The sequence below is a fragment of the Bidens hawaiensis genome, unplaced genomic scaffold (genome assembly GCF_021521415.1).
Source record: "Bidens hawaiensis isolate Kalapana, Puna unplaced genomic scaffold, B.hawaiensis_p1.1 tig00046361_1, whole genome shotgun sequence".
In the NCBI taxonomy this organism is placed as follows: domain Eukaryota; kingdom Viridiplantae; phylum Streptophyta; class Magnoliopsida; order Asterales; family Asteraceae; genus Bidens; species Bidens hawaiensis.
In genome coordinates this window covers 1-57,536 of record NW_027498283.1, presented here as the reverse complement: position 1 = coordinate 57,536, position 57,536 = coordinate 1, and the positions used below count along the sequence as shown (strand labels likewise).

General features: G+C 36.3%; 2 pseudogenes across 1 annotated transcript; both read right to left on the bottom strand.

The window, feature by feature from the left end:
* Nucleotides 1-30,937: 30,937 nt before the first annotated feature.
* LOC143596419 (phosphoribulokinase, chloroplastic-like) lies at nt 30,938-32,226 on the bottom strand (annotated as a pseudogene).
* Nucleotides 32,227-34,822: 2,596 nt separating this feature from the next.
* Nucleotides 34,823-36,609, bottom strand: LOC143596418 (secretory carrier-associated membrane protein 4-like; annotated as a pseudogene). Its single transcript, XR_013146708.1, has 10 exons — nt 36,422-36,609; nt 36,320-36,350; nt 36,109-36,231; nt 35,909-35,971; nt 35,736-35,826; nt 35,576-35,621; nt 35,429-35,496; nt 35,272-35,320; nt 35,137-35,202; nt 34,823-35,047 (listed from the first exon to the last, which is right to left on the bottom strand). The product of XR_013146708.1 is annotated as a secretory carrier-associated membrane protein 4-like (transcript).
* Between the last annotated feature and the right edge of the window lie 20,927 nt (nt 36,610-57,536).

Here is a 57,536-nt window from a genome sequence, read left to right as displayed (position 1 = left end):
AAAAAAGCATATATGACATCCAATTGGAATACTTTTTCTTGTAATCTTGCAACTGGAGCAAAGACTTCCTCAAAGTCAATTCCTTCTTCTTGTAAGCATCCCAATGCAATAAGCCTTGCTTTGTTCTTAATCACAGTTCCACTTTCATGCCTCGTGTTCCTGAAAACCCACTTGGTTCCAATGGCATATCTGTTTCTTAGCTTAGCTACAAGTTCCCACACTTGTAGATCTTTGAATTGATTCAACTCTTCTCGCATTGCTTCTTCACAACAAGTGTCTTTCAAAGCTTGAACAATGTTCTTGGGTTCAACTTGGGATAGAAAGTAAGAGCACAAACAGATGTTTTTTCAGATTCAGAAGCACTTCCTGTTACTCTCTCATAGATGTTTCCAATGATGTTCTCGGGTGGATGATTTCTTTCAACATAAGAGGATTGTACAATCACATCAGTAGACATATTTGATTCAATATTTTTGTCATTGAGATCAGGTTCATCACTGACCAATCAGTTGTTGCATCATGAAATTCAGGTGCTTCTTCAATATTCTTTTGTGAAGTAGAATTTCCAATATTCAAGCTTTGAAACAAATGTTAAAATCTTGCTTCTCTTTCAGCTTGTATTTGATTGTCTTGTTGGTTGCCATAACTTCCTCATTCAACATATGATCATCTTGAACTTCTTGATTGTCTTGTTCTTGATCTTGTCCTGGATTATGAACTTGGTTTGATCTTGTACTTGATCTTGAACATGTTGATTTTCAGCAGTTGGGGGATCCTTAATGAATCTATATTCAGTTCCTTTTCCAGCAACCTTCGACCACAACTTGTCCAAATCAATCTTCTTTTGATTATTTTCTTCATGCACACTTGTTTTGTAGAAACTTTCATCAAAGTCCTCAGGATAAATCTTGAAGGACTTGATCAACTTCTCAAGATCAAAGAGCCATGCTGCTCCATCAACTGTATTGAACTGATTTTCATTGAAAGCAATATCAGATGATTCAATCACACTCAAATGGTCCTTCACATAGACTCTATAAGATTTTGAGTGTGTTTAATATCCAAAAAAGAAGCAATCCAAGGATTTTGATTGAAACTTGTTAAGATAATCCTTGGTGTTCAACAGTGAACATTTGCAGCCAAAAGGCTTGAGAAATTTGATGTAGGGCTTCCTTTTAAAGAAAATCTCATAAGGAGTCTTGTCTTGACTTTTGTTAATAAGTACATTGTTCTGAACACAGCAGGCAGTATTGATTGCTTCTGCCCAAAAGGTAACATGCAAGAAAGCATCTGCTATCATGGTTCTTGCAGCTTCAATGAGTGTTTTATTTCTTCTTTCTGCAACCCCAATCTGTTCAGGAGTTCTAGGAGTAGAGAATTGTTGAATAATTCCTTTTGCATTGCAAAACTCATCCATTACCCCATTCTCGAACTTAGTCCCATTATCACTTTTAATAACCTTCACCCTTGCATACAATTGATTCTCAACCCTTGTAACACAACTTTTAATAAGTTCAGCAGCCTCATCTTTGTTACTTAGGAAATAAACCCAAGTAAATCTTTAAAAATCATCAATGATCACTAAACAATATCTCTTTTTGCCAATACTTGGTACACTCACAAGATCAAAAGGATCCATATGAAGCATTTACGCACTTGATCAATTGTGTTTATTAGCTTTGTTTTGTGAGATGACATGTGTTTCTTACCCTTTTGACAAGAAATGCATTTGTCATCAAGTTTGAACTCTCTTATGGTAAACCAGTTACATGCTCGCCCTCCACAAGTCTATTCATGTTCTTTAGATTGACATGACAAAGCTTTCTATGCCACAATTTGGTTTCATTTTCAGTGGCCTTTGATACAAAACAAGTACCACCCCTTAAAATGGCATCTTTCATATTAAATCATACAAATTTCCATTTCTTGGAGCCATCAACATAATCATATTAGGAGGAATCACAAAGTCAGGTTTGAGAATAAAGCAATAAGTGTCATCAAACCCAACCTTATAACCTTTATCACACATTTGTGAGATGCTCAAAAGGTTATATTGCAATCCTTCCACATAAAACACATTATCAAAAGTGACTTCTCCATTAGTCAGTATTCTTTTCCAAAAATCTTTCCACCATTCTCATCACTTCCAAAAGCAACTGGTCCTTCAAATTTTTCTTCATAGCTCACAAGGGACCTCTTGTCACATGTCATGTGTCTGGAACATCCAGTGTCCATATACCATACTCCATTGACTGGTGTGGACTGTTCCTGCACATTTTAAAGAAAATGATCAGTTAGATAATGAAGTGCAATCTGAATTATCTTGCAAATCATCAGTGACATCAACAATTGTTGCATTTGAATTGGGAATTGGTTTAGGATCTTCATAAACAACTTCAGATGTATTAGACTCATTTGATTCATAAGCAAAAGTACTTGTACTTCATGTTGGAATCGGATCTACCCAAGACACATATTAGAGTTGATGTGGCTAGTACGTTATGATCCAAAAGCTAGACAAACACCACGATATTTATTAACTGATATTTATTATTAGATATGATCTAGTTAATAAATATCAACACTTATAATATTTGGAAAATGGTTTTCTAAATATTTGCACTTGTGTATTAAATAAATTATATGGATAATTTATATTTTGAGATATGTTATTTAAATTGGTTAAATAACATATTGCATGTTACTTATGTTATGTTTTATAACATAAACATTATAACTAAATAAATGGTAAGTAATAAAAGGTGATTTGAAATTTTGGTGGAAAAACCTTCCCTCCTTTCTCTCCTCCTTTTGTTTCTTCCAATAAATGCAAGGTGTGTAATTGGTAGATGACAATTTCTTGGTTGATAAACATTTTACACCTTCTCTCACTCACACATATCTCTTCTCTCTTTCTCTCCATTAGGAGCCGAGAACAAGAAGAAGAAAAAGAACAAAAGGGTTTGTTCTTGCATCAAGTGTTAAGGACCCTAGCAACCAAGGTGTTTGTTGATTAGCTCGTTGGGTATACAAGATTGAGGTTTCCTCCATTGGAAGCTCATCATTCAACCTCATTCATCCCCTTCGGTTTTCTAGACTTGAAGGTATATTTATGTTAACACCCTATGGTTGTGTTTTGATAGCATGCATATTCGTATATGGATCCTGGTTTGGGTTTAACATAAACGGGTTTATGTGTATTGGATAAACAAGATTTAAAACTTTATTTCCGCTGCGTTTTCCTTAATAAATGGTTATTTTGGACTTTGATAATCTTGCTAAAACCCAACACCTCCCACATAAATGATACTTTTGCACTCCTTAATCACATAGTCTTTCTTTACATTTGTTGTAACAGTTTCACTTCTTGGTTTCCAAATGAAACCATGTGGTTCAAAACCATGTTTCAGCAAAAACTTTTCATCTCCATTTAATTCTCTAGATATCTTTCTTGAGAACACAGCCTTCTTACTTTTCTTTCCTTCTCTTGGTGACTTCTCAGAATCCTCAGACTTAACTAACTTGGAATCATTTCTTGTAACAATCCTGATTGGTTGTGTATTCCTTTTCATCACAATTTCTGGTTTGTGAGTATTGTTCCTTTTTCATTTGGTACACCAAATTCTACTTCACCTTTTCATCAGCAGCCATAATCTTTTTCTTACTCTTCACAGTCTCTAAAATTCTCTCTTCAACTTTTGGCTTATCACCATTTTCTACCACTTCTTCACACTTCTTCCCTTTTCCCAAATACTCATCATATTTTGCTTTGTAGAAACTAAAGTCTTGACCAAACTTTGTTTCATTTGGGACACTGATTGGTTTGAATGTAAACCTTTCATGGCAGGAATCAGTGTGGTGACCATGCTCATCACACTTCTCACACCAGACTTTACCTTTTAAGCTTTCATGAGAATTTCCTTTCTTGAATCTCTCACTTGGTCTAGGTTGTTCAATTCCAATTGTTTTCTGAGTTTTGAGTCCATCAAAGTCAATGGAGAATGGCACAAACTCTTCAATCTTAATGTCATGTCTTTCAACTTTTCCTTTCACAAAGATTATTTTCTCCATCTTGATTGGTTCTTCAACCAAATTTCCTTTGTGCCTTGAGTGCCTCCTCTCATATTCTTCAACTGTCTCAACTTCTCCTATATCAAATTGTTCTTTATTGGAGAATACATGATACACAGGGATGAACTGATCACTATCAACAGTTTTTGTGGTCTTTTTCTTGTTGTTGTTCTTTATCCTCTTCAAAACTTCTTTGCTTGGTGGCCTTACAACATTATATTTTACCTTTGACATCTTTAACCTTTGACATCTTTGACCTTTCACATATGTCAAATGACACATGTTCTCTTCTCATTTGCTCATAATGTCTTCTCATCTTGGGTGTAATTTTTGGTAACAATGTGATTTTGTTTGGTGGACTTGAATTACCAATTTCAATAGAAATTGTATCACTTGAATCACTCAAGTCATCTCTATCCAAACAATCCTCATCAAAGTCATCTTCTGAGACTTGAATTCAAACAGATTTTTCTTCTTCCACATCTTCCTTCATAACAAACTCACCTTCTTCACTCACTTCTACCAACTTGTAGTTTTCAATAAATTCCTTTTTATCTTGAAAAACAACTCTAAATTGGTTGACATATGCATTTTTTTTCTTTCTCAACCTTTAGTGAATAATTGTTGTAAAAAGGTGGAGGAACTTCCTTATACTTGTCTTCCTCTTTGATCTTGTTTGGAATACCACATATGTTTCCTGTTGATATAATATTTTTCAAGAACTCATTCTCAACTTGAAGTGTGGTATTCCTGACCTTTTCCTCAACAACTATCTTTTTCAAACCTTCAACCTCAGTCACATATCTTGACTGTATTCTTTAACTATCCATACAATCTTGCTCAAGGCCTTTAATTCTGTCTTCATTTGCTAAATCACTTGCTTGATACACATTAAGCATGCTTTGCTTTTTGAAACAGTCACTTTCAAGTTTTCGTATCTTCAATTTTAATGATTCAATTATTCCAAGTAATTCAGATGTTGAAATTAAATGTACATATGTTGAAGAAGATCCAGCTTCATTCTCAGCTTGAGCCTCCCGTGCAACATTGGCTTTGCTTATATCATCAGCATGATTGCTCCAATCAAAATCACCATCTTGTTGATTAGCAAGCAGTGCAACATTGGCTTGATTTGTGGGTTGGTTATAATTTATGTTGGAGTTAACAGGAGCATGTGAGGGGTTCTGGTTTTGGTTTCTTTGTAATTCTGTGTTTGAGAGACAACTTGCTAATTGTTCTATTATGGCTGTTGGTAATTGTTATTGAAGTTGGGGTTATTGTTGAAATTGTTGTTGTATTTTCTTTGCTGGCCTTGCTGGTGTTGATTCTGAAATTGGTTCTGATTTCTAGGATGGTACTGCTAACCTTGACTGTTGTTGAACTGTCTAGGCAGGTTGCACTCTCTTGTAAAATGTCCTGGTTGTTGACAGTTATAGCATATAGCTTATTACTTGTTAAACTCAATTCTTTCATTAGGACCTGGTACAAGAGACCTACCAGTCATGTTGAACAACCTTTTGCTTCTTAATTCCAATATGGCAGCTTGCCATTTGAGATCCATGTCCTCAAGATCATCTGCATCAATTTGCTCAAGATCATCTTGAACAACACTTGTATGGATCTTATTCTTTGCAACAAAAGCATTATATGAGTCTGTGAACATGGAAAACAAAGCTTGGTATTCATTACCATGACTGGGATTACCACCACCATAAGGTGTACGCCCGCTGGTCATTATCAATTAGTTGAACATTGAACCTTGATTGACTGCCCTGGTTACTTAAACTTCCAGCAACAAATCCTCTTGGTGTTTCACCACCATGCTCACTTAGTTCTTCAATAACTGGGATTTGTTGTTGGTTCTTGGTAGACAAGTTACCCATTCGTGAAATGAGTGCTTTGGACACTTGGAAACAAGGTTTGTCCTCCCTTATCATCTCATTCTCAATCATCTCTATCTCAGCTGCTTGCAAAAAAACAGATCACATCATCAAGCTAGAGTGCATCATAATTTGGTTTCTTCCTATTAAACTTGCTGGCGGTGTACTATTCTTTGGATAAAGATGATAGTAACTTGGTGTTCAAATCAGCATCAGTTACCACATAATCAGTTGTCCTGATTTCATTCACAACTGTCAGGAACCTTTCAAGAGCAGACTTCAGTCTGTCACCCTCCTTATACTTGAACCTGTCAAGTTGCTGCTTCAACCTCTCCTTCTTAATATTCTTCGATTCAGTGTTGCCTTCAAACATTTCTAACAAGGCATTATACATGGATTTTACAGTTTGATGATAGCAACCTTTGTCAATATCTCCCAAGATAGACCCAATTTTAACATAGCCAGTGCTCTATCATCAACTTTCTTCATCCTAGCTTCAACAGTAGGGTTATTGTTTGTTCCATCAGGCGTATAAGCTCCAATTTTTATTGAGGTCCACATCTCTACATCATTGTAGCATAATGCAGCTTGAAAGAGTACTTTCCATTTTATGAAGTTTTCTTGTCAATACAATCTTGGAGTTTTTTTAGTTGATACCTCTTGCTCCTCCGTATCCAGACATATTTGTGTGATTTTGAAATATATTTGAAAAACAGAGAAAACAGTTGACAATCTCAAACAAATTTTAAAACTCTTTTGAAAAATAATCATATCTACGGATGAAATCCTCTGATCTGATATATCTGGTCAGATAAGAGCAAGATCTACAATAAAAATTAAAACTTTAAAGTAAACAAGAGAAATAAGAGACCAAATATTGCAGATCTGATAAGAAATGAAGAAAACAGAACGGCTTACATCACAAATCAATGAAACAGTGCTCAGCTGAAGTCATTCTTCATCTTCAAATCAGCAATGATAAGCAACAATTTTTCACCCAAACAACAGGAACAAGCTCTGATACCACTTGTCGGTCGCGTTGTATATCTATATATATTGATCACAATACCACTGTCGTATCCCACATAATTAACTATTGACAAGAAGGTTAACGACTTGCTATTTAGGGTAAGAACAATATTCTATGAATGGCAGAAACACTAACACAATAAATGTTTCTTGATAAATACTAAGGTAACAAACACAAACTGTAACTCAAAAGATTTCCATTTATAGAAAGATCAATACAAACGAATATCAATCAGGGTTTCAGAAAGGAATGTTTTGTCCGTACGTATTAAAGAACAGTCATCACACTCAATATCAGGAATAATGTCAGGTCTGTCCTATCACTCTCTCTCTGGTCTCTGTTAGGCATGCCCTAAATTATTCTATTTATAGGCGTTCCCTGACAACTGTCATTCCTTTTAGAAACCCTAATCAATGATACATAATCAGAAAATCATATTACAAAATATTCTAAGTGTAAAACAGGTCTTTGGGAAATAATAAACCTTGCTAGATCTTTAAGCTTGCTGGGACCACCGTTTATTAATAATAAACCTTGCTAGATCATCCAAAGTACTTGGTTTCTTTAGCTTGGTTTAGCCAAGAGCTTGCTGGGAAACAAACCTTGCTTGGCTTGAAGAACAACCTTGCTAGACAAAGTGAACCCTTCTCGGATTGACACTTAAGAAGACTTTAAGAAGATAACCTTGCCCGAAAGGCAAAATACCTTGTTAGGCTAAGTAAAACCTTGCTGGGAGGTCTGAGCTTGCTCGGATTCCATACTTAGCAGTTTCTTAAGAGGTTGAGATGTTTCCAATCTTTATTTAGCATTTTTCTCATCCCAACAGTTTTCTTTGGAAACCAAGGAGTGAGATTCAATGTCAATGAAGACACATGTGACTTTTGAAACAACTGAAAGAGACTATGTGGTTGAAGAACGCAAGAGTATTGTCCCATATGTGAAAAGATCAAATAAACTGGATATGAATCAGATGATTCTGACTCTTGTGAAGTTGTCTCTGAGGACCCTAAGCCTATTCCCAATTCCAATGCAACAACTGTCATTGTTACTGATGATTTTTAAGCTAATGATGCTTGTATTTCATCATCTAACTAATCAATTATGTTTGATTTGTGCAGGAACATTCCACGCCAATCAATGATGTATGGTATATGGACAGTGGATGTTCCAGGCATATGACATATGACAAAAGTTCTCTAGTTAACTATGAAGAAAAACTTGAAGGCCCTGGTGCATTTGGTAGTGATGAAAATGGTGGGAAGATAGTGGGAAAACGTATTGTGACTAATGGCAAAGTGTCATTTGATAAAGTCTTTTATGTGGAAGGATTGAAATATAACCTTTTGAGAATCTCCCAGATGTTTGATAAGGGTTATAAGGTTGGATTTGATGATTCTCATTGTTTCATCCTCAAACCTGAATTTGTGATTCCTCCATATATGATTATGATGATGGCTCCTAGAAATGGTAACCTGTATGAATTGAAAATGAAGGATGCAATTTCTAGGGGTGGAACTTGTTTTTTTTCCAAAGCCACTGAAAATGAGACCAAATCGTGGTATTGAAAGCTTTGTCATGTAAATCTAAAGAACATGAACAAACTTGTTAACGGTGAGCATGTAATTGGTTTAACTACAAGGGAGTTCAAGCTAGATGACAAATGCATTTCATGTCAAAATGGTAAGCAACATAAGTCCTCCCACAAAGCAAAACTTGTGAATTCAATTGAAAATATACTGGAAATGCTTCATATGGATCTTTTCGGTCTTGTGATTGTTCCTAGTATCGGAAAGAAAAGGTATTGCTTGGTGATAATTGATGAATTTTCAAGATACAAATGGGTTTATTTTCTAAATACCAAAGATGAGGTTGTTGAACTTATCAAATGGTGTTACCTTTTGGGCACAAGAAATTAACACAGCCTACTATATTCATAACAGGGTACTTCTCAACAAGAGCCAAGACAACACTCCTTATGAAACCTTGTTCAAAAGAAAGCCCTACATCAAGTTTCTCAAACCTTTTGGTTGCAAGTGCTCACTTTTGAACACTAAGGACTATCTCAACAAATTTCAATCAAAATCCTTGGATTGTTTCTTTGTTGTATATTCAACACACTCAAAATCATATAGAGTCTATGTTAAAGATCATTTGAGTGTGATTGAGTCCTCTGATGTGATTTTCAATGAAAATCAATTCAATACCGTGGATGGAGCATCTTGGCTATTTTACCTCGAGAAATTAATCAAGTCTTTCAAGATTTATCCTGGATACTTTGATGAAACTTATCACAAGACAAGTGTCCATGTGGAAAATTCTAAAAATAAAATTGATATGGACAAACTGTTGTCCAAGGTTGCTGGTAAAAGAACTGAATATAGATTTATTAAGTATGCCTCAAATGCTGAAATTGAACAAGTTCAGGATCAAGATCAAAAACATGTTATTCAAGACAATCAAAAATTTCTAGGCGATCATGCATTGAATGAGGAATATCCTAGCAACCAACAAGAACATAATCAAGAACAAGCAAACAGAGAAGCAAGGTTTGAAACTTTGTTTCAAAACTTGAATATTGGAAACAATACTGCATCTTCTTTACAACAGTTCACTGAAGAACCTCATGAATTCCATGATGCAACTACAGAATTGATCACTTATGAACCTGATCTCAATGATACAAATCTTGACTCAAATGTGTCTACTGATGTGACTTCCTAGGTTGAGAGAAATCATCCACCTGAAAACATCATTGGGTACATCAATGAAAGAGTAACCAGAAGTGCATCTGAATCCGCAAACATATGTTTGTACTCCTGTTTTCTATCCCAAGTTAAACCCAAGAACACTTTTCAAGCTTTAAAAGACAATAGTTTGGTAGAAGCAATGCAAGAGGAGTTGGCTCAATTCAGGGATCTGCAAGTGTGGGAACTTGTAGATAAGCCAAGAGGTAAGTATGCTATTGGTACCAACTAGTTTTTTAGGAACAAGAGAGATGAGAGAGGGATTGTTATAAAGAACAAGGCCAGACTAGTTGCACTAGGCTGCCTACAAGAGGAAGGAATTGACTTTGAAGAAGTCTTTGCACCAGTAGCAATGCTAGAAGCTATAAGAATCTTTATAGCCTATGTTGTTTCTAAGAATATTAAAGAGTTTCAATTGGATGTTAAATTTGCCTTTCTTAAAGGAAATATTGAAAAGGAGGTGTATGTGGCTCAACCTCCAGGCTTTGAGGACCCTGATTTTCCAGATAGAGTCTATAAACTGAACAAAGCTCTATATGGTTTACATCAAGCTCCAAGGGCTTGGTTTGATGAGTTATCAAATCACTTGCTCGTTAATGGCTTTCAAAGGGGAGCTATTGATAAGACCCTTTTCTACAAAAGGAGAGGAAAAGATTTACACCTTCTATAAGTTTATATAGATGACATCATCTTTGGATCTACAAATGAACAAATGTGCCTTGAATTTGAAGAAGTCATGAAAACAAAATACTGCATGAGCTCCATGAGTGAAATGAATTTCTTTATGGGTCTGCAGTTTCTACAAAATAAGGATGGCATATTCGTTGCCAGTCAAAGTATGTGCAGGACATTCTAAATAAGTTCAAGTGCCAAGATCTCAAGACTGCTTCAACTCCAATGGACACGCATGAAAATATGATTGCAGATGAAAAAGGGGAGCCTGTTGATGAGAATGAGTATAGAGCAAAGATTGGTTCACTGATGTATCATACTGTTTCTAGACCATATATTATGTTTGTTGTGTGTATGTGCAAGATTCCAGTCAAGTCCTAAGATGTCTCATATGACTGTTGTCAAGAGAATCTTTAGATACTTGAAAGGAAAACCTGATTTGGGGATATGGTATCCAAAGAACCATTCCTTTGATCTAACTACTTATACTGATAGTGATTATGATGGCTGCAACATGAGTAGAAAGTCAACATCTGGTGGATGTCAATTTCTAGGTGACAGGCTAGTGTCTTGGCAATGCAAGAAACAAACTACAATGTCTATCTCAACTAATGAAGCTGAGTACATTGCTGCATCTGCCTGTTGTACACAAGTTCTTTGGATTCAAAATTAATTGCTGGATTATGGTTTGAACTTTCTGAACACCCTTATTTACATTGATAATACTGTTGCACTGTTTATTGTTAGAAATCCAGTTCAACACGCTAAGACCAAGCACATTGAAATCAGACATCATTTCATTAGATATTGTAATGAGAAAGGTTTGATTGAAATTAAAAGAGTTGACACTAGTGATAACTTGGCTGACCTATTCATAAAGCCACTAGATAAGACCAAATTCCACTTTCTCTTGAAAGCAATGGGTATAATCAACTCTGATGAGGTCTAATTAATTATGTGTGCTCTTTGAACTAACTGATTATCTTTAATGGTCTTGAGAGTGAAAGTTGTGATTATATTCATGTTTAGCTGATATGAGCTTTAAATGAATATTTGTGTGACTTATGTGTTTCTAATGCTTAAGTTTGCTTAAAATCAGTGAATGTGTGTGACATCAGGAGAAGCCTGTTTAAATGTGCTTTGAAACGATGAATTTGTGTTCTTATCTGATATTTTGAATTTCTTGGATGATTTGAACCGATGATGTGTTTAGGATAGGATAGTCTTTGCATAATCTGTCTTGGATCAGAATTATGTGGAGTCTGCTTTTTTTAATATGTCATTAATGTTCTGATTACTCCTGAATATGATACTATTGCTTGTGTCAAAACAGAGTTTTTGTGTCACACTTATATGCTAAAATAAATATTCTGAAAAAGACATTTTTCCAAGTAAATGTTTTTGACAAAGTGAACAAGTTATATGGTGATGAGACATGATAAGATTATTAAGTTCAAGCTTCGTAGAAGCTTAAAAGGTTGTAAATGAAAATTGATCCAACCTTTTGGAATTGATAGTACATTGGTTATTTATGCTAATTATATGGATTTAATAGGCTAAAAAGACAATTAGTACAGTCATTAATATGTATGGTTGCTTTCCATGATGTGTAAAATCTGAGGTGATATAAACATATTGAAAAATGTTAATCTTAATGTGGATCTACATTGTTGAATATGCATGTTTCAAGATAAATCTCTCCGCATGATGGGCAGAAAAGTGACCACCCAGTCATACACGAGCCCATTGGTATTTGGTCACCAAAATGATTCATTTTATACATATGACAAAGAATAAATGTGGACAATGTTTATTTTTATCAACCAAATGTTGATATGTTCACAAATTTTATGAAAATTTAAACATGAGGGTTAATACTAGAACTATATGGGTGGAGGAAATAATATAAGTCCTTTAAACATTCCGAATGAAAGGCTTGTAAGTCCGACTTGCGTTGCATGTAAGTCCAACGTTCAACCTCAATATGTTTGAAGTTTTGAAAAGAAAAATTAAATCAATTTAACAGTTCTGTCATAAAAATATTTTGACCAAATATCAGGGGGGTGAAGTCAAATTGGGGTGATCTGGGAAAGCCAAATAAGCTTTGAGAAGAGATATGAGGCATCATAGCACAATCAGTGTTGTCCATTATTGAATTATGCTAAATAATTGAACCTTAAATCATATCACCAAAAAAGAATGAAAATCATGCTAAGTCTAGACGTGCTATTAACCTGGCTGATATGTCATAATAATACTGAGAATGAAGTATTGAGAGGCAACTTAACCAATATGATCCGATGTTGAGATCTTTTCAGAAAAGAAAATGGAAAGGTATAACTGAAATTTGATCTCATATTGCACCATTTGCTCTTAAACATTGAACTTCAATGATAAAACTGTGATAAAATTGGTTTAAGACAAAAAAAAAGTTGCATTTTAACCTTGAAAAAGTCTGAATATGTCAATACTAGCAAGCTTTAATGAATTATAGGATGTGTAGGTCATTCTAGAGAGCTTTACATGTGAATATGTGAATTCTAGAAAGCATTGATGATTTCTGAACTATTCTAGCAAACTTAGTTGTTTTATAAGATATTTGACTCATTCAAGCAAGCTTTATACTTGAATATGATTGATTTTGGTATTTCTAGCAAGCTTTTATGTGTTGGACTATTTCGAGCAAACTTAGCTGTTTTGTTTGATTGTTTAAGATATTCGGGCAAGCTTGATGATTATTTGTATTTGAATGAATATTTTTTAATTATATAAGTTTATCGGGTAAGGTTTGTGATATTCAGATATTCGAACAACATTAACAATTAGAAATATCCCTAAGTTACTATTTGAGGACTCTTTATTGATTTCTAGCAAGGTTGCCTATTTGATGTTTTATACTTGATTATTAGTCTTGTGATTTATTTCTCAAGAAAACTTATATTTCAAGTAAGCTTCCTTTATCTTATCCACTTAGTGTTATTTTTAATTACTTTTAATATTTGAAAAATCCTGGAATGAGCAAGATTTGCAAATGGACTTTACCTAGCAAGCTTTGAAAATTAAACCTTTCCTAGCAAGTTGTGTGAAAATACACTTTATCGAGCAAGCTTTATGCTAAGATATTTAAAATTGAATTTTTGGCACAATTCATGAGAAAACGACAAAATTCATTAAAACCCACTTTCGAAGTGTATAGTAGAGGGACTTAGTGAAATGTTCACACTTCATTTCTCTCTCTTCCCACTATTGCATTATTGCCGCTACTTTCGTTCCAGAATCCCAAACGTTTAACTAAATCCCTACCCTAAATTGGCCGGCCATCTAATTCCGACTCGGTAAGCATCAATTGATTGTTTTCCGACACTGATTATATCAAATTGGGCATCAATTTATGTGTAGGTTAACAATTTGTCGAAGAACGGGTTCATAAAGAAAATCTTTCTTTTTTTCTTGAAATTGTTACTTATTACATGTCAACGTTATGAACTTTATGACAAATTATTACTTTGAATGTGTTTTTGATGTTTGACAGTTATGGGTGAACCGACTTATCCATTTGAGAAGAAGCAAAATATGTGCGCTCTTCTGCAAATCACTTCTGATAATCATCCGGTAGCTTTGATGATACAGTGGCTACAACAATCAAACCTAAGATTCCCCTTGACAGAGTGCCCTGTAATTTATAGAAATCACCAATAGGATATCTGACACTCTGCCAAACACATTGATGATGCCGGAGGAAGGAGGATAGAGGCTATAGTTTCCTGGTAGGAAATCGTACTTACTGAGGAACTTATACGGGAAAGCATACAGTTGAATGATGCATTTGAAGCCCCAATTCACTTTTCCACGAATCGTTTATTAACAATCTTTCAGGAACGTATATGCTATCAAGGTGATGTTCATGAGGGACAATTTAAAAAAGGGATGTTCCCTAACCTTTACAGGTTTCTTATACATCACATCGTACAAGGTTATGCATCAAGGAAGGGCTCCTGGACCTTGATGAGCCTTGATTTGGCAAATGCCACCGTGGCAGTTGTGTTCAGACAACCGTTCAACTTTTCCAAGATGATATTTGATGGTTTAGCTGCATATTTGAGGAAGCCTAACAAGGAAAAATTCTTGGTTTACCCAAGATTTCTACAGATTATTTTCAACCATGTACTGCCTGATTTACCAACCATTGGCACAACACATTTATTGCAGGACCCCAATGTATATAAAAGTATTGAAAAGTTGGCTTCCACAAGCCACTTCAATCCTGATGCTGAGTTTGATGTGTTACCATGGTTGTATAACCATGATTTGGAGATTATGCTAGTTCCAGAGTCACCACATATGACGTTTGAGAGGAAGATAGTGATGATGAATCTAATGATCATGATGCAGGAAATGATGGTGATGATGCAGGTGATGAAGGAGCTGCTGGAGGAGGTGTCAATGATATTCTTGAAAATGTTAATGATGCGGAGGCACATGGGGAGATCTTGAACCAACCAATACCTACACCACCAACCTCACCCCAAAACCAGCCAACACCACCTCAATACATATCACCACCAATATCTACACCCCAAACCCAAAACAATGAACCTTACAACCCATCCCCACCAATATCACCACTTACCCAAACTCACAGCCCGTCCCAAATCCTAGACTAACCCTTAACCCAAACCCAAACCCCAACCCTAATCCAAGCCCAAGACCAAGACATCCATGTACCATATATACCACAACAAATCCCCGCCCACCTAATAAACTTTCCACACACTCCATATCAATCCCCTACCTAAAACCAAACCACTCACCAGCCAACATTTGAAATTACCCATACCTTTACACCCATAATCCAAACAGTCAACCCATTACCCTCAGTCAGCACAAATGTCATTGAAATCCCACCACATGAACCTATCCAACCCCAAACAACGATCCCTGACCCATTTTCAGATACTCCTTCCCGATCCCCTTCCCGTGGTGCTCACTTGTTTAGTAGATATTTGGATGAGGCGATCAAAAATATTGTGTAACATCCCGAAATTTCCAAAACAATATTAATTGTATTACTTAATAATAGAGGGAAAGTTTACTCGGGTTATCGGGAAATAAATAAATAGAGTAGGAGTTGGTATGGGTCGGGCTAGTGTTGGGTAATGGATATGTTATGGACTTGGGTTATGAAAGAAGGAAGGAGAGTCCATGGGCTTAAGCCCATGATCCCTAAATATAAATACCATTAATCACTCCTCATTCTCACATATTCCATACACACACGACCCGAACCAAGATCCGAAGGCGAAAACCCGAGCTTGTTGGTGCTGGAACGTTGTGACGGACCAAAACAACATAAAGGCTTAACCGTGTTCTTAGTTTGACTCGTTCAAGGTACGTTAATAATTAGAAATCGTTCATGTAGGTTCGGGTTGATTTGAGAAATGATAGATCTGAGTTTGTATGGTAAAAACGAATCCAACAAAGCTAATCTTACTGAAAATGGTTATGACTTGATGGGTTAATCGATTGATAAAAAGAACCCGTAAATCGCACCCTTTAAACATCGATGTTAGGTCGATTTGATGGTTGGGGTTTGTAGGCGCTGGTCAGACGATCCCGTGGGTACCTAAATCGAGTTATTTGGTTAAGAAACGAAGGTGATTAAGGGATTTAAGAACAAACAGTAGCTGCAGACGACAACTTCGCCTGCAAGCTAAGTTCGCCTGATGAACTTCGCCTGCAAGCTATGTTCGCCTGATGACAACTTCGCCTAAAAGCTAAGTTCGTCTGATGACAACTTCGCCTAAAAGCTAAGTTCGCCTGATGACAACTTCGCCTAAAAGCTAAGTTCCCTGATGACAACTTCGCCTAAAAGCTAAGTTCGCCTGATGACAACTTCGCCTAAAGCCAAGTTCGCCTGATGACAACTTCGCCTAAAGCTAAGTTCGCCTATGGTTTAACTTCGCCTAAAGTCAAGTTCGATTAGAGAATAGATTAAAACGATAAGTAAAAGTAAGCTAATACTAGGCCACCAGATTAGATCAGGCAAGTATTGATACGTGTAACTTATACAGTCAGCCGAGCTCAGTTAAAGAAGGGATTTACAACTATCAGAGGAAGAAGCAGAGTTCAGGTGAGTTTCTAGCCCCATTTCCTTGCTATGTTTTCGGGGCTGTGTGCATACTCGATGTGAAGTGTGAATACACTTACCTTAAGTGGTAAGTGTATGCTATAGATGTTATATGAGGTATATATTTTATAATGCTTGTCGGTACGTGAACGATCTTCGGATATTGCACGTATCGCCAAGGATAGTAAATTCCAAGTGGTTGATAGTGTGTATGAATGTTATGATGTGACTTGTTTATTACGTAAATACTGAACTGATATGAAGTGTGATACAGGCAGGTAGAGGTAGAGTGTGTTAGAAGTGGCAAGAGTCTAGTAAGGGTGTTAGTGGCATAACGTGAGCGCGTGATAGGGAAAGCCTGTATGGTGCCATCGTTATTATGTGTGTATGATTGTTGATGTTACTTGCTTAGTATGTAAATAATGTGCTGATAGGAAGTGGGTTATAGACAAGTAGAAGTATAGTGTGATAGAAGTGGATAGGGGTCTAGTAATAGAGTTAGGGCATAACGTGAGCACGTGGTAGAGAGAGTCTATGCGTGTCTTCGTTATTAAAGTGGCACAAGTGGCATAAGTGGCATAAAGTGGCACAAGTGGCATAAGTGGCATAAAGTGGCATGAGTGGCATAAAGTGGCACAAGTGGCATAAGTGGCATAAAGTGGCATAAGTGGCATAAAGTGGCATAAGTGGCATAAAGTGGCACAAGTGGCATAAGTGGCATAAAGTGGCACAAGTGGCATAAAGTAGCATAAAGTGGCACAAGTGGCATAAAGTGGCACAAGTGGCATAAAGTGGCACAAGTGGCATAAAGTGGCATAAGTGGCATCAATGGTTAAGCTGTAGGGGTAATTAATTGGCTAAGCTGTAGGGATAATTAAGTGGTTGAGAAGTAGCGGGTTAGACAGTGGGTTAAGTGTCTTCGGACACGTATATGATGCATGTAGTGGTTGTATGATAAGTTGCTTGATTAACTAGAACTCACTCAGCGTAGCTGACTTTTAGTATGCACGCAGGTGAGTAGAATGAGTTAGCTAGCTTGAGCGGGCACATGGTGGGCGAATAAGAGACTGGCATCTGAAGACTCAAGATGTTTTAATGTAATTTTCATTTATTTTGGAAGACAAGAATGTTTAATTAAGGCAAGTTTTGGATTGCTGTAACGTTTCATGAAAGTTTTTATTTTCCGCGAAAGTTTTAATGAACTCTGATTTGTAAGAACTGTGTTTATGAGTAAATCCAACGCGAAAGTAGGGCTACCGGGTTCGGGGCCTTACAAGTTGGTATCAGAGCATAAGTTCGAGAGATTTAAGCATCCTACATGCTTAGACTCGAACATAAAATGGGATTTAAAATGAGAAAGAAAGAAGATGCCAGTTCAAGATAGCCATGTGTCACTCAAGCAAGCTCAGTAAAGGTAAGGTGTATGGTAAATGGTGTATGTTAATGTTGGCTTATTGCTAAATGAAGAATGAGTGCAGGTTAGGGATAGGATTAATTGATCTTAACTGATTAACTGTTTAAGAGTATAAACAAGCACAAGTGAAATCATGAAGGGAAGTATGTAGAACCTGAGGAGTAACGCAAATAGTTAATTACACTTGATCAACGTCATTAACTACTTACTTTACAAATCATGTACTAATTAATTCCTGGAGTGATAACATTTGTGTTTCCTTAGAGATAAGATAGATGACTGTTACAAAAGAGGCGGACATGAGAAGAATCTGAGGCAGAGCGATATACGAAAACAACATGACTCCAACTGCAAAAAAAAAGTAATGAAGAAGTCACGCTTGGAGCTTGTAGTCAGATATGCTAAGAGAGTTGCCAAATTGTCACAAAAGCATCAAAGGAAGCCCTTGGAAAGACGAGACGAGACTTGAGACATCGAGAGCCTCATGGACAAGCTACCTTAATTGCTAGAACACATGATCACCACCCGATGACTGCAAGTCAGGAGTAAGGAGAATGACCCAGGAAGCAAAGACGATTCAATAAAGTGCGTGAATATAAGAAGTGTTCCTTTTACAAGGAATAAGTTAGGTTTCGGGGACGAAACCTTTGAAGGGAAGACTTGTAACATCCCGAAATTTCCAAAATAATATTAATTGTATTACTTAATAATAGAGGGAAAGTTTACTCGGGTTATCGGGAAATAAATAAATAGAGTAGGAGTTGGTATGGGTCGGGCTAGTGTTGGGTAATGGATATGGGTTATGGACTTGGGTTATGAAAGAAGGAAGGAGAGTCCATGGGCTTAAGCCCATGATCCCTAAATATAAATACCATTAACCACTCCTCATTATCACATATTCCATACACACACGACCCGAACCAAGATCCGAAGGCGAAAACCCGAGCTTGTTGGTGCTGGAACGTTGTGACGGACCAAAACAACATCAAGGCTTAACCGTGTTCGTAGTTCGACTCGTTCAAGGTACGTTTATAGTTAGAAATCGTTCGTCTAGGTTCGGGTTGATTTGAGAAATGATAGATCTGAGTTTGTATGGTAAAAACGAATCCAACAAAGCTAATCTTACTGAAAATGGTTACCATTTGATGGGTTAATCGATTGATAAAATGAACCCGTAACCTATATGCCTAAATCGCACCCTTTAAACATCAATGTTAGGTCGATTTGATGGTTGGGGTTTGTAGGCGCTGGTCAGACGATCCCGTGGGTACCTAAATCGAGTTATTTGGTTAAGAAACGAAGGTGATTAAGGGATTTAAGAACGAACAGTAGCTGCAGACGACAACTTCGCCTGCAAGCTAAGTTCACTTGATGAACTTCGCCTGCAAGCTAAGTTCGTCTGATGACAACTCCGCCTAAAAGCTAAGTTCGCCTGATGACAACTTCGCCTAAAAGCTAAGTTCGCCTGATGACAACTTCGCCTAAAAGCTAAGTTCGCCTGATGACAACTTCTCCTAAAGCCAAGTTCGCCTGATGACAACTTCGCCTAAAGCTAAGTTCGCCTAAGGTTTAACTTCGCCTAAAGCTAAGTTCACCTAAGGTTTAACTTCGCCTAAAGTCAAGTTCGATTAGAGAATAGATTAAAATGATAAGTAAAAGTAAGCTAATACTAGGCCACCAGATTAGATCAGGCGAGTATTGATACGTGTAACTTATACAGTCAGCCGAGCTCAGTTAAAGAAGGGATTTACAACTATCAGAGGAAGAAGCAGAGTTCAGGTGAGTTTCTAGCCCCATTTCCTTGCTATGTTTTCGGGGCTGTGTGCATACTCGAAGTGAAGTGTGAATACACTTACCTTAAGTGGTAAGTGTATGCTATAGATGTTATATGAGGTATATATTTTATAATGCTTGTCGGTACGTGAACGATCTTCGGATATTGCACGTATCGCCAAGGATAGTAAATTCCAAGTGGTTGATAGTGTGTATGAATGTTATGATGTGACTTGTTTATTACGTAAATACTGAACTGATATGAAGTGTGATACAGGCAGGTAGAGGTAGAGTGTGTTAGAAGTGGCAAGAGTCTAGTAAGGGTGTTAGTGGCATAACGTGAGCGCGTGATAGGGAAAGCCTGTACGGTGCCATCGTTATTATGTGTGTATGATTGTTGATGTTACTTGCTTAGTATGTAAATAATGTGCTGATAGGAAGTGGGTTATAGACAAGTAGAAGTATAGTGTGATAGAAGTGGATAGGGGTCTAGTAATAGAGTTAGGGCATAACGTGAGCACGTGGTAGAGTGAGTCTATGCGTGTCTTCGTTATTAAAGTGGCACAAGTGGCATAAGTGGCATAAAGTGGCACAAGTGGCATAAGTGGCATAAAGTGGCATGAGTGGCATAAAGTGGCATAAGTGGCATAAAGTGGCATAAGTGGCATAAGTGGCATAAAGTGGCATAAAGTGGCACAAGTGGCATAAGTGGCATAAAGTGGCACAAGTGGCATAAAGTGGCATAAGTGGCATAAAGTGGCACAAGTGGCATAAAGTGGCACAAGTGGCATAAAGTGGCACAAGTGGCATAAAGTGGCATAAGTGGCATCAATGGTTAAGCTGTAGGGGTAATTAATTGGCTAAGCTGTAGGGATAATTAAGTGGTTGAGAAGTAGCGGGTTAGACAGTGGGTTAAGTGTCTTCGGACACGTATATGATGCATGTAGTGGTTGTATGATAAGTTGCTTGATTAACTAGAACTCACTCAGCGTAGCTGACTTTTAGTATGCACGCAGGTGAGTAGAATGAGTCAGCTAGCTTGAGCGGGCACATGGTGGGCGAATAAGAGACTGGCATCTGAAGACTCAAGATGTTTTAATGTAATTGACGTTTATTTTGGAAGACAAGAATGTTTAATTAAGGCAAGTTTTGGATTGCTGTAACGTTTCATGAAAGTTTTTATTTTCCGCGAAAGTTTTAATGAACTCTGATTTGTAAGAACTGTGTTTATGAGTAAATCCAACGCGAAAGTAGGGCTACCGGGTTCGGGGCCTTACATATTGACTTAAGAAGCCAAAATGAGAATTTGAAAAAGGAGAATGATGATTTAAAGACACAGTTTTTCCAGAAACAACACATAATTCAAACCCTAGAGGCTGAGGTTGAGAAGACCTCAGCTTTACCAAAATAGAGGGAGAATCATCCGTCTGTTGTAAATGTTGTGAGAGAGGATGTGGTGGAGGATACACTGAAAAATCTTTGTAAATTATATTGAGATAATGAATATAAGAGCAGTGAAGAGAGGAGGATAGATGAATGTGGTTATGAAGGTGATGAGTCTGATGAGGGAGAGCAGGAATATGATGTAAATGATACAAATATTGAGCAGGTGGTTGTAAAGAAGGTTGTGGAGAAAGCGATTGGGATTGATGAGAATGTGGATGGTACTAAAAATGAAAACATTGAAATGACTAAGGCCATAGCAACTGATGTTATTGGTAATGAGCCACAAACAGATGTATTTGTTGATGATTGAATGGATACTGAAGAAGTTGTGTGGACTAATTAAAATATTGAGAAAGTTATGGATGAGGAGATTGATTATTTAATGGACAAAATTGAAAATTTTCCCAGTGAACCAGAAATGGTGAGGGAAACTGAAAAGGAAAGGAGGAAGGATAAGGGGAAGGCCATTGCTGAAAGTGAGGAGAAGTTACATCCCTTGAACACACAAAAGAAGAAATTCATTGATGATTTATTGGATGTGGACAAAACTGCTGAACAAGCTGCCAAAAGGCATGTTGATACTTTAAATGAAATATTGGAGAGAGAAAGAATTGCAAAATCTTTGACAGATAAGGAATTTGAGGAGTAGGAGATATTGTTGGAAGAGGCTGAAATTGCCAAAAATCTAAATGAATAGGGGGAGCTCAAACAAGAAGTGATTGAAAGCTTGATCAAGTTAAAACAAATTGAAGAGGTAGATAACACCCTTGCTCTTGTCATTTTTAATCTAAAAAAGGCTGATCAAGAGGCACCAACTCCAACCACTACTAAAAACATTGATGATGATTCAAGTAGGAAGTTGGTGACTGATGATGTTGGTGAACCTATAATTGGAACATTATTTAAGAAATGGGTATAGCATGCTGAAAAAGTGAGAGAAAAGAAGGATTTTTGGGAAAAAGATGTTCATGATGAAAAATATGGTAAGAAATAATCAAGGAAAAGACGGTATGATGGCAGAGATGATTATGATGAAGAAGATGAACCACAAAAGAAGAGGGCTGATATGTCTAAAAAGACTGAACACTTTGTGGAGAGTCCAAAGGAAGTGGAAAGTCCTGTTAAGGTTGTTCCTTTTCAAACAGTTATGCCTGATGATTTTATAAATGAGCCAAGGATAAAAGCTCTTGATGAGTTCTCTGATGATGTAGATGACACTGTTGACTCCCTTAATGTGGAAATGACTGATGAACACAGGGAGAATTTACAGTCCATGTTGGATGATGCAAGTAGGAATGACCCAAAAATTATGGGGTTAATTAAATATTGTTATAAGTATAAAGTTATGGCTCCTATGTCTGATGAGGAGTTGCCGAAGGTGATTGATGAAGAGGCTGATGACATCAAAAAGAAGATGGAAAAGAAGAACCGGGATTCACAAAATTTCAGGGCATATCTGAGACTACATGGGTTCTCTAAGAAGCAGCTGAGCCACATGAGGTTCAGTGAGCTTGAAGAAGCCTATAATGTCACCGTTGAGGATGTTAAAAGGACTAAGTTAGAGATGATGAAGAGAGATGGTTCCCAAGCTGAAAATCTTGATGGGCTATATGCTAAATTTGATGGGAAGTGCAAGTTATTGATAGAATATGGATTCTCTTTTGAATTAGTTGATAGTTTGAGCAGGGATCAGGTTAAAATTCATCATAAAAGATTTTCAAGAAAAGTAAACTTTCAAGAAGCAACTAAAAGACCTAGAATCATGACCCTGGCAGAGAAGGAGAAGAAACAATGGGAGGATGAGAAAATAAAACTCCTTGACAGGTTGATGAAATCTAGGGGGAGAACTGAGGAAACTCAAGGGATGAGCAGATCTGAAAAGCTTTCAATGTACAAGTCTGAGTTGAAAAAGATTGATCTTGAGAAAGCTAAAACTTCAAAAGCTCCCAAGGTTCCTTCACTTATGTTTGTGAAACAAGAACTAGTTGAACACCTTGAGCCATGGGATGATGAGAACAAAATCAAGACACTTAAAGGAATGATGCTTAGCAAAGGGATGGCTGAAGGTGTATTTGACAACCTTGGAAAAAGTCAATTGAAGAATTAATTTATGAGCAAAAGGTTGAATGGGAAAGACTAGAGGCTGAAAAGAGGAAACTCTTACAATTCTAGTGTGGACCAAGGGGGGAACATATCGAAAATCAAATATCTGTCCCTGCAGGTCCAACTGATGAGGAACTAATGGAGATGATTACAACCTTGGCAAGGAAAGGTGAAAACTATTTTCATCTTATCTTATTGCCAAAGGAGAAAATATTTGAAATGTTTGAGAATGCTAGGCATGTGAGGGCCAATATTCCTAAGAATAAAATTGCTTCTAGGCTCTCAACTGTAAGTGTCCCAATTCCCACCACTAGAGCCTCACACCAAAGACAATAAAGGCCACCTTCTGATGTGGACCTACCAAAGAGACTGTACTTTGATTCTCAAAATGAATCACTCAAATTGATTACGTCTAGTGGTGATTTGAAGGAAGTGATTTTTAGGGATGACTTTTTGTAGTTCAAGAGGGAACAGCTGGCTGAGATGGCAACTATGAGTCTGTATGATTATCACAACAGACATAGGTTTGCTGGAAGACACCAAAATGATTAATCTAAACATCTCAAGGACCAATCAGGGAAGGGATTCCCTATGCTTTACAAGAAGACAAAATTAGAACTCTCTTAATTTGAAAGGAACAAAAGAGTGAAGATAATGAGGGAGATCAGATATATTGAAGAGATATTCAAGGCAAATACCAAAAGCAAGAACCCTCTTGCAACTATGATGGAATTTATTAATATGATGTTGGGATTTAGCAAGATTATGAAGTCCAAATGAACCAATTTATAAGGAAAACGCAATGGAAATTAAAGTTTTAAATCTTGTTTTGTCATTACACATAAACCCGTTTATGTTAAACCTAATCCAGGATCCATGTACAACTAACATGTTATCAAGAACAACCATAGGGTGTTTCAAGAACATACCTTCAAGTCCAGAAATCGAAGAAGATGAAGGTATAAATGGCTAGATTCCAATGGAGAAATCCTCAAGCTTGTATACCCAAATGAGCTCCAACAAACACCAAGTTGCTAGGGACTTACACTTCTTGCAATCTCCTTGTTCTTCTTTTGGGTTTTTCGGCCGAGAGAAGAGAAGAGAGAGTTGTGTGTGTGTGTGAGTAAAAAATGGTTGTTTTCTCCAAGAATTATGATCTCTCAATACCCTCCCTTGCATGTCTTGGAATAAAACAAAAGGAGAGAGAGAGAGAGAGAGAGTAAGGGAGGGGCTGACCCACCTTTGGGTTTTCCCCCCAAAACCAAAACCATTGTTATATTTTCTTTTAAACCATATTTGTTATTTATCCAAATAAATAACATTTCTCAAATATAAATTATCCATATAATTTATTTAACACACAAATGCAAATATTTAGAAAACTCATTTTCCAAATATTATAAGTGTTAATATTTATTACTTAGATCATATCTAATGATAAATACTGTGGCGTTTGTCTAACTTGTTATTGGGTATGACCCGAATTGGATCATAACGTACTAGCCACATCAACTCAAATATGTGTCTTGGGCAGATCGATTCAAATATATGAGGCGGCAGATGACAAGGCCAAATTGTGAAGTCTAGAGAAATTGAAGGATTGCAAGCATTGACATTGAAGATAAAGATGGATCCTTCATTCTCAAAAACACTGATGAACAGGCCTTGGGAATTATAAAGGAGGACACTGAGTTAGAAAAGCTGCATGTGTAGGATCTCAATGATATAATTAGATGGACTGTGCCCTCTGATCATCCTAACCATAGACAGTTATTCATCTTCAAGGAGAGTGCCGCATCAGTCAACTTGGCTAAAAGACAAGAAGCCTCAAGCTCAAGGAGATAAGATTACTTTTATGGCTTAGGTTTACTTCGTAGTGTCCATGGGACAGAATTTCCAACTTGTAATATTTTTTATTATGATATTAAATTTCATTTTGAAATTTGATGTGTATTTTGACTAAGTGTATGTAACCTTAGAGGTGTTTTGGTATAGCTGAGGTGGTTCCAATCTAGGGGATTGTTGGGATGTGAAAAAGGCCAAATGAATATTAGAAATTTCTCAACCTCTCAAAAAACTGCTAAGTATGGAAACCGAGCAAGCTAAGACCTCCCAGCAAGGTTTTGCTTATCCTAGCAAGGTATTTTGCTTTCACAGCAAGGTTATCTTCTAGAATTCCTCTTACGTATTAAACCGAGCAAGGTTCACTTTTTCTAGCAAGGTAGTTCTTCAAGTCAAGCAAGGTTTGTTTTCCTAGCAAACTCTCGGTTTAACCAAGCTAAAACCAAATCTAGCAAGGTTTATTCTTAATAAACAGTGTTCCCAGCAAGCTTGAAGGAAGTTGATCAAGAAACATCTTAAGGACAAGCTAAAACCAAATCTAGCAAGGTCTATTCTTAATAAACAGTGTTCCCAGCAAGCTTGAAAGAAGTTGATCAAGAAACATCTTAAGGACTTCTGCCGAGCAAGGTTCAACTCCTAGCAAAGCTAAAGTGTTACCAGCACACTTTGGTTTGCTTAATAAGTTAATATTAACAAAGGGCTGATGGGATTCTTGAAGAACAAGGTTGCTAGTGGGACTATATCGAGCAAAGTTTGATATGGTCAAGAGGATTGAAGTCTGCTAGGTGAATATTTTCTTTTGAAAATATTCTAAGTAAAGTATGCCCGGAGAACTGTTTCCCAGCACACTTCATGGTTACCAGGTCTGCTCGACAAAGATACATGCTGCAAAGCTTACCCGAAGACGTGTTTTACACTTTGCATTTATTGTAATAGCTTTAATTATGTACGAATGATTAGGATTTCCAAATATGGAATGTCAGGTGTCAGGGCAGTCCTATAAAAGGAATAATTTAGCACACACCTATGACACACTTAGACCTTACACCTGACTGTGATTTCACGGCTGACATATTCTTGTATGGAAATCTGCCTAAAATCCAAACATTCCATTCTGAAACCCTAATTGATTTCCGATTGTTTCTGGCATTTTATTAATGGAAATCTTTTGAGTCCAGTGTGTGTTTGTTACATTTGTGTCTAGTAAGCAACATTTATTGTGTTAGTGTTTCCGCCATTAATACTCTATTGTTCTTTCCTAATGTAACAAGTCGTTAACCTTCTTGTCGACACTATATGTGTGGGTTACGACAGTGAGATATTGAGTGATTGAGCGATATATCCGGGACAGACATCGAAGGTGCCAGGTGAGCCTATTTAAGAAAAGTTTAGGTCACATTTATGAGGGTGCACGAATATTGAGTTATTTAACGGCTGACTAACTTTCTTAGCAAACAGAATATTTCGTACGGAAAGTAGTCTCCACCTGACATTCCACCTAGAAACCCTAGATATTTGCCTTGTATTCTGAGTTAATATTAATGGATATCTTTTGTGTGACTTGTGTGTTTTGTCATATTTGTGTTATTTGAGCAACACCTTGAATATCATTGATCCCGCCATTGATATTCATTGGGTTTTCTCATTAGTATTTTCGTAACCGTCTTGTCAACATCCAGTTGTTGGTTACGAGTGTGTTTATTTTATTTCTGTTCGTCTAGCAACAATTTGAATATCATTGATTCCGCCTTTGATGTTCATTGGATCTTCATAGGAGCAGAAGTCGTAACCGCCTTATCAACACGCAGTTGTTGGTTACGAGACTGATTTTTTGGTTGATAGATCGGTTCGACAAGTGGTATCAGAGCTTCGTTTATGCACTTGTAAAGATTTGTTACTAATTGTGAAGTTATTGTTGATTATTTGCTGATTATGAAGAAGAAGAATGATGACGTCAGCTGAGCACTGTTCCATTGTTTAGTGACGTCAGCAACTCTGTTCTTCATTTTCTCAGATCTATTATTTATTGATTTTGAAGAAGAAGAATGATGACGTCAGCTGAGCACTGTTCTATTGTTTAGTGACATCAGCAGCTCTGTTCTCCATTTTCTCAGATCTACAATCTGTTGAGGTTTAAAAGTTTTCTATTCTCGAATTTAAATTGTTTAGTGTTTATTTGAGTCTAGATCTTGGTCTTATCCATTCAGTTTCATCAGATCTTAGAATTTTATTCTCAGATCTGGTCATTTTTCAAAATTTGTCAAGTTTTAAGTAATTTTAATTTCTAAAACTCTTTCAAAAATACCAAAAACATCGCTGAACTAATGGATGACCAAGAGGTGTCTACTAACAAGATTCCAAGGTTGTTAGGAAAGGAAAATTATATCAAGTGGAAGGTCCTCTTCGAAGCTGTTGTATGTTACAATGATGTTGATACGTGAAACTCTATCAAAAATGGTCTATATATTCCTGATGGCATAAACAACAATCAAATTTTGGAAAGACAGATGAAAAAGAAGGATGATAAGGCACTATCCATGTTGAAACTTGGTCTGTCATGGGAGATCCTAACAAGTGTGGCTCATCACACTACTGCAAAGGCCATGTTTGATGCATATGTTAAAAGTTTGAAGGAAATACTGAGCTGAAAGACATCAGGAAAGACATATTAAAGCAATAGCTTGATAGGTTCATCTTCAAAGAATGAGAGAGGTTAAAATCTGTCTTGCAAAGGTTTGTTGCTATAGTTAATGAAATTAGAACCACTGACCTTGCAATAACTCATTTTGACATGAACAACAAGTTGCTATCATCTCTATCTAGAGAATGGTATACTGCCTGCAAGTTCATTAAAGAAAAGGCAAATTTGCTAACCTTCAAGCTAGATGATGTTATCTGCTTTCTACAAGTTGCTGAGCATGAAATGATAAACCAAGCTTCCAAGTTTCAAATGCTCTAATTGTGCGAGTGGGGAACCTATCAACAAAGAACCAACAACAAGTTCCTATAATTGAAGAACCAAAATGAGTTTAATGCTGAAACTCCAAGAGTATTTGTGGTTGGTCAGTCTAGAAGTCAAAGTGGGCAGCCAAGGTTTAATGTTCAATTGATGGATGATGGTGATACATCTTCAATGGCAAGTGGACATGCTCCCTATGTTGATAGAACCATTAATCAAGGAAATGATTATCAAGCTTTCTTCTCAATGTTCACTTACTCTTACAATGCATTTGTGGCCAAGTATTTGATTCACACAAGTGTAGTGCAATAAGACCTTGAACAAATTGATGTTGATGATTTTGAGGATATGGATCTCAAGTGGCAAGCTGCCATGTTGGTTGTAAGAAGCAATAGGTTATACAACAGAACTGGTTGATCATTGGTTTCTGGACCTAATGACAGAATTGGCTTTGATAAATTCAAGGCAATTTTCTATAAATACCGACTACCAGGTCATTTTGCCAGAGAATGTAACCAGCCAAGACAGTTTCAAAACAAAAACCAACAGAGAAATCAGTTCTAGTACCAAAACCAAAATCAAGGTGAACAAAGACAGTTCAACAACAACAACAACAACAACAACTTTCAGCAACAGAACCATCAACAAATAGTCCCACAAAAACAACCAATCCACAAGCTGCTACCAATCAAAATAGGAATAACGCCAACCAGCCTAGGATTCAAGGAAATGTTGCTTTGGCTCAATAACCACAAGATTGTGTGTTTGACTGGAGTAACCATGCTGAAGACATTGAGAAGGCTAGTGTGGCATTCATGGAAAAGATTGGAAATCAAGCTTAATCCTTTTCATCACAGGTACATTCAAATCCCACAACTTTTGAATTACTTGAGATAAATGATGGTTTAAGGAAGGAAGTTGGTAAATTGCAAGCTGAGTTTTTAAAGAAACAGAGCATAATAAATGTCTATGAGATGAGTGAGCTATAACATATGAAAACCAAATCAAGAGTTTTGAACAAGACTGTATGGACAATTATAATACTCAGTCCAGATACACTACTAAGATTGAAGGATTAAAGAATATGTACCTTGATGAGAAGTTGAAGAACACTCAACTTCAAGTTGAAGTTGATTTGCTAAAGAATCTAGTATCCATGGGTAACATCTATGGAAATTTGAAGAAAATTAAAGAGGAAGATAAGTATAAAGTTGTTCCTCCACCCTTTAATGACAATTATTCATTAAAGGTGGACAAAAAAAAGAGAAGTGCTTATCTTGATCAATTCAGAAATGTGTTTGAAGATTAAAAGAAGTTTGTTGAAAATTATATAATGGTTGAGGTTGATGAAAAAGGTGAGTTTGTGATGAAGGTTGTTGAAACAAAAGAAAAATCAGTTGAAAAATCAGTTGGAATACAAGTTTCATTGGAAGATCAAGAGAGTAATGTGTTAAATGTAGATGATTTGAGTGATTCAAGTGATAAATGTTTTAGCTGTGGCAGTTTAAAAGAAATGAAAAGGGATAAACAAAGTTCAAAGGACAAGATCCCTTTGTTACCAAAGATTACTCCAAAGATGAAGAAACGCCATCAGCAAATGATAAGAGAACATAGATAATTTGATCTTTGTGGTGGATCCAAAGGAAAGAAAATCAGTGAAAGTTCAACAAGCAAAGTATTCTCAAAAAGGACAAGTGTCAAGAAAAACAAGAAGAGTGAAGAAATCATCAAGGATAATGATATTTTTCTTCCAATCTATCATGTTTTCTCTAATCAGGAACTGTTTGATGTTGAAGAGGTGGAGAGCATGGAAGACTATATCAGAAGATGGTCAAGACCAAGAAGTGATAAACAAGAAAGGCCAATCAAGTTCATTAAAATTAACTTTGTGAAGAGTAATGTGTCAAGAAAAGATTCAAAAATCGAGCAATTTATGCCCTTTGCATTCAACTTTAATGGTCTCATTACTCATCAGAAGACTATTGGTGTTGAACCCCCTAAACCTAGTGAAAGATACAAGAGGGGTAATTCAAGTGAAATTTTTAAAGGACAAGTGTGGTGCAAAGTCGGTGATGTCTATAGTCATCATACTAACTCATGTTAGGATAGGTTCACTCCTTAACCTTTTAATGTCCCTGATCATACAAAATTTGGACAGGACTTTGCATTCTACAAGAAAAGATACAATGGATACTTGAGTAAGGGTGAGAAGATGATTGATGATCAAGTGAATAGTGATGAAGCAGTTGATAAGGAAAGAGATGTTATTAACAAGAAAAAGGCTCGAATGATTAAGAAACTAAACAAAACCCAATCATTTAAGTCTCAAGTTTCTAAAAAATCTGTTGACTCTGAAAAATCAACAAGTTGTGAAAGGAAGAGCAAGTTAGAGAAGAAAATATTCAAAAGAAAGAACTCAAAGTGCTCACTGGAGATGAGAAATTTCTTTTGAAGAATGGTTTTGAACCACAAGGATTCCAACGGAAGCTAAAATCTGAAACTCAAGTGACTATCATGAAAAGAGAGACAATCAATGAAGAATGTACTAGCATAATTCCCTATGTAGGAAACCTATATGAAACTGGCTATCAAACTAATGATTCTTGTGAGCCAGTGTATGAGGATCCCAAACCAGATGCAACTGTTGATGAAGTTGCTGAGGTAGTTGAGGCCTTGGTGGCAGTGATTTGTTCAAAGAGGTCTCTGATTTACAAACCAACAATGGTTTGGAAGAGGCCAGTGCCATTGTTGCTACCAGGGAAGTCAGAATGCTTCAGCATTTGCTGGGTGATTTCTCCGTAGAATTTGATGGAGATGTTGCTCAAACGGCTCTCAACGTAGATTAACTCATCCAGTCGGTCAAATTGCCCATCCATCTACAACACCGACACCTACAAAGATCAACACACCCAGCTGTTTATATTAGGCCAAAACTTACATCTCTCAATTAACAGAGAAAGTTTATTATGATTATGTGGAATTACCTCGTTTTCATAGTAGGTATCAGGGCCATAGGCAAATTTGATACCTGGGTAAGAACATGTGAGTTTCCTCCCACATGGAATCCATGAGATGGTGGAGCCTTCATCAAACAAGTAAACAGGGCTGAAGTATTTCACTCCCTCTTTCATTATCAGCTTCACTCTCAACACCTTCCCCTCATTGTCATTCGGAATCAGCTGTGTAGGCAACACTTCAATTTCCGCATCCGTGTATTGCTTTTGTGGGTCTACATAATCCATTCAAATTCTCAAATATACAAAATTTCTGATTGCATATGCTTTTAAATATTACAGTACATGCCAAAGTTATACTTACCGATATAAGCATCCAAATCTGGCTTTCTGGCCTCAATACTTGCTTTGATACTTTCAAGGTTGTGTCCTCTCTCTGCCATGTCCCTCTGCGATTTTGGTTTATTGAGATTTTAAGTCGCGTCACAACTAAATCACGTTCAAACTTTATACCATAGCTGAATCTTCCATGCAAATTTAACGTCGTTGCTAATGTCGAAGTAGATACTGAAGTCCAAGAGGTATCTTGCTCTCTGATCAAACCTACGTGTATCAAAAGAAAATTTAAGGACCAAACCGAAACATAGGAAGAATCCTATGGACTGGACTTACTTACATTTGGTGCAAACCTTCAATGACAAGGATCTTAGGTGGCTTGATGAGCTCAGGAGGGTCCAAAAGACCACTAACGTGGTTATAAATAGGCTTCACTACAGCAATACCATCTTTCAAAGCCTTCACCTGCTCATACATAAGATCAAAGTTATTGGCTCGTGGATCAAGAGCGGTCACCCATTCCACCTTCCTCCATGTTCTATCCAATGAATGGTAATCATCCAAACATAAAACTGTTGTTGTGTCACTTGTCAGTATGTTTGAGTCTGGGTTGCCTCCCTTTGGTGGCTCTGCCGCACCGCCAAACACACTAGTCAACCTCCTCATGAAGGTGCTCTTTCCGCACCCCGAGTTTGCTGCTAGTCCAATTACTATTGTTTCCCCGCGCATCTTATTTCGCCACCTCTCACACTGCCCCTTTTGGTGTTTCTAGTATAGAACAACACTTGTCTTCTTTGCTGAATTCCCAAATGGGTTTTTGTGGGTGTTGAGATTGAACATGTTGAGTTTAGAGATTGGGCTGTGTACACTGCCATTTTTCTTTCTCAAGGTAAAGAGAGAATTGTGAATATAACGAGTCACTGATAATGGGTTTTTGGTCATTTTTTTGAATGCAGTTTTGGACAAATATGAAGGTCGTGGTCATAGTTGTAGTGTTTGGAGGGTAATGTTGTAACATTCGTTATTGGGGTGTAACAAATGTGGTCATTTCAAAATGTTGCATAAAGAAAAGATACAATGGGTGATGAAGATTAAGTGATGATAACAATAGGCATGGTGGATATTGGTTTCAGTTTGTTTATATGTCATGCCAAGTGGCATCATGGTGTTGGTTGATTGAAGATGAGGTTAGTTTGGTTTGGGGGGAGTAGAGTTCCCGGTCATTGTTTGCCAAACCTTGTATGCCCTTAGGCTCCTTCCTCACCGGTCTTGAATTCCACTTCTTTTTTAACTTTACATTGCATCTTTAATAGCAAAATAAAACCTCATAATTTGGTCCAAGCTTGGGTGACTATAAATGAAACCAGTCGAGCTAAAACTCGAGCTTTGCTCGTTTAACTTGCGACAGTTCGGACTATAACTTTGAAGCTCAAGCTCGACTTGTGAGTAGTTTTTCAAGCTCGAGATCAGCTTAGGCTTAACTTGTTTATGATTTATTAATTATGTTTGTAGGTTTATAAATAATTTTATGTATACTTGTAATCAAAATTTTTACGAACAATTCTATGTATAAAATAATTAAATTTATATTTATTTATAAAATCGGCGTGAGCTCAATAAGTGACACATAGACTCGTATATTAAACAAGCTTATTTTGTGACGCATAGACTTTATATTAAACAAGCTTATTTTTTAAGCCGTAGCTCAATTAACTTTACTTGTTTGTGTGGTTATGCCCATGGTTAAAATCGTTTCATATTTTGTAATTATGTTTATTGTGTGGATGTCAGAGACATGGTTGTGATTTTTCTATCGAACATTTTCACAACCAAGTACAATAGTAGAGGTCACAAAGTTTCAATGTTATACAAACTCAATTATTATTAGGCAAGGGATCCTCTCATATCACCCTGGATCTTCATACACCATTTTTTGTCCTATACGGTTTGTATAGGGTTATACGGTCGTATAGGACCTGAATCGTGTCAGAGGTTGTCTGTCATCGTTTATTGTGCCTCGTATAGGCCTATGCGGGTCGTATAGGCCTATACGACCGTATAGACACTTTTTATAAAAAAAGAAATGATGACCGTATATACAATATATGTGATTTATACGGGTTGTATTTGGCTCATTTATAGACACTTTTTTAAAAAAAAATGATGACCATATATACAATATATGTTATTTATACGGGTCGTATTTGGTTCATTTATCTTAACGGGTTTAAATGTTGAGCTCAAGCTTAGCTCTTCAAAAGCTCAAGACTGTCTAGGCATATTTATTGCTTACATATAATAAAAATTTGGGGTTTTTTAACATCTAGTCAACATACATTAAAATAAAAATGCATCCCAAAATTTGAGGGTTTTTTTAAATCGTTTTCCGGCAGTGATTAAGGCAGTCTGAATGTTTCTGCAAATGTTTTCTATACGGTCGAATAGCCGTATACGACCGTATAACTTTTGTTTTCTATACGGTCGTATAGCCCTATACGACCGTATAGCTTTTATGGTTTTGTCTGAATGCAATACGAGACATTTAATGCCTATAGGGTCGTATAGACTGCAAAAAGCTGGGTTTTTTTTGTCTTTTTGTCAGACATGTATACGTTATACGGACCGTATAGGCCTATACGAACCTTATAGACATGTGGGGTGATCTGGGAGGATCACATCCCTTATTATTATTATTCTTATACAGACTTATGATATAAATAAATAAATAATATCAATAGAATTATATGATCATGACATTTGTCGTTTTCCCTTCTTTTCGTCTTTCTTTGGTTTTATCTGAAGTTTCATGTTTTTTTTGTTATTAGTGGCATATTTTTGCTTAGAAAGATTATTTTTTGAAAGAATAAATACCCGTCCACATGCAATAGTGTTAGGCACACATGAGAATTTGCTGAGAAATAAGACTACAGGTTTATACAACTAAATTGTGAATTATGCATGGGATCGGATCAATTTGAGTGTACACATTTATTTAACGGATTAAAACGTAATGAACTTGCTAACTCAAAACATGTTTTTCTAGTAATACTTGTTAACTTGGTACTTGCCACTCTTATAAAACTAGGTATCACTTGTTATCATCACCCGCTACCACTTCCACCCGTCACGCCTATCTTGATAACCTTTTCAAAATGACTCATTTCAAGCTATGCTTATTTTTGTCTGAAGCTTTATTGCCTAAATCAAATTGATTGTCTATCCAAACTCATTTTGCTCAAAACCCGTTTTGATCCGACGCGCCCGTTGTCAGGCTAAATCTTATGTAATAATTGAGGGAACCGGAGATGACTATCTATTCATTCACCCATTTTCTTCAACTGTCAGAGAAAGAAATTATAACCTGTAGTAAATGGGTCAAAACTACCAGCTCACTCGGTAGCAAGACATTCTATTGGATGCCCATATTCGACAGTCTACATCCCGATTAACAAAACGTTTATAGAAATCTGATTATTCACCAAGTCAAGTATCACTATATAAGCAAACAAACGAATATTAAACGAAAATGCAGTCAAAGATGCTTTGTTTTATGTTCCTATAAACATACATATAAAACTCAAGTATTATACCATCCACATAACAAGCCAAGCGAAGCAAAGCCTCAATCAATGCAAATACGCCATTCTAACTCACTACACCACATCACTTGTTCCCACGAAAATACATGTAAACTTTCTGCATAAACCGACAAAACAAAAATTAAATAAAACAAAATGTGTCGGCCAAAGAAGATATAAACGGAAAAAGACTAGTTTGTTTCTAACCTGAAGCACCCAAAAGCTTAAAAGTGATTCTAAGACAAATAATCCAAATCCAACTAGGTAGAAGATCTACAACAAAAGCTTGCGTTATTTGTGGTGTTTATTATGTACACATGCACACTTTATGTAAGGACCTACCCCTGCTAGTGCATGGTCAGAAAAGACATCAATCGCAGCTAGAATGCCACTGCCCATCAACAAGTATATTCGAATTAGAAGACAGATATTATTATATTAAACACAAATATGCAAACGATATTATAATTTTGAAGGTCAAGAAAAGAATGAAACTTAAGTTAATGACTTCCCGTGAAAGACTATTGGAGGAGCAATAGCAGCAAATATACAAAACCCAAGATGGAGCTGGAAAATGACAATAACAGAGAGATTATTTCAATATCAACGACTAAACCACAGCAAACCAAAGGGGTTTCTATCTTACCAAGTAAAACAAGAAAAACCAACCAAACTTCAGAGCACTATCAGTCCTGCAAAATCAAAAAGAATATACACCGTGAGCACGATCATGTAACTAATGGAATACAGAAGTAAATGGTGAGCAAGTTTTCAGTTAATTGTAAGAAAGCAAATGATGTATATACCTCATTGCTCGATAGAGTGGCCTGTACCATAACACGTAGGAGAGCGGTACCCCAAGAAGTGCATAAATTACTGGGAAAAAGATCTTGACACCTGTACATGGAAGAAACATATACAACCTCAGAACTTCACAACGTCTTATTTCCCACATGCGCAAATACATATATTAACTTACCACCGCCTTTGATCCAGCACACAATCACTGCTACGACATTGAATGTAAGGCATAGAACTAAACCTGCATAAAAGTGTTAATACAAACATGGAAATAATATTTAGATATTGTAACAATCATTTTTATTAAGATAATGGATGCAGTAGTGCATAAAAAATTTAACAAAATAGATTAAAAGAGCTAAAACATGAAATTTATACCTAGCCAGCTGGCAAAAGCCAAATACTGCAACCTTTGAGCATGGACCGGAATCTCATTGGCTATATCGTGATGAATTATTGGGAAAAATGGAGGCCAGTTTCTGTCATCCGCGGGGTTAGCCGCTGACAAGGAGATTAAACATTAAAACTGTGACTTATGCAAAAGTAAAGATCAAAAAATAATATTAAACAGCAATAGTATACACATCACCAGCAACAGCTTGTTCTCTTCGCCTGATGTCCTGTAAGATAAACAGTAAATGGTGTAACTTAAAAAGGAATATGAATAAAGAAAAAGGAATGTAAAACCAACATTTTCTCGTCTCTTCAAGTCAGATTCCCAGTTTGATAGAGTTCTGTTGCTTTTTTCTTCGGATCCTAGAACACACAACCAGCCAATCAGTCAATGGTATATCAACGGTTGCATCATGCTTTTGACCAAAACCTAGAGTACTTGCAACCATCTGGGGAATACGGGATTTTGATCCGGGGGCAGCACGTGCATTCTATAGTAACCACATAATAACAGCTTCGCTTAGAACTAAGCACAGATTGCAATACATGGTCATGATTGAGTAGGTTTTCATGATCAGATCTAGAACAGTAATTACTGAAGATCAACAACCACATTGAAGCTTTAAGAACAAATTGAAACCCTAATTCAGCATAAGAGGCAGATCTAGTGAGAGTGAGTAGTAGCAAAAGGATTCGAATCTTCACGGCTCATGATGGAAATTCAAGCAAGCACAAGAAATAATAAGTTCCGGAGAGAGTGAGTGGGTTGTTCAGAGTGACTGGAAATTGAAGCAAGCACAGGAAATAGAATCTGCTGCTACTTCTGATTATCTGTCATCAGGATATGCTGCTATTTCTATATTTGCCCCCTTCACTTTACTCATATTTCCTTTTAATATGTTTCATCTATACCTATCTATAATCTATAACGATATACATAAACACGAAAACTCTAAAATCCTAGCTGTCTTCATTTTTAATTGGTGAGCTCCCATTGATTTGACCCAGTTTTAACCTGTTTATGTTACAATTTTCGCCCAGATAACCCTAACACGGGTCATAACATCTCAAATACCATGGTCCTTTATGTGAAACCTTGGCCTTCTCATCGGACATTATCCATCCTCTCTTATCAAATACGAATCAGCAATTCTCTCCACCGCCTCTGTATAATCAAAACCAACCGTTTCTTCATACGCAACCACATCCACATTTTAAAACTAATCAACAGTTACAGCTACTCTCTATCCGTGAGTGTTGCTGTTGGGGTTCGTCGAAGATGATGGAGGTAGCTGGGGAATCTATTCTTGTCATCTTCGTTGTTACATTCATGATCTTTAACATTCTTACAGATCTCTTATTGTTACTTGTGTGACTTACGGTATTATAAATATGTGAGTGGATGGTTGCAATGTACAGGTGATATAGACTCCGCTATTGTTGTCTTCAATTCCATCGGTAAAAATGCATCAACCCTTTTGTACAAATCGATTATTAGAGTATGCTTTGTTTACGGTCTAACGAAAAAAAGTGTTACTATTTTTTCAGATGCGGATTATGTCGGTTTTCGGAGCGATTATTTTAAGTTTCCTTTTTTATGGAGTTGTGTTGATTTGTGTGATGTTTGGGTTGATAAATGTGTTCATGGGAAGAATTTGAGAACTAGGTTGGAGTTTGATTTCTACTTTGTGTAACATCGTGAAAATTTTGGATCAAAGTTGCCAAGTTTTAAACTCCAAGGACCAAATTGAAAATTCTGTCTTCAGGCTAGATTGTGATACGCGACGGCCTTAGACCCAACGCCATCGCATATCGCGATGACGTGGTCTGATAGACGGACACGTGTCCCGCCACGTGTCCCGCCACGTGTCCACACGTGGCACCTCGTCCGCCACGTGGCCAGTCTACTACTGATGATTCATCAACCCTACGTTGCGATACGTGACGGGGCTTATCAGACCATCGCGTATCGCGATGGCCTACAAGATTTACCTTTAAATAGCGGGCTCAAGCCCTCTTACTCCTCACCCCAACTTTCACACAACTTTATCTCTCTAGAAAAACATACTCTCTCACTCTAGAAATCACCTCTAAAGTGTTCCCCAACTCCTTGTAATTCGTGCCCGAAACCGACGATGCCCCGAAGTACCGACGACATTATCTTGAAGTTTGTGCTACCAAGGAGACGAGCCGGCGCCTCGCCTCCAAGTACGTGCCAACAAGTCATGAAGATTGGTGTGCCTCGATTTGCGTGTCAAGATTATGTTGATAAAGGAAGCTCGAAAAGGGTAAAGGCGCCGAAGTGCTGCCCAAGTTCCTAGGGTTTTAAAAGCAAAACAAGGTAGGCGTAATGCCCGAATAAAAATAATAAATAAAATATTAAAGACTTAAAACCCTAAGTCGAGGATATACTCGATACCTCGAAAATAAACTAAAGAAAGTATAATAAGAAATATGTGATATAAAATATATCTTTGTTATTGATAATTATTATTTGAGTTCGTAAATAATAAGTAAAGAAATAAAGTATATGTTTCTTCTTGAAGGTATTGACATTATGTGTAACATGGTATTGACATTATGTGTATTGACATTATGTGTAACCCCCATCCCGGTTAGGGCCGATGTGTCACTCGATACGATAAATAAAAATCCAAAGTTTAAAATAATTCGATACCAAAAAGGTTCAACATTTTTTACAACGAAAAATAAATAAGTTGTTTCACTCAAAATAAATTGTTTTCCAACTTCTAGCCTTTTACTATTACTCTCTTATCACATATTCCCCTTATTCCCTTGAGTACCTGTAACAAATTAAAGGAAACACAAAACAAAAGAAACACGGATGAGCCAAAAATTGCCTAGTAACGGAGGAAAATAGCAATAACAATATACGATTAAAAACGATACAATGAACAATCAAGAAGAAGCAATTACAGTTTGCGGACCGATACCAGTAACAATACGCTGAACTATCAGTTATGAAGCAGTACAATAGCAATATACTGGAAATACCCATGTGAGCCAGTAACAGTAACAGTATGTACATTAGCTGCGGACTAATGCACCAATAATTAAGTGAGATAGGAATGTGGGCACACACGTAACCATCTCACTCCAGTAACAGTTTACCTAGGATCGATCCATACGCCTCTCAATAATCAGTATATTAGTAAGTGCTCTCATCGCACAATAAAATAGAGACGATGTGGACTTATCGCTCCGCCACAGATAGAGCACGTCAAAGGTGCCTCGATTGACGCACTATGTCCCCATAGGTGGATAAAAGCTCGGGTAACAATGGTCAATATCAATATAATGTCTTAATAACAATCAGTTAATGTAAATGGTGTTTTAGGAACATGCGATAATGAGTGCAATAAAATCTATTCTATCGCATGCATGTCAACTTCACTTATCAATTGAACAATAACAATATGCAATAAATAAAGAACGAACTATTTAATAACGGTGACACGATACTATGAATCAACTCAATAATTATAACGCGGTTAACGACTCAAGAATCCATATACTATGAAAGCGAAGACACAGTATGACGCTACAGGTGCAAGACCACGAAGTCCGTACACTATAAGAAAGATGAAAATAATATTTACGCTACAAGTAAAAGACCACATAATGCATACCTTATAAGCGAGTAGCAATAATCGTACAAAGATTTAAGCTTGATTAAACTTCAAGAGAACCTACAATTATTGTCATTACTTAGATTATATATTTTAGATTTCATTTACTGTTACTATAAGAAAGATTAGATGTTATTTACTATTTATAAACTGTTTATAATGCATACGTGTTTTATTTTTTCCATTGAGTATATTACCAATTAATATTAGATTTGTGATCATTCCTTCCCAACTTTTATACTCATTCCAAATAACCCCATCAGTGTTCATAGCTAAGTTTCACTATCGGTTAAGTTCGTAACTTCTAAAATATGTAATAGGAACATAATAATAAATAATTTACTTATAACGAAGACATTAATTTAAGCACTATATACAATATTTGTGGTAATGTAATGAAGTCCACGCCATGTTTTACAAGGAAAATAATATAGTTTGCAAATATAATTGGTGAACCTTTTAATTTGAACATGAACAAACGAACAACCGTTTATTCGTTATCTCAATATACTGTAATGAGGACCATTCATTCAATTTTTGGTCCTTATGCGCTACATTGTTGGAACGCAAACCCATGTGCACGAATGAGTCCATTCGTTAGATTTAATAATGAATGACCACTCATTCGTTTGGTCATTCATAAATAAAAACTTACGAATCAACATTAAGTTACTAAACTAACGAACAACCGTTTATTCGTTATCTCAATATAACGAGTGATGCTCATTCGTTAACAGGCCAACGGAAGTAAATGAAGCAATAACAAATGGGTTCCATTCGTTATAATGTACGCATAGAATGACCAACATTCATCATATAAAGTTAACCAATGAGTTCCCATTCGTTACAACAGTTTAACGAATGGGATGATTAATGTTAGTGCCCGGTTTTGCGTCTCGAGTCTTTGTAGTTATCGTTTGATTATTATAATGTAAAAGTTATTTATATTATTGTTTAGTTCGTTACAGTCTATCTAGTTCGTTAAGGATGTTTAACGAACTAGATGTTTAAGTTAAGTTCCTCCTAATTCGTTAAGGAGGTTAAACGAATTAGGAGGCAATTCGTTAAGTTTATTATTCATTTTGTAATGTAACGAAGTGGAAGGCTAGTTCGTTACGGAATGCGTAACAAACTAGACCCATCTTCTATATATAGAGGTGAACACATCTGTTTCATTTAAGCATTGATTTAATAGTATTGAACCTCTGCCGAATTGTGTTCTCTCGATCAATCCTTCATAATATATTTAACCTATTACAACTAATACTAATAATAATATATAATTTGTCTATAACATATAACCTATAAAGTATAAGAGTAATCTATGAACTAGATCTGTGTTTATCGTATTCGGATCTTAGATCTAAGATCCGACACGTTCTCAAGTGGTATCAGAGCTTTCGGTGTTAGATTGCTCTTGATCTAGTGTTCTAATTTGTTAATTGAAGGTTTATAAGTATAATTTTAGTTTTTATTGAGTTTTGGGTTAAATTAATCAAATTCAGTGTTGTTTTGGTTGAGTATGGATTGAGTTAAGGTGGATTTGTGTTCTGTAAGGTATAAGGATTGTGTGTTTGAGTGGAATTGAAAATTGGATTGGATCTGTGTGATTTTGATTTGGATCCGAGTGTGGCTGAAACAGAGGTTGATTTTTGGCCAAATTGGATTAGATATTGAACGAATTGGTGTATGATTTGTTGCGAATTAGTTTCGCAATGAGTTTCCGAGTAATTTGAGCTATTATACGCGTGATTTGGTATAGTACCGAGTTTGTATTACGGATTTGAGATAGTATTTGGTGTTCTTCATTTTTCCAGAAATATGGAAATTTAGGATGAAGATTTGAAGATCTTCATCTGTTGTTGAAGATTCGATAAATTTTCAACTCATTCGTTAAAGTATTTCGTTAAACTTTCTTAATTCGTGCTCAGTTCGTTACTCAGTTCGTTAACAAATTTGATTCGTGTCATCTAGTTCGTTATACACGTGGTCTGATTCGTTAACTTCGTATCTAACAAACTTTTGCCATGTGGCAAAAGTTGCCAGAGTTTGTTATAACCGTTATAACAACCTGATTCGTTATAGTTGATTCGCTATCAACTGTAGCTAATTCGTTATCTTAATTCACTACCTTGAATCAGAGATTCGTTACTTTAATTCGTTAAGTTGACACTCTGATTCGTTACTTTAATTCGTTAAAGTGACTTAGTGATTCGTCATTCTGATTCGTTACCTTGGTTCGTTACATTGAATTTAGATTCGTTAACCTAATTCGTTAAACTGATTCATCAATTTGACCTGATTCGTGACTCAGTTTGTTTGATAATTCGTTATAACGTAATTCATGTGACACTGTTCCTGGTTCGTTACTCAGGTAACTTTCAATTCGTTATAATTGATTCGTTACTTTAGTTTGTTAAAAACACTGTTCACAGTTCGTTATACTTACTGTTCCAAGTTCTTTAATATATTTTCAAGTTTAGTCCTTGAAGTTTGATTGTTTTGTTACTTATCAAGATGGCTGGTTTGTACGCATTAGCTTCCCAAAATGTACTTATGCAGCAAATGTTGCAATTGGACATGAAAATTTGATCTCATTCCAAATTTCCACGGCTAATGAAATTTAGTGATTTTGCTAAATGGGAACCTCGTTTCCGTGCTCATCTGGGTTCTGTTCACCTTGATTGTTCTTATTGTTTGGATGAAGTGTATACTGTTCCAATGATTGGAGATGAAACAATTGGATTCACACCTAAAACCATCTCACAATACTCTCAGGAAGAAAAGAAGTCTTTGGAGATTGAAACGAAAGCATACTCAACACTTTTAATGGCATTACGTGAAAACATATTTCATCAAGTCGGTAGCATCAAGATTTGTGCTTCGTTGTTTCAACATATTCGTATGAGGAGTATAGGCAATACTGCTAAAAGGAATAAGGTGATGTTAATGTTTCAATATAGAAATTTTAACTTACTTAACGGTGAGACTGTCAAAGAGATGACAACACGGGTTAACCATTTGATAGCCGGAATGGACAAGATGAAGATGGAACCTTCTGAATCAGATAAGATAGACACAATTAAGGGTGCTTTACCGAGTTCTTACTCAACTTTCTTAATGGTGCCGAAAGAGAATAATTACTTCAAAATGAAGATCTGACGGTCTCTGAATTAATGCAAAAGATCGAAGCACGAGAATATGATCTTAAATGTCAAAAGTCTTCTAAGGAAAGTCAAGATCCAACTTTTTATGGTGGGAGTATGCCCTTGAGTACAAAAATTTCTCCAATCACCTCATTTCTTACACAAAATGCAAGTGAAATGCTAAAACTATCTATAGTGATCCACGTGCATGCTTCTTCACTGCTGGAAATTCTGGGTTACCTGGTGCTTCTAGTTCTTCTGGTGGTTCTGGAAATTCAACTACTTCAAATCAATTCTCTGCACCACCAAACATAAACATGAAGGAGGCTGAACAAAACTTTGCCTTCTTGTCTGCCTTCATGACTTCCTATGAGAATCTGGTGAGTAGTAAGATTGCAACGAGTGATTTGACTGATGAAGACTATGATCAAACTGATCCTAATGAGTTAGAGCTCATATATTTGAAATGGAATATGGCAATGATCGTCAAAAAGGTGAAAAAGTTATGCAAAGGACTGGCAAAGATCTTCCATCACTAAACAAGAAGGTTGGGTTCGATAAACTGAAGGTTAAATGTTTCAATTGTCAAGAATTTGGTCATTTTGCCAAGGAATGTGATAAGCCGAAGAAGGAATACACTGGTCCTAGAAGTCAAGATTGTAGTTCTTTTGTGAAACGGGGTAATGATGCTGATACATCTTCTGAAAAGAAACCATCAACATATGGAATACAAGCTCTGCTTACTACTGATGGAACCGATTGGTCACAAAGATTGTTGTGTAATGAAAATCAAGCAAACTTAGTCATGTTTGAATCAAATGAGAACTTCCAAGATACAAGTGAGAGTGAGCTATCGTCTGACAATGATACTGAGTCTGATTCTGATGACTTGTGTGAAAAGCAACCAACTGCTTTTGCTTGCATGGCTAAAATTAATGAGATTATTTCTTCTGTTCGTATCTCTGTTAATTTGTCTGCTATTGTGACTTGTGTTGAATGTGAGAAAAGCAAGCCTAAATTAGAATCATTAAAAAACCATATTGATTGCTTGGTTAGAGAAATTGCTTCACTTAAGGATACTTATAGACAATCTTTGGAATCTCAAATGAGATCTAGGGAGAATCAATGATCAAGAAATCTTGAAACATCGTTCTAAGATAACTGAGCTTGAGAATAAAGTTCTTGAGTTGAAAAATAAGTGGGGCAAGTTTAGAAACTCATCATTTTTGCTAAATGAGATAATCGAAGTATCTGATAAGCAAAAAGATTCTAAAAAGGGTATAGGTTTTGTTGAAATACCACCACCTTTTCAAAACAATTATAGGGCAAATACTTTTGCTAGAAAAGAAGAAGAAGTGCTTGTGAAGAACCCATTGTTTCTGACAAATCTAAACCAATAAAATCTAAAAGTTTTAAAGCCCAACCACCAACTCAAAAACTTCATGTCGAAAGCAATAAAGTGTTTATAGAAAATGTTGAGAATGTGATCATTGAGGATGTGTTTGAGCATGAGGTAATACACAAAAACCAGAAAGTTCGAAGTTCTAATCACATTTTATGTGAATCTCATGAATTTGAGGAGGCTATGTACGGTTCACACACAACTCAAGTGAAAATGGAGGAACAAGTTAAGGTTAAACCGGTGAAGGCCAAGAAATCAGAAAAATCTAAAATTTCTGATGAGGATTTGATGCGTTTTATCAATCCTACTATTTCCAAGCCATCAACTGGTCATGTGTTCAAATTAAAAGGAATAGACACAATGTTCACTGAGAAAGACATTCCGATTAGCATTATCAAACCAGAATTGATCGAAAGTGTCTTTCACAATGAAACTTCCAAGATACAAGATCTTGAACGTCAGTATGGTTGTGCCAAAACATCAAACACATCAGACCCATTGATTAAAGCTAAGCAACTGTTAAAAACTGTTAAGAAAGTTCATTTTGTGTAATCAACTGGAACTGACACATTGCAAAGTTTTTCCAATTTTTCTAATCTTGATTTCTATATGAAAAAGAAATCTGTGTCGTCTGCTGATTTGGCCATGAATTTTACTAGAACTGTGAGTCGTCAACCATCAGTGGCATCAGTTTTTACCAACTCTCAACATGATCGTGTGGACATGAGAAGTTGCTTTCTGTGCGGACAACAAGGTCATGTGGTAAGAAACTATGGACAGAAGAAGTCTCAAACTCTTCATCCTTTTGTTAAGGACTATTCAAAACCTGTTCCATTAGTCAAGGAGATTTTGAGACGACCAACGTCGTTTGATGATGAAACTTACATTATATTTTTTGATGTGAATCCACGAAAGTTGATTCATGTCAATGAGAACGGAAGTTATGTTAAGCCAAAGTTTGTTCCAACTGAACCAATCTGTAAGAACGTGAACTCAAATGTCGTTCAAGCTGCCTATTTAACACGAAAGTCTAAGAGGCCTGTAACTTATTCTCAAGTTGCGGAACAACAATTGAATTCTGTTAAATTTGATTCTTCTCATGAAACTCAAAAGGTGCCCAAGACTGAGGCCTGGGCTGCCTTTTTGAATTGATCATTTTCAATTTGTGTGTAGGATACATCCAAGACCATGTCTGGTGAAAAATGGATAATGGACAGTGGATGTTCTTGTCATATTACTTGAAATCTCAACCTCTTAACAAATGTTAGAAATATTCAAGGAGGGTATGTTGCTTTTGTTGAGAATTCTGGGAGTATGATCACACAAGAAGGTGAAGTTTTGAATGGGCATATTACGTTTGAGAAAGTCAATTACTGTGACAAGGTTGATCATAATTTATTAAGTGTGTCGCAAATCTGTGACAAGAAGTACACGACTGTTTTTAATGATAATGAATGTCTGATTCTGAAACAGGGATACGTCATTCCCGAGGACATGGTTGTCATGAGATCTCCTAGATCAAATGATATTTATGAGTTAAAACATGTCTTCTATGGCATCAACTTCTGTGGAAACGTGTTTTGTTTCTAAAGCAACTAAAAAGGACACGATTCTTTGGCATAGAAGAATGGGACATATTCATGTGAGGAAAATGAATTACCTAATGGCGAATGACTTGGTCGAAGGTGTTTCCTTGAAACATTTTGAATTATCTGACCACTGTGTTGCTTGCAAGAAAGAAAAACAGAAGAAAATGTCACATCCGCCTAAGTTAATGAACTCCATTGATACTCCTCCTGAACGACTTCATATGGATCTTTTTGGTCCTGTGAATCGTGCTAGTATCGCTGGAGATTGGTAATGTCTTGTAGTTACCGATGACTATTCAAGATATTCATGGGTCTTATTTATGAGTTCAAAAGATCAAACACCCGTTCTGGTTCAAAACTTAATCACTAAGATCGAATCACTATAAAAACTAAAAGTGAGACGTATTCGAATTGATAATGGTATGGAGTTTAGAAACAACGTGTTGGATTTCTTTTGTGTTCAAAAGGGAAAATTCATCGAGAATATAGTGATCCTTACGTACCACAACCGAACGGTGTTACTGAAAGGAAAAACAGAACATTGTTTGAAGCAGCTAGAACTATGCTTCCAGATTCTAAGCTTCCTGTCCTATTTTTGAACGAGGCTGTGAATACTGCTTGTTATATGCTTAATCGGGTTATGACAGTTAAGAGACTCCAAAAGACGAGCTATGAGTTTTTAACAAACAAAAACCTAATTTAAAGTACTTGGAACCATTTGGGTGTCCTTGTACTATGTTGAAGAGAGATGCGGGTAAATTTGAAGAAAAGGATGTTGAAGGATACTTCTTAGGTTATGCATCACCTATGAAGAGAGTATTTAACTTTACCTCGGGTTGTGTAGAAGAATGGTATCATGTTGATTGTCAAAGGTACACCACTCTTTCTCAAGGTAAAGGTCCTGATTGGATGTTTGATTACGAGAGTTTATTCAATTATTTCACTCAAATGGAAGATCAACCTGATCAAGATTTGGTTGGTGCGTATTTGGAAGATCAATTCTCACTTCCAAGATTTTCTAGGTTTGTTTATGTTGATGCTTCACAAGATGATCTTCCTGATACATCTGATGTGACTTCGATCACGTCTGATGATGGTCATTTTTTTTATTCTTCCTCGGCTCCATTCCCTGAAACACATGAGATTAGTCAATCGTCTCATGATGCTAAGGAGAATATTACTAACTTAACCGACAATGTTGTTGTTCTTGAGAATCCCACTCTTCGGATTCATAATTATCATCCAAAGGAAAACATCATTGGGGAACTTGATGTGGGTGTGCAAACGCTTCATCAAGTAGCCTCTTCAAGTGAAAATAATGTATTGTGTGCTTATATGGATTTACATTCCTCTGGAATCGTCAATCTTGCCAAATACACCTGCTTTCTATCCCAAGTAGAGCCAACGTCGACTCGTAAGGCACTTGAAGATCCTTCTTGGGTAGAGGCAATGCAAGAGGAATTGCATCCGTTTAACCGACTGGGTGTATTTGATCTTATCGATAAGCCTGCTAGAGTCAAAAAGCCTATCCCTACTAAGTGGGTATTTAAATGTAAAAAGGATGATCGTGGAGTGATTGTGAGAAACAAAACACAGCTAGTGGTGCAAGGTTTGTATCAGCAAGAGGGTATTGACTACACTGAGGTATATGCTCCGGTTGCAAGATTGGAAGCTATACGAATCTTTCTGGCTTATGCGGCTTACAAGATTATTAAAGTCTATCAAATGGATGTTAAAAGTGCTTTTCTCAATGGTAAATTACACGAGGAAGTGTTTGTTTTAGAGCCTCCTGGCTTTCAAGATCCTGATTACCCGGACCGAGTTTACAGTTTAAACAAGGACCTGTATGGTCTATATCAAGCCCCGAGAACTTGGTATGGCACGTTTGCCGACCATCTGACTGATAACGGCTTCAATCGAGGGACTGTTGACTGCACTTTATTTTATAAGAATATTGGTGATGATCTTCTCCTTGTTCAGATATATGTCGACGACATTATCTTTGGGTCAACAAACGACAAGTTATGTAAGGAATTCGAGAAGTCAATGCAAACAAATTTCGAGATGAGCTCGTTGGGAGAAATGAACTTCTTTTTAGGGTTGCAAGTTCATCAGTCTGCGAAAGGAATCTTTATTCACTAGACTAAATATGTGAACGATGTCTTGAGCCGATTCAAGATATCTGCCGGAAAAATCCCTTCAACTCCTCTCCCCGTGGGTCACAATTTATCACCGGATGAATTGGAGGACACCATCGATCCTACCCTCTATCAAGCTATGATTGGGTCTTTGATGTATCTTACTGCTTCTCGACCTGACATAATGTTTGTAGTTTGTTTATGTGCTAGGTACCAAGCTAGTCCCCGAGTGACTCACCTGGTAGCGGTCAAGTATGGTCTCCACTTCAACCGCCGAGGGGCAATCCTGACATCGGGTTATGGTACCCCAAGGACGATAACTTTGAACTTACCACCTTTTCTGATTCAGACTACGGAGGGTGCAAGATTAATTTCAAATCGACTATAGTAGGGTGTCAATTCTTAGGAAGCCGGCTTGTTTCCTGGCAGTGTAAGAAGCAGACGATGGTCTCCACTTCAACCGCCGAGGCAGAATATGTTGCAGCCTCGAGTTGCTGTTCCCAGGTTTTATGGATTCAACAACATCTGCGCGACTACGGTATGTAGTTTCTTACTACTCCAATTTTAATTGATAACTCTGCTGCCATTAGCATCACCAAAAATCCCGTACAACATTCTAAAACGAAACATATCGAAATTCGATATCATTTCATACGGGATTGTTTTGAAAAGAAATTAATCGATCGTGAGAAAGTACATACCAATTTTTAAAAAGCCGATCTATTTACCAAAGCATTTGACAAAACTCGATTTTGCTTTTTTGCTTGGCTTAAATGGATTAAAAATCCTTGCCGATGTACTGAAACAAGGTTAATTATCTTTATTTTTGGTTTATTATTCTCTTACTTTTCTTTCATTTTTATGTTTTGGGATTTGGGGGTGAAAAATTAGAAAATACAAAAATACTGTGCTTTTCGTTTGTATAGATAAAACCAAAAACATTTGAAAAATCTCAAAAAGAAAATTAAGAAAATACAAAAATACTATGCTTTTCGTTTGTATATATAAAACCAAAAACATTTGAAAAATTTGAAAAAGACAAAAATAGTGTGTTTAATTGTTTTTTTTTTAAATGTTTTGAAATCCAAAACAATTTAAAATTTTGAAAAGTTAAAAATATTGTGTTTTCAGTATGTATAGAAAAATCCGAAATCCGGAAATCCAAAAAGATTGTGAAGTTTTTTATTTGTTTTTAAAAGAAAATTGAAAAAGGCAAAAAGATTGTGTTTTTATGTATGTAAAGAGAAAATCCAAAAAGATTTTTGCATAAGTTCGCTGAAAAGTACGTCAATTACCTACATTTGAAGGACATATACGTGTATATGTTTGGTCCTAATGTTTACTTGTAAACGTTTGGGATAGCCATTTACCTGATAATGGAAAGTGTCTGGGGCGATTGTTATACGGTTTACTTTATTCTTTCGCTGAAAATTATGTCGGTTATTTAAGTTTGTGGAACATGCTTGCATGTGTTGGTCCTATTATTCCTTGTGGATTGATAGGATAACCATTAATCTATAGACTAAAAATGACTGGGGTGGTTGAATTTATTTTAGTTTTATTCTCCTCAAAATTTTGAGTTTTTGAAGCAAAAAGAGAAAACGATAGTGCATTGATCATTTGACCTCATATACAACAAGAAATAAGTTTAAAAGACTGAGTGCTTAATTGCATTGGTGCATTGATAGGTCTTAAACAAGCTGTTAGAGTAAAGTATGTGATATAAACATAAAGATATGCCAAATTGAAAGAGGTGTTAGTCTCTACCAAACATCTCGGTAAGGATGGTACAAATGTAACAGCCTGTTATACTCAAGCCTTATATTTGTTTGATCACCAAAAATAAAATAAAGCAAATAACAAGCATTGAGGTTCTGGACACTGTGAGTCTTTATGCGGCTTAATCATCTGTTTATTCATATGCATGAAAATTTCATCCGCTTTTAGAGCAAACCCAAAGTCATTAAACTTGATCGCTGTTGTACATCGTACAAATTTAAACTACTGACTTCATCAAAATCCGTTGTTAGTCATACATTTGTTCCTCCCTTGCGCGCGTCTCAATACTAGTAAGAAACAGACCCCAGGGGATATAGTGTATGTAAGCTAACAGATGGACTCATGCATACTCACTCATAGTAAAGGAAAATCAATGCATTGCTCACAAATTTCTATAAATTCAAATTTTGATCAACATTATAATAGTTTAAGTCAAGTTGGGGTGATATGGTAAAAATCAAATTAAGCTTGAACCGAGATTAGAGGCTGATAATTTCTGATATTCTATGCTCTAATTGAACATTTAATCATATCACAGAAATGCTTAAAAGTCTGTTATAAGATTTAAGTGGACAATAATATCAATGACCGACTTAACGCCAGTCACAATATCGTTGAAATACAAAACTTTGATGGAGAGCAATTTGGTTAATGTGATTCTCTGCTCAAACTCACCAAAAATTAAAAAAAATATGTACCACGCTTTTGAAAAATCATACAAAAACTCAAAAACATTTTCCTGTTTTACTATTTATTTTCGGATATTTTTCTTGTAATTTTTTTCTTAAAAAAAATTCAAAATACCAAAAATATTTTAGTTTTTGCTTTTACATATTATTTAAATTTTTCTTTAAGTTATGTGTTTTGGAACGTAAAACACGTTAAGGTATTTGATCATTGAGATACGGGATTTCGTTGATTTATTTATTTAACAATTGGTATCAATAGTATTAACTTAATTATTCATATAATTATTCTTTTATTTAATTATTTAATTATATAATTATTAAATTTAAAATTACATAAAGGTAATTCGTTAGTCATGAATAACGAATAAAGGTCATTCGTACGAATTGCAGTCCAATTCGTTAATTTATTTCGCTTCCGTCACTCTATAACGAATGACTTCTAATTCGTTAAACATAAATTAACGAATTAAACACAAATTACAGCTAATTCGTTATTGTTTCGTCTTAACTAATTAAAGTTTAGGACGTGGGCATTTAAGCTAACGAATCACCTGATTCGTTATTTCAAATTTAAACGAATCTGATGACTCATCACATTGGAGATTGTGTCGCGTCAGAGTATATAGAGATTCGTGAACCCATTCGTCTCCCCTATTCACCTTTCTTCTTCACATACATACTGTTACTCTGCTGAATTTTTCTTTGAAATTCGATTTTTTTTATATACAGTTATAATCCGTGTTTATGATTCCTAAGGTAACAACGATTACACCGTGATGATTTTCGTCAAATTTGATGAAGATCATGAGGGTTATTTTGTTGATTTTGTTATTGGTTTTTAAGTTCCTTATAAAGCCGTAATTTACCTAAGAGGTACCATGATTTGGCACAAATGGTTCATACGACTTAGTTTGCGATGTGATTCCGAGATCCTTCTTATCATCTATTTGGATTTCTATCGTTGATTATGTGCGTATTTAATTCAGAATTGCGATTTTGACTTTTTGATGTTCTTGGTAATTTTGACCTTGACCTTATTAGTCAAATATTAAGCTAAGGGCCATTCGTTATGTTGTGACGAATTGAAACAGTTTCGTGTTCAATTCGTCACACAGATCAAACGAATCGGGTTATCATTCATTATTTATAACGAATCAGATTTTAAATTCGTTATTTAGAACTAATTAGACTATAATTCGTTATACTATCACACCTGATTCGTTAGATTCAATTCGCATTACTTACTTGATAACGAAGTAGCTATTTCGTCGTAACGAATCACTAGTTCGTTATAACGAATAAAAGCATTTAACGAATGACATTTAGTTTATTTTTAAAATTAAAAGATTTATAAATTAGTTTAAATTTACTCTTTTAATATTATTATTATTTTAATTCTATGTCCCTAATTCTCGGTTGTATTTTATTACCAGTTATGGCAGATAATATGGATCAAAATCCTCTCGTTGCTGAGCCACAACAACAACAACAACAACAATAGGAACAAGATCTTCCACTACTTCCATATGACAAACGACACAATATTTTTTCCTTCGTTGGTACAAATTTTGCTGACGAGAATGTTTTTGGAGAGATGTTGGCGTTCATCCGTCGCTCGCGTATTAAGTATGCAGTCACAGCGAATTCTGACGTTCGATTCAGCATCGTCCGTCAATTCTGGAACACTGCTCGCTATATGGAGACTGAGAACCACATTGTTGCTGAAGTAAATGCGAGACCAGTTGTAATATCAACTGAGACTGTTCAAAGGGTGTTGAGGTTCAATGATACTATTGATGACCCGAGTGAGTATCACAAAGAGCTGATTAGAGGATTATTTGCTCGATTATTCTATTCTGGTGATCTGAATAGTTCCATGTATAACAAGGCGAACTTATGTTCCACATACAAGTACTTACTACACGTTCTTATACACTGCCTTGGTGGACGTAAAGGAGGTTTCAACGAATGTCGTATCATGCTTCAATCGGCGTTTGTTACGTTAATTCTTAACAAACCTTTCAAATTCTTAGAAATGATCTTCGATCATCTCAAAGAGAATTGCATTGTTGTGAATTGTCGCAAGAAATTTTTGATGTATCCTCGCGTTTATTCAACTGTTTGTTCAAGATGCCATTCGTGATTTGGTGATCGACCCAACACTACTCGAAGATAAACAAAAGTTGGAGCACATGACAGCAGATACAATGCAGAGGATGAAACAGTATCGTCAAGATCCTCCACCAAGATTCAAACATTTGATTGGTCACGTATCCAATCCTAATTATGTATGTCCCACTAATGATCGTTGGATCCACGATGACTCGGATTCTGAGCGTGAAGAGGGTGAAGGTGGGAACGATGGTGATGAGGGTGATGATAATGATGGTGGTGATGGTGGTGATCCAGCTCAACAACAACGTGTTGAGGTTGAGGCATCTGTTGTTGAAGCTGCTCAACGTAAGAAGAAAGGCAAAGAGGTGGCAGGTGAAGGGTCCTCGAAGCATCGAGTGATAGCTGGAGCTGGTATTTCGTTTGGAGTCCAGCCTCCAAGGTCGTCTATTATTAAACGCCCGGCGTGCCGCTTACTACTAGCACCCCGGAACTCACGTTGACGACCACACTCACTTCTGATCCTAGTCTTGGCATGATCCCACAGTCTATCCTATCCACATTGCGAAGGCCTACAACTTCTACATCGGTGGTTTCACCAACACCGATGATGATGCCTCCACTGCCGGTGGATATTTCGAATATGAGGCTCAATCGTCCTCAGGGTCCTGTTCAGCCGGTTCCTCCATCGTTTCATGCCAGGACACAGGATCAACAGACGAATATGCTCTTGAGCTTACTTCATCTTTATGAAAATCAGATGGCTGCTGATCGTCTGAATCAAGAGGTATGATGGAAAACAAAAAAATTGATAAGTTATGTCTCTTTCTGCCAAAAATAGACTAAAGCCCTTTGTGAGATTGTTACGTCTCAGAGGGTGAAGTTACAACAAGAAGAATATATGATTCTGTATCTTACATGCAAAGATGATGCGCTCAAGAAACTCAGAAACGATGATGAAGATCCTGATGAGTCAGGTGCTGAGGGTGAGACGAAACAAATTCACGACCCGTATTCTAGTGCAGGTACTAGTGCTGCTGCTGGTGATTCGGGAAAACAGTTAATTGTTTTTCATGATTCGGCGAATTTCAAGCCAATTGATTCGATAAAGGCTGACACTGTTATATTCGTTGATGCTAAGGGGGTGATCAGAAGCATTGTAAATGCTGATGAGATTGATGTTGGGCAGTTCGTGGACGGTCCTTAACACGAGAGAAGATTTCTATATTCTTGGTTCTAAATGACGATGAACTAACCGTGTTAGAGGCTGAGGGTGATGTGGAAGTCGAGAATGATGAAGAGGTCTTGAATGATCCGACTATTCAGATGAAAACGTCTTTCATTTATAAAGACGAGGAAGTTGAGATTGAAGATATAACGGCTGAGGAGTATCCTGACTTATTTCAACATTTTAATGTTGATCAGGGTGCTCCGGTATTCACTGAAGAAACTGTCAAAGCAGTCGAGGATCAGTTGGAGAAGGTATCAAAGGAGAAACTTGTTGATACAAGATTCGATTCGAAGACTGATCCGTCTGTTGAGGATATTCAGGGCTGGTTTGCTTATAGAGACAAGAGAGTTCGTAAGATAATTGATTCTTACAGGTATGTGGAAAAAGAGTTGAAAGTGGAAGCCGTTGCAGCTGCCAAAGCCAATCAGATGACTTCTTTCAAGGCCGTGTCTAAAGTTCGAGGTGATATTATTTCATGGCTTTTCGATTCTGAATTAAAAGTTTGTATCATCAAATGGGAGAACGGCGTTCAGTATTATGAAAAGATTCCTTACGTTCTCTTATTACGCGCTGGGACGTTTGTACTCTCGCGTATCGACCTTTTATAAACCGTGGTGGGAATCACCAAGAAAATTGGTTTCACCAACATTTGCTATTCGAGGTGAACCACGGGTTTAAGTTCTTTAAGTCGCAGATTCCAACCCGTAAACGTATTGATGAAATTGATCCAAGGACGGGTTTGAGGAAGCTCGTGCTTAAAGTAATGCCGCCAAGGACGATGAAGCGTGTTCCAGTCAAGACGTTGAATCAACACATTTAATTATCTTTCAACCGCTGGTATTATGACAATCGAACTGGCGAGGCCGTTATTGTTCTGGGTAAGGGCTTGAAAACTGAGCTGATTAAGATTATTGATCCAATTTGGCTCGTGAACTTGATAGAGACCGACAATGATGTGTTCAAGAATAAGATATTAATAGAGCGTTGTGAAGACTATGACCTAGCAATTCAATTTCAACGTGTTGTTCGGGTGTGTCATGAGCAAGGGATTCACAGCTGCAGTGACTGGCAGTCCAAGCGCCTCAAATAATTTAAAGACAAAGAGCTCAAGACGAGGGGGTGTCTGTTAGTGCACGATTTTGCATCTCGAGTCTTTGTATTTATCGTTTGATTATTATAATGTTAAAGTTATTTATATTATAGTCTAGTTCATTACAGTCTATCTAGTTCGTTAAGGATGTTTGACAAACTAGGTGTTTAAGTTAAGTTCCCTCCTAATTCGTTAAGGATGTTTAACGAATTAGGAGGCAGTTCGTTAAGTTTATTATTCGTTTTGTAATGTAACGAAGTGGAAGGCTAGTTTGTTACGGTTTAGGGTTTAATAGTAACGAACTAGACCCATCTTCTATATATAGAGGTGAACACCTCTGTTTAATTTAAGCATTGATTTAATAGTATTGAACCTCTGCTGAATTGTGTTCTCTCGATCAATCCTTCATACTATATTTAACCTATTACAACTAATACTAATAATAATAATAATATGTCTATAACGTATAACCTATAAAGTATAAGGGTAATCTATGAATTAGATCGTGTTTATCGTATTTGGATCTTAGATCTGAGATCCGACACGTTCTAAATTAAATAGTTACCGTTTTACCACTCCAAACATAAATAAGTATAAAAAACCAATATTTTTGATGACATATACCTTAAAAATTTTCCTCACAAGGTAAAAACTAATACCGTAACATGTATTTACGAGAAGAACACATAATTTAAAAATCGTGGGTAATTCTATTTGTAATTTTGTTTCAAACATTACACTTTAGCTTGGAAACCGAAAATAAATTAGAAACAAAATATTTTTGGATTTTGAATATTTTCGAATTAAAAAGTAAAAACAATATTTAAAACTATGACAAATATGAGATGTAAACTACGAAAACAATACATATTTTTGTGAGTTGAGCAGAGAATCATATCGATCAAGAAATCCTCCATAACAGATTTATTATTCGGCATTATTATGATTGGCGCTAAGTCAGTCATTGATATTGTTGTCCACTTAAATCTTATAAGAAACTTTCAAGTATTTCTGTGATATGATTAAGATTGAATTAAAGCACACGATATCAGAATCTATCAGCCTCTAATCTCAGTTCGGGCTTAATTTGACTTTTACCATGTCAACCCGACTTGACTTAAACCATTATACATGCTGATCAAAATATATGATTTTATAGTTTTTTTCGCAATCTTAGCAAATTATACTCACTACAAGGTATACCCCCATTATCAAGCAATACACCAAGTTTCCTTTATTGTGAATGAGTATGCACGAGTTCATCTGCATGACATACATACATTTTATCCCCTGGGGTCCATTTCTTATTGGTATTAAGACGCACGCAAAGGAGGAACAATGTATAACTAACAACGTGTTTGATCGAGTCAGTAGTGAATTTGTACGAAGTACAGCAGTGATCAAGTTTATTGACTTATAAAGATTCGCTCTTAAAGCATTTTAATATTCAGATTATAAATACCAGATAATAAACCACATAAAAACTCAAACTATCCAGAAACTTGAGGCATCCCATCAATACGGATTTGAGGCCATAAGACCATACACCATTGAAGTGTTAACCATTAACTAGACACTTGATTTAGAATTTTGATTTTTGGTGATCAAATAGACATAAGGCTTGAGTATGACATGCTATTACATTAATGTCTTCATTACCAAGACTTTTGGAAGAGATTAACATATCTTTCAATTTGGCAAATTTTATGTTTATATCATATACTTTACCCTAGTGTTTGTTTTAAATGCACCAATTCAGTTAAGCACTCAGTCTTTAAAACCTATTTTTTATACTGAGGTTTCAGAATACAATGAACAATGTACTATCGTATTCTCTTTTTGCTTCAAAACTCATTTTGAGAAGAACAATTTTTAATGTTTTTGTATTTTTGAAATATTTGAATGTTTTTTGGATTTCCTCTGTACAAATTGAAAGCACAATATTTTTGTATTTTCCCATTTTCTCCACCCAAAACCAAAATACTAAAGAAATAAAAAACAAAACTGTATAGAACTAAAATTGATTACCCGAGCTTAGGGATACCAACAAGGTATTTAAACCATTAAAACCAAGAAAAAATTAAATTTTGTTTTATTAAATGCTTTGGTAAAAATGTATGTCTTTTGATAGTCTATGTGCACTTTCTCTATGTCAATTATTTCTTTTCTAGAAGTAACAGATAAAGTGATAAGAATATCAATATGTTTCGTTTTAGAGTGGTGCACAGGGTTCTTCAAGATACAACTAGCAGCAGAGTTATCAATAATAATGGAGTAGTATGAAACTTCAAACTGTAATCCTGCAAGTGTTGCTAGATCCATAAAACCTGTGAATAGCAACTCGAGGCTGCCACGTATTTGGCTTCTGCGGTTGAAAGGGAGACCGTTGTGTTCTTCTTACACTGCCAGTAAACAAGCCAGCTTCCTAGAATTTGAAAACCCGCTGTTGTTGACTTGAAGTCGATCTTGCATCCTTCATAATCCGAATCGGAAAAAGCAGTAAGGTCAAAACTATCATCCTTGGGATACCATAACCTGATGTCAGGATTACTCCTCAGATAGTGAAATCTACGCTTCACCACTGCCA